This window comes from Engraulis encrasicolus, chromosome 14 (genome assembly GCF_034702125.1).
Source record: "Engraulis encrasicolus isolate BLACKSEA-1 chromosome 14, IST_EnEncr_1.0, whole genome shotgun sequence".
Taxonomy (NCBI): domain Eukaryota; kingdom Metazoa; phylum Chordata; class Actinopteri; order Clupeiformes; family Engraulidae; genus Engraulis; species Engraulis encrasicolus.
In genome coordinates, this window is record NC_085870.1 from 17,864,735 (window position 1) to 17,931,660 (window position 66,926).

The 66,926-nt window shown below is 44.3% G+C and overlaps 3 protein-coding genes across 3 annotated transcripts; all 3 read left to right on the forward strand.

The window, feature by feature from the left end:
• Positions 1-6,539: 6,539 nt before the first annotated feature.
• Positions 6,540-9,272, forward strand: LOC134463144 (zinc finger protein 239-like). The gene is made up of 2 exons (XM_063216380.1): positions 6,540-7,045; positions 8,037-9,272. The coding sequence occupies exons 1-2, from the start codon at positions 6,616-6,618 to the stop codon at positions 8,660-8,662; spliced, it is 1,056 nt and encodes a 351-aa protein (XP_063072450.1). The 5' UTR covers positions 6,540-6,615; the 3' UTR covers positions 8,663-9,272.
• Positions 9,273-16,594: 7,322 nt separating this feature from the next.
• On the forward strand, positions 16,595-18,456 carry LOC134463143 (zinc finger protein 300-like). Its single transcript, XM_063216379.1, has 2 exons — positions 16,595-17,095; positions 17,634-18,456. Exons 1-2 carry the CDS (start codon positions 16,666-16,668, stop codon positions 18,425-18,427), a joined length of 1,224 nt encoding a protein of 407 aa, XP_063072449.1. The 5' UTR covers positions 16,595-16,665; the 3' UTR covers positions 18,428-18,456.
• Positions 18,457-25,261: 6,805 nt separating this feature from the next.
• On the forward strand, positions 25,262-59,914 carry aldh1l1 (aldehyde dehydrogenase 1 family, member L1). The gene is made up of 23 exons (XM_063215121.1): positions 25,262-25,378; positions 26,793-26,945; positions 33,525-33,759; positions 35,428-35,593; positions 36,373-36,474; positions 37,231-37,320; positions 38,002-38,139; positions 40,178-40,303; positions 40,781-40,872; positions 41,426-41,573; positions 42,142-42,261; positions 43,603-43,730; positions 44,768-44,918; positions 48,393-48,463; positions 50,356-50,461; positions 51,497-51,584; positions 53,425-53,518; positions 53,802-53,901; positions 54,889-54,987; positions 55,691-55,856; positions 57,608-57,713; positions 58,615-58,814; positions 59,663-59,914. Exons 2-23 carry the CDS (start codon positions 26,819-26,821, stop codon positions 59,716-59,718), a joined length of 2,709 nt encoding a protein of 902 aa, XP_063071191.1. The 5' UTR covers positions 25,262-25,378; positions 26,793-26,818; the 3' UTR covers positions 59,719-59,914.
• The last annotated feature ends 7,012 nt before the right edge of the window (positions 59,915-66,926 follow it).

A 66,926-nucleotide genomic window follows, 5' to 3' on the forward strand; every position in this document is an offset into this window, starting at 1 on the left:
TCAGTAAAGCACGGTTCACGGTTTCAAGGCCTTCAACTTGTGTGTGTATGACTTCTTGGGGAGATTCATTTTTGTTCTGGCCGGACAACCTGTGTAGCGTACTGTATTCCTGGACCAGCCCTATTATACAGTCCTTTACCGGGTGCTTACTTAGCCCCATTTTTTACAGTCTGCATACCACCAAGAAGGATGAACCACATCCAACAGGATTGACTGTGGACCCAAGAAGAACCTGTCTGAATTGTTTGAAAGGGATGTCTGCCAGTTTAGTATGGTTGCATTATAGATTAAAAAGGGATCCAGTTTCCAAAGCCCTTTTCTGTAAGCAGTGACCAGCCAATTGTGGCATACAAATATGCAGTGGTGGATACTGCAACTGACACCTGTAACAAACCAGAATGCTGAATGTGGCATCACAGTGACACTGAATGATATACTTGTACTACAATTTCATTCTGGCCACATTTTCAAACCAAAACCTTAAGTTGGGTCAGTTTTCAGCCATCACAAACACATGGTAGAGATACTTTTCAAACATGTTGTTGTTCTTAAACAACAACAACCTTAAACCTAACAACATTGCATTTCCAATGTCAACCAAGAGATCACAAGAAAATCATGTGTTTTACTGCAGTATCAATGCTACAGCTTGGGGGCTGCCTGTGGGCCATGTCTGGGCAGCATGTGTCCCTTGGGCCGCCAATTGAATAGGCCTCATAGACAGTATAGGCCTATAGTGATATAATGTAATTAATGAGAGGCAGCGGCGTGCACAGACACTTTGGAGAGCAAGTGCTAGAGGGGGGCTGGGAGGTACATGTGGAACTACCGGCTGCTTTACTAGGCTATAGGCTATTATATTATCAGGGCATTATTATCACACACTTTTAGTAGCCATGTGTACCCAGATGATAATGTCAACATGGACCATTGATTTTCATTGTGTTGCTTTCCATGATTACAATGACCCTAAACATACACCTAAGGCCAAAATTGATTTTCTGGAGAAGTGAGAGTGACTCATTGATGAAGTATGACACCCGATCTGCGTATTTGAAGTGTTTTGAAGTGACTTATCTGCTCATTTTCACATTATGTTCGATAGGCGACAAAACTTTTGTCTTGTGAAAATCTGCCCTGTCTGTGTTCAATAAAGGGTCAATCTTTCGTTGGTGCATGACATTTATTTTTGTACATTCATTTTCATTCGAGAGGGTTGTAGCTTTCATATGAGTGACTTCTGAAGCCAAGTGATTAATTGAAAGTCAGGTTATTAGCTGTTATTCCAAACAGATGGGTAGGCGACAACTCTTTTGGAGGCGAGTGTAGATTGTGACAAAAAAGCTTCCAGAATAGGAACTTTTGAAAAGGGCATTTATTGTCCAATAGGGCAAATGGGCAGGTGCTTTAGCACCACCTCATCCCTCTCTGTGCACATCTATGATGAGACTACATAGTGGCACACATTTACGATATATATAACATAGTAGCATTCTGACAGATAATGTCACCATAGTCAAGGACAGACATGACAACAGAATACACTCAATCACCTTTCCTGCAAGATGGGGAATGGAGGGTGATACAGAAACCCCATCTTTTGTCTCAACAACTTTCGCAACACAGTCGGTATGAAAAGAGAATTTTAGTTACTCCAGGCACCAATATATTTATACACTGGTTCAGAACCACTGGTTCACGAAACCATGCTTTTCGTTACATTTTCATTTTACATTTAGTGGTTCTCACTTCTAAATGTAAAATGAAAATGTAACAAAATTCATTTGAGGCCTTTAGTTAGGTTGGGTAGGTACTGTAGGCCCCCAGTCAAAGAATTCATTTGCAAAACCAGGATTAGGCCGCCCTCTGGTGGATTGTAATTGTAGATCACAGAGCTTCCAGAGATGGCAACCTGTCTGAGCAATGTTAGATGGTACCATAGACAGGGCCGGATCTAGCACAGGCTAGATATGGCTGCAGCCTAGGGGCCCCACCTGCTAGGGGGCCCCCGATTGGTCAGAAGTGACAAGGTGCAATATTGACGAATTCATCTGTCATGTTGAGTAGTCAAGTCAAGTCAAGTAGGTTTTATTGTCAATTTCTTTACATGCACTGGTCATACAAAGAATTTGAAATTACATTTCTTGCTTTCCCATACAGACATAGACTAAATCTAGGTAAGGACATAGACAGTATAGACATAGACAGTACTTATACATGGACTTAAGACAGTATGGACATAGACAGTGCTCATACAGACATTTAAAGTGCAAGACTGGACAACAGAAGACTTGTAGAGGACATACATTAAGAGGTATTGTTGTGCTTTTGTGCTTTTCCTAAAAGGTCCTTTATAGCGTTCTGACATGGTAATAGTAGCATTTGAAGAAAAATAAATATTAAAAAGGTCTGTCAAGTACACCAGCAGCAGTGTGTGTGTGTGTGTGTGTGTGTGTGTGTGTGTGTGTGTGTGTGTGTGTGTGTGTGTGTGTGTGTGTGTGTATGTATGTGTGTGTATGTGTTTAGTGCAGGTAGAAAGTGCGGTGTGCGTCTGTGTGTGTGTTCGTGTGTCTGTGTGTGTGTGTGTGTGTGTGTGTGTCAGTGTGTGTCAGTGTGTGTATGTTTGGGTTTAGTGCAGAAAGTGCAGTGTGCTTGTGTGTGTGTGTCAGTGTGTGTCAGTGTGTGTGTGTGTGTGTGTGTGTGTGTGTGTGTGTGTGTGTGTGTGTGTGTGTGTGTGTGTGTGTGTGTGTGTGTGTGTGTGTGTGTGTGTGTGTATGTGTGCATGTTTTGAGTTAGTGCAGGTTGAAAGTTCAGTCACAAGTATAGTAGTGCAGGTGGAATGTTCAGTCGCAGATATGGTGGTGGGGGATGGGGGGGAGGGGGGGTTGTCAGTGGCCTTGCTGGCTAGAGGCTGACAGTGGAGGGAGAGTGGGTTGAGTGTTCAGCATCTTGATCGCTTGGTGCATTGTGCTGCTCGCCAGCCTGGTGGTACGGGTACGGAGGCGCCTGTACCTCTTTCCAGAGGGCAGGAGGCTGAACAGTTTGTGTGCAGGGTGGCTTGTGTCTTTGATGATCATCAGTGCTTTCCGGGTGAGGCGTGTGGTGTAAATGTCCTGCAGGGAGGGGAGTGGTACTCCAATGATCTTCTTCGCTGTGTTCACAACACGCTGGATTGTCTTCCTGTTTTTCTCCGTGCAGCTTCCTCCCCACACTGTGATGCAGTTGGACACGACGCTCTCTATGGTTCCTCTGTAGAATGTTGTCATGATGGAGGGTGTAGCACTTGCCTTCTTTAGTTTGCGCAGGAAGTAGAGACGCTGATGGGCCTTCTTCGCCAGTGATGTAGTGTTGGTGGTCCAAGAGAGGTCGTCGCTGATGTGCACTCCAAGGAACTTGGTGCTGCTCACTCTCTCCACAGCATCGCCGTCGATGGTCAGCGGTGGCAGTTGTTTTTGGACCCTTTTGTCTTGTTGACATTCAGCAGGAGGTTGTTGTCTTTGCACCATCTGGCCAGCAGGTCTACTTCTTCTCTGTAGTGAGTCTCATCGCCCTTGGTGATGAGGCCCACCAGTGTTGTATCATCCGCAAACTTCACTAGATGGTTAGTGCTGTGGGTCGTTGTGCAGTCGTGTGTCAGCAGCGTGAACAGCAGGGGGCTGAGAACACAACCTTGCGGAGCCCCCGTGCTCAGGGTCAGGGTGCTTGAGGTGTTGTTCCCTACCCGTACTGCTTGTGGTCTTTGCATCAGGAAGTCCAGCAGCCAGTTGCAGAGGGAGGTGCTGAAACCTAGTTTGTCCAGTTTTCTGATGAGTTGTTGTGGTATTATGGTATTGAATGCTGAACTGAAGTCAATGAACAGCATTCTCACATATGAGTCTTTATTGTCCAAGTGGGTGAGGGCTGGATGGAGGGCAGAGCAAATTGCATCCTCCGTGGATCGCTTGGCTCGGTATGCGAACTGGTAGGGGTCCAGGGTGGGGGGTAGGGTGGCTTTGATGTGTGACAGGACTAGCCGTTCGAAGCACTTCATGATTATGGGTGTCAGTGCTACAGGACGGTAGTCATTGAAGCATGATGGTGATGATTTCTTCGGCACAGGTATGATGGTAGCAGCTTTGAAAAGTGATGGGATGACTGCTTGCTCCAGAGAGATGTTAAAGATGTCTGTGAAGACATCCTTCAGCTCTTCTGCACAATCCTTCAACACTCGGCCTGGTATGTTGTCTGGGCCAGCTGCTTTGCGTGGGTTGATGGTGGCCAGTGTCCTCTTAACACTGGCAGAGGACAGGTAAAGGGGTTGATCATGGGGGGGGGGGGGGGTTTTCTGTGGGTGAGTGTCATTTTGTGCTTCAAAGCGGGCAAAGAAACTGTTCAGGTCGTTTAGCAGAGAGGTGTTGTTGTCACAGCTTCGTGGTGCAGGCTTATAGTCCGTGATGGCCTGTATGCCCTGCCACAGGCTCTGTGCATCTCTGCTGTCTTTGAAGTGTGTTGTTATTTTGTCTGAGTATTCCTTTTTTGCTTTCCTGATGCCCTGGGACAGGTTTGCCCTTGCTGTCTTTAGGCCAGCTACGTCTCCTGTTCTGAAGGCTTTGTCTCTGGCCCTCAGCAGTCGGTGAACGTCTCCTGTGAACCATGGCTTCTGGTTGGCCCTGGTGGTGATGTGTTTTATTTCTGTAACATCATCGATGCATTTTGTGATGTAGGAGGTCACGGTGTCTGTGTACTCCTCAATGTCAATGTGATTGCTGTGGGTGGCAGCTGTTTTGAAAATGTCCCAGTCTGTGGTTTCAAAGCAGTCCTGTAGTCGTGAAATGGCCCCCTCAGGCCATTTTCTCACCTCCTTCTGAACTGGTTTGGTGAGTTTTGCCCTTTGTCTGTAAGCTGGCAGTAGCAGGATCGTTGTGTGGTCCGATGATCCAATGTGGGGGATGGGCTTTGCCTTGTATGCTCTCTTCTGATTTGTGTAAACGAGGTCCAGGGTGTTTTGTTCTCTTGTTGGGAAGTTGACATGTTGGTGAAATTTTGGAAGTACTGTTTTGAGATTTCCGTGGTTGAAATCTCCCAGGACCACTGTGAAGGCATCTGGGTGTGCATCTTGTTGTTCACTGATGCCCCGATGCAGCTCGTTCAGTGCCTCGCTTCTGACGTTGTTGTTGTTGCTGGGTGCGAGGTAGACGGCGACTAATAGGATAGCGGATATTTCTCTGGGTAAATAGAAGGGTCGGCACTTGATGATCATGAACTCCACTCGTGGAGAGCAGTGCCTCTGTACTACCGTAGCATTATTGCACCAAGCATCATGTGTGTAGACACATATTCCTCCCCCTCGTTTTTTCTCTGCAAGGGCTCTGTCCGCTCGGTGGCACGTTAGTTGTTCCAGTTGTAAAGCCGAGTCGGGTATGCCGTCGTTCAGCCATGATTCGGTGAACACCGTAACGCAGCAGTTCCTCACGGTTTTGTTCGCTGATCTTAGTAGCCGTATGTCATCCATCTTATTGTCCAGAGATCTGACGTTTGCCAAGAGAATTGATGGTATTGCTGGACGAGTTGGGTTGGCTGCAAGCCGTGTCTCGACGCCACCTCGTTTGCCCCTTTTCCTAATTCTGGAGCATCGCTTTCGGTGTCGGCATGTAGGCGAGGCAGACGGGTCCGATGTAGTCCTATGCCGCCGCAGAATTCCTAGTTCTTCCAGAGTCTTCGTTGGTACATCCAATACATTGCTTAAGTTGTCCATTCTGATCTGCAACAGCTGTTGCCGACTGTACTTGCGTTCCGACATAGTTTCCGACGATAGACATTTCGAAAGACACATTTTAACACAAATAAACACTGAAAGTTGGGAAAGCAAGGGGCTGCTGCAACCTACGTGCGCCGCCGCCGGAAGTTCAGATAGTAGAAGAAGGTATGTCTTTATTAAATCAAATAAACTTGTCTTTTTTGGAGCTTATTCCGCAGTGTGCAAACCTACCTTCTTCAAACATCCTAAATTACACTCTCCTAAATTATCACTCATGTTGATACACTATGCAGACTGGAGGAGACTGCGGCTGTGAGCCCAGATGGAACACAGAGATGCGCCACGCATGCAACTTAGTGACTCCAGGTTCAATATCACTACCTTAGATGGCAAGGGGAGAGGGATGGTGGATTCATATAGAGAAAACAATACCCTAGTACCATGAAAAATGTTACATGGGTTAAAGGGTCTTTGTGAAATGTTGCAATAAAGTAAAGTCATACAGTAAAGAGACTCCATATAACCTATGGAAAGGCCACACAATAAAGCCACAGTACAGTCACAATAAGAGTTTCAAAACACTCACCCTGGTAGTCCAAGTAGTGGCATGCAAATGACTCTTCACATTCAGAGCTGTTATCACCCTCTGGATCCTGAAACCACAACAGCTCTCCCATTTACACCTTGATTGGTGAGATCCTTTTCTCAACTAACGAGGGGGGTGGTCTACAGCTCCACCTCTACTAGAGGCCCAGGGATAAAGCTCCTAGCTCCCTTCCATTAGGTCAGAACTGCAGAAGACTTGGCTAAAAGGGGGAATCAGCAAAAAGTACTTCTGCTGGCTACAACTCTGACCCTTTGACTGCTCAAGAACCTGGATGAATGAAGATCTTCATTGGCGCTCATCTCCACTCGTAAAGAACATGAATGCTATAAAGGAAGAGGATATCTATGACTTTCTACCAGAGCATTTGTCTACAGACATGAAAGGTAGTGGTACTTGCACACCAACTTGCAAGGAAGAACCATGTTTGTCGCATGAAATTAAAGGAGAGAAGTTTCAAGTCATGCCATTTAGTGGTCATGAGAGCACTTCTACAATTCAGCCATCAACTCCATCACAACAGGGAATGTCTATGAAGCTGATTAAAGAGGAAGACATTTATGATTTCCTCCCAGAATATGTGTACAGAACTAAGGAGGAAGAGAATGAAACTGACACAGCGGACGTGAAAGAAGAAGCCCTGGATTTGAAAAGGGAATCAGAGTCTTCTCGAATGGAACACAATGCACACATGGCTCCAACAGGTATGTTTCAGAGCTAGCAACCAAGAACGCTCCCTGGAACAATTTTCTGGAGTGGAGCAACACAGAGCGGATCAAAAAATCAAAATAAAAGTAGAGATGCACCGGATCCTGATTTTTAGGATCCTGCCGGATACCGGATCCACTGCTTAAGATTCTGCCGGATCCGGAACCGGATACCGGATCCTACGAAAGGGTTGAAACACATAGCCAACTCGCACACGTGGGCCTTTTTTATTACGTTGGCGCAAACTATTTTTAAGACTCATTGCCTTACTGCCACACTGCCTTCAACGGCCGCTTCCAAAGGGCTTTCACTCCATGCAGCGATTGTGGTTCTGAAAGACTGACTGAAAAGCCTAGGCTACGTATGAAGTAGAGATGCCCCATATCCTGATTTTTAGGTAACTGCCGGATACCGGATCCACTGCTTAAGAACCTGCCGGATCTGGATAGTCTGAAAAACCCTATTATCCTGCTGGATCCGGAACCGGAGCTTGGATCCTGTGCATCGCTAAATAGAAGTGCAGACATTCTTTAACATCAATTTAACTAATTTGGCTGGCAAGGGAACTATTGTAAAAAAGCAATATAACACTTGTCCTTGTGAGGTTGGTCTGGGATACCCTCACTAGTGAAATAGCCTTGACCACTCACTTGGGAAATCACACTAGTGAGGGTATCTCAGACCAATCTCACTCTCACCCGTGTCATATTGCTTAAACGCAAGCCTCATGTGCACCTCATTATTTACTTTTTTAAATAATGAGCTGCTTATGTCAGTGTATAGGTTGCAAATAGTCTAGAAAACACTACATCATACATTTGAAGGAATGTCCATTGGACTACCCTTATGTAAAAATTATTATGGTATTCCATAATTAATCTGTTGTGAACACTGCTGGGAAAGTCACTTTGAAAAGTAACTAATTACAAGTACCAGTTACTTATCCAACAAAGTAATGTGTTTGCTTTTCTTCTTTTCTTTCCTCAGGTAAACACCAGACAGCTCATAATAACACAGACCAACACAAATGTCCCACATGTGGGAAAGCATTTGCACGAAAGTCTACTCTCAACCGGCATCAGATGATCCATACTGGGGAAAGGCCTTACCAATGTGCCACATGTGGAAAAGACTTTAAAGAGAAAAGTTCCCTCATCATCCATCAGAGAATCCATACTGGAGAAAGGCCTTACCAGTGTGCCACATGTGGAAAAGCCTTTAAAGGGAAAGGTTCCCTCATCATCCATCAGAGAATCCATACTGGGGAAAAACCATTTCAGTGTTCAGCATGTGGTGCAGCCTTTTCACAAGGCAGCTCTTTAGCTTATCATCAGATAAGCCATACTGGAGAAAGCTCTCACCAGTGTGATAAATGTGGAAAAGGCTTTAAAAGGAAAAGTCATCTCATCACTCATCAGAGGATCCACACTGGAGAAAGGCCTTACCAGTGTACTACATGTGGAAAAGGCTTTATACAGAAACATCACCTTACCAATCATCAGAGAAAACATGCTGGGGAAAGGCCTTACCAGTGCACTACATGTGGAAAAGGATTTAGACAGAAATCTGACCTTATCACGCATCAGAAAACCCATACTGGAAAAAAGACTTAGCATTGTGCCATGTGGGAAAGGTTTTGCATGTAAATGTACCCTCAACATTGATCAGAAAATGTGTGTGGGTATGTGTATGTAAAGGTGTGTGTATGTGTGGGTAATGATATCATTGTGCGTGTGTGTTAGTAGGTGTATGTGGGTTAAAATACTCCACTACCCCAATAAGTTAGATAACCCAGCATCTCCACACATATACACAATGTGAACTTTGTTCCCAGTTTTCCAGTGTTGTTTCTCTCATTCATACTGTTATTATTTTTTTACTCATGCATTGTACTATCTGATTATTTTATTAGAACTTGACAAGCCTTCAGATATGTATTGTTATTGTTTTGAGTTTTTGACTACTTTTTAAAATAAAGTGTTTTCTCATGGCACAAGGAATGTTTCTGAAGAGTGTTCCTAAGTGGACGAAGATAGACCCACAGTGTTTCCTCTATGGCAACAAGAGCATGCACATCAAGGGTGAGCATAGAAGAGCCTCTATTGCTAATGTTAAGGTGTTAATGCTTAGGAATGTTGGAATGACTGAGGATAACACACCTTTACATACTCATAGCAGATTAGAGTGTAATAGCTGCCATTGTTATTCTCATGACAAACTAGCCTACAGTGTAAGGCAAGGCAAGGCAAGGCAAGTTTATTTATATAGCGCATTTCATACACAGGTGCAACTCAATGTGCTTCACAAAGTTAACAAATGTAAATGAAAGGAAACAGGGAAGAAAGAAGGAAATGAATTAGAGTCAAAAAGCATTTAAAAACATTAAGATAAAACATAAGGTAAAAATAATAATAAAATAAAATAAAATGAAACAAATTAAATAAAAAATAAAAATAATAAGAATAAGTAATTTAAGCTAGGGGAAAGCATCTGAGAACAGCTTTGTCTTGAGTCTAGATTTAAAGCTATCAATAGTGGGTGCATTTTTTATGTCATCTGGAAGCTGGTTCCAAAGCTTTGAAGCATAGAAGCTAAAGGCTGCCTCTCCACACTTTGTTTTGACTTTTGGAATCACCAGCAAATTCTTCTCCGTTGACCTTAGTGACCTAGTTGGTGCATACAGCTGAAACATATCCAGTAGATATGTGGGTCCCATTCCATTTAGTGATTTAAACACAAGTAGCATAGCCTTAAAATCAATTCTGTAGCTTACTGGGAGCCAATGCAGCGATCTTAAAATTGGAGTAATGTGGTCGAACTTCCTTGTCTTTGTAAGAACCCTTGCAGCTGCGTTTTGTACAAGTTGAAGCTGTTTAATGGTTTTATTGGGGAGGCCAGTAAAAAGACTGTTACAGTAATCAACTTTACTAGAAATAAAGGCATGTATTAGCTTCTCCAGATCATGTTTAGACATCAGGCCCCTAAATTTAGAGACGTTTTTTATGTGATAAAATGCAGACTTAGTAATAGCTTTCATGTGACTGTTGAAGTTTAGGTCACTGTCAATGAGGACCCCAAGATTTTTAACTGTTTCCCTTGCTTTCAGTCCCTTCGTTTCAAGGATAGTAGCAATCTTTTGTCTCTCCTCTCTTTTCCCAAATATAATTACTTCAGTTTTATCTGTGTTCAGCTGGAGGAAATTGTGAGACATCCATTTGTTAATTTGGTCCATGCAATGATAGAGTGATTCAAGGGGGGTATAGTCATTTGGGGACATAGATAAGTAGAGCTGGGTATCATCCGCATAGCTATGGTAATTTATGGAGTTATTCTCGATAATGTGTCCCAGTGGCAACATATACAGATTGAACAGTAGTGGTCCCAGAATGGAGCCCTGGGGGACCCCACAATCCAGAGACATTGGTGATGAAGTATGTCTTCCAATGGCGACAAAAAAACTTCTTTGTTGTAAGTACGATTTTAACCAGTCGATCACTATGCCCGTAATGTGTAAGTGTAATGGCTGCATTTGGTATTCTCATGCCAGACTACAGTGTAATGTATGGCTGCCATTGTTTACATGAAGATGATAATGTCCCTTGAGTGCCTGGCTTGTTTGGAAGACCTACAGCCATTTTCCTTTTGGTAGAAGAAGTGAATGTGGAACTGCCAGTGGTTTTGATGGTACATATCCAGCTGGCATTAGCATCAACTCCTGTGTGATCAGATACAGGTCAACAGGCCACAAGTAGGTCCAGAGGGATATGTGACCAGACATAGGTTAACAGGCCACAATTAGGTCCAGGGGCATATAACGGCAATTTTCCTCAGTTTGGCTCTGAGTGTCTCTGGGATTCAAATCCTGTCATATAGAGGAAGTGAGGTATCTAATCCAGTTAATCCAGTCACATATCTTTCAGAGAAAGTATTCCCAGAGAGTGTTTATGGGTAGTACGAGAGAGGAATCTCGCGACTTTTTCCGGGTGGTACTGTCCACTAAGTGGCGCCATCCAGACAGCGCAGAGGAGCGCCAAGGAGCGCAGTGGCTGTTAAAATGAATGGGGTCCCATGGAGCTCAACCACGATGCTGCCATGGCTTTGGGAGAGAATTGGTATCATAGTTTCATTTTATTTTTCCAAAAGGCAGGATAGATTATACTTTCAAACAGCACTTAGTTTGAATGTTTAAACTCGACGGATCTTTGTAAAATACGTCTTTATTTTCAATATGACGTCACGAGTGGCTTCACACACTGCGTTTGGATTGGTCGGCCGGCTGCATTGCTGTGATCACGACGGCCGTAAAGCAATTTTGTTAGCAAGATGCCAGCGGAGCCTGACTCATAAATGCAAATGCTGTAGGAAATCAGAAGGACATAACTCCCAGGTTATTGTACATTTCACTGAAATCCACATTGGTTTCTCAGAACTTACAGTAATATTGTCAAGTTTCAGCCGACAGCGAGCACAATTGTCAGTTATTAGCGCCAGCCTTATGAGCTCTGCTGTCTCGACAGCGCTCCCTAGGTGAACTGCAGGCACGGGTTGGAGGGCGAGATTCAACACTGTATGTAAACCCACTGTGGTATTCCTCTCAGAAACTCTGGGATGCTGCATGTAGAAATGTAATCTCTCTCTCTCTCTCTCTCTCTCTCTCTCTCTCTCTCTCTCTCTCTCTCTCTCTCTCTCTCTCTCTCTCTCTCTCTCTCTCTCTCAATTCAATTCAATTCAATTCATAGAAGCTTTATTAGCATGACAAAAAATATTTTGTATTGCCAAAGCATTGGTTCAGGATACATTGGTAATGATATAATGAAATAAGTGTTAAAACAAACACACAAATGAATGCTTGTAATTGCATTGATATTATCAGCAAGAAAAGAAAGCAAACAGAAATGTGTGTGTGTGTGTGGGTGTGCATAGTGTGTGGGTGTGTGTGTGTGTGTGTGTGTGTGTGTTGGGTAGTGGCTTTTGTGGTGTCTATGCAATGTCCCTCTGTCTATGGCATGCACTGACATATTTGGCAGCAAGCGTTGCTGTCTGCCCTTGTTGTCCCAGTAGGATAGATAATGATTTGTCTGTATTCAGATCCGGGAAACCCGGGATTACTTGGTTAAATTTATTAAAGTGCACTTCTCTAATTTTTGAATATTTGTCGCATTGGAGAAGGAAGTGCGCCTCTGTCTCGACCTCACCTGTCGTGCAGTGAGCACATATCCTTTGCTCTCTTGGCAGCCATGATTGTCGTCGTCTGCCTTTTTCGAGAGCAAGGCTGTGGTCACTGAGTCTATATTTGGTCAGGATCTGCCGCTGCTTTATATCTCTGACAGTAAAGAGATATTCTTCCAGTTCATAATTTGTTTTGATAGTCCTATAACATTCTAATTTGCTTTGGGATTTGGTTTCATTTTGCCAATGGTCCAGATATTTATCTTTGGAGTTTTGTATAATTTTGTTTACATTTAGTTTGGAAGCAGTGCTTGTCTGAGAGATGTCAGTATGTGTTAGATGGGGGTCGGTTAGTCTCAGTACAAGCTGACATAGGTGACTCTTTTCGGGGTTCAAAGCTTGGGATTTTGCTGCCTCAGAATGCAGCGTGTCTGTGGGACTTGTTTGGAGGTGCATCCAGAATTTTAGAGCTCTCTTTTGTATGTTGATTGCCAATGGATATCTTCCCAATTCTGCCCTACATGCATTTGTTGGTGTCTTCTTTTGAATTTTTAGGATCAGTCTACATAATTCTGCATGGAGGGTTTCTATAGGATGCTTGTCCCATCTAGTGTAGCTGTGTTCACTGAGTGGACCCCATATCTCACTTCCGTACAGCGCAATAGGCTGAATTACACAGTCAAATATTTTGCACCATATCCTGATTGGTATGTCTATGTTCCAAAATGTCCTTCTAATTGCGTATAGAGCTCTGCGAGCTTTGTCTTTTAGGGCATTCACTGCCAGGCAGAAACTGCCTGATGGAGTAATGGGTAGGCCAAGGTAGGTGTACTTCATTGTGTGATCTAGGCTGGTGCTACCTAGATTGAAGTGATATCTGGCTTCCTCTCTCTCTCTCTCTCTCTCTCTCTCTCTCTCTCTCTCTCTCTCTCTCTCTCTCTCTCTCTCTCTCTCTCTCTCTCTCCCTGCCCCCCTGTCTTTCTCTCCACATTTGACTTGAACTGAAAACCAAATGTGTTCTACCTAAACTTTAAAAGCTTTGCACTTTAAGATGCATCAGTGAAATCATCATGTGGTGGGGACAACTCAAAGTTATCTCATGAGAGACTGTGTATGGGTCAGTGTCATTTTGGTTCAAGGGCCACATAGAACCAATTTGATCTCAAGTTTCAGCTTCATATCAAAATCACATTGCATGGAAGACAGCGGATATACAGGTAACGTCTACATACCACCAAGAAGGATGAACCACATCCAACAGGATTACCTGTGGACCCAAGAGGAACCTGTCTGAATTTTTGAAAGGGACGTCTGCCAGTTTAGTATGATTGCATTATAGATTAAAAAAGGGATCCAGTTTCCAAAGCCCCTTTCTTCTGCACACAGTGACCAGCCAACAAATATACAAATATGCAGTGGTGGATACTGCAACTGACACCTGTAACAAACCAGAATGCTGAATGGGGCATCACAGTGACACTGAATGATATACTTGTACTACAATTTCATTTGGGCCACATTTTCAAACCAAAACCTTATTTTGGGTCTGTTTTCAGCCATCACAAACACATGGTAGATATACTTTTCAAACACTTTTTAAACATGTTGCTGTTCTAACCTTAAACATAACAACATTGCATTTCCAATGTCAACCAAGAGATCACAAGAAAATCATGTCTTTTACTGCAGTATCAATGCTACAGCTTGGGTGCCGCCTGTGGGCCATGTCTGGGCAGCATGTGGCCCTTGGGCCGCCAATTGAATAGGCCTCATAGGCAGTATAGGCCTATAGTGATATAATGTCATTAATGAGAGGCAGCGGCGTGCACAGACACTTTGGAGAGCAAGTGCTAGAGGGGGGCAGTGAGGTACATGTGGAACTACCGGCTGCTTTACTAGACTATAGAGGCTATATATTATCAGGGCATTATTATCACACACTTTTAGTAGCCATGCATACCTAGATGATAATGTCAACATGGACCACAGTAGATTGTGAAAAAAAGCTTCCAGAATAGGAACTTTTGAAAAGGGCATTTATTGTCCAATAGGGCAAAGGGGCAGGTGCTTTAGCACCACCTCATCCCTCTCTGTGCACATCTATGATGAGACTACATAGTGGCACACATTTACGATATATAGTAACATAGTAGCATTCTGACAGATAATGTCACCAAAGCCATGGACAGACATGACAACAGAATACACTCAATCACCTTTCCTGCAAGATGGGGAATGGAGGACGATACAGAAACCCCATCTTTTGTCGCAACGCAGTCGGTATGAAAAGAGCATTTTAGTTTCTCCAGGCACCAAAATATTTAAACACTGGTTCAGAACCACTGGTTCACGAAACCATGCTTTTCGTTACATTTTCATTTTACATTTAGAAGTGTTGAGAACCAGTGGTTCTCAGCACTACTAAATGTAAAATGAAAATGTAACGAAATGTGTTTGAGGCCTTCAGTTAGGTTACTGTAGGTACCGTAGCCCGCCAGTCAATGAATTAATTTGCAAAACCAGGATTAGGCCGCCCTCTGGTGGATTGTAATTGCAAGTAGATCAAGAGCATCCAGAGATGGCAACCTGCCTGAGCAATGCTAGATGTTACCATAGACAGGGCCGGATCTAGCACAGGCTAGATATGGCTGCAGCCTAGGGGCCCCCACCTGCTAGGGGGCCCCCGATTGGTCAGAAGTGACAAGGTGCAATATTGACGAATTCATCTGTCATGTTGAGTAGAGTTGGTAGACATTTTATCCTTAATTTGTAGCACATAATTATGACAAGTTCTATGTAAATTTGTTGCAAAATTCACTTCCCGGGGCCCCCCACAGCAACCTGTGGCCTAGGGGCCCCAGGCTATCTTAATCCTGCCCTGACCATAGATGCAGTAATTTAGTAGTTTTACAGGTTAAAAAAGTGAATGGTGCTACTTACCCAACCTAAGCTGTTTGCAAACTTAGTCTTGACCCCTGGATTAAGAAATGTATGATTCAATGAATTAATTGCTATGTCAACAGGAATTTGTTTTGGCACATTCCCAGCATCAAAGGAAAGACATACACTGTACGTGAAATGGGGAAAAGCATAATAGCAAAGTACAAAAGGGCAAGCTGTAAACAATTAGCATGGATTTCAAGAAAAGGTCATAAACAAGCCTCCAGCAGTGTGGGAGAAAGGACACAAACAGCAGGTTTCTGTTATGAAATGAATGTGTTTTTTTCTCTTCAGAATGCTGTTGCATGGTGGACAAAGTAGGGGTGCCAGGCAAGGCATTAGATCGGGACAAGGAGCCATGGGGCCTATAACAGACTGTTGTGGTGCTGGGCTATGGAGCTGGGGATCAGTGGTGTAGTCTTCGTAGAACGCAGGTATACGGAGTATACCCACTTCTAAATTTCAGGGATTTCAGTATACCCACTTAAATTTGATTGATCCATTGTTTTAAAATGCTCAAATATACAGTATACCCGCTTCAAAAAATGCTCAAATATACAGTATACCCACCATAAAAAGTAGACTACACCACTGCTGGGGACCAAAATAGCTTTATGTCTAGGCAGGCACCAATTATAGGCATAGCTTACAAATGATTCAACTATTTGGTATTCGCTACAGCGCTTCTTTATTTTTCTCTCTCCTGCCCTAAGAATGGCAGTTTTGGGTAGGGTGCGCACATCCAAAGTCACTTGTTGCAGGTGCGAGACAAACGTGTCAGATAGTAGAAGAAGGTAGGTCTTTATTAAATCAAATAAACTTTTCTTTTTTGGAGCTTATTCCGCAGTGTGCAAACCTACCTTCTTCAAAGATCCTAAATTACACTCTCCTAAATTATCACTCATGTTGATACACTATGCAGACTGGAGGAGACTGCGGCTGTGAGCCCAGATGGAACACAGAGATGTGCCACGCACGCAACTTAAGGACTCCAGGTTCAATATCACTACCTTAGATGGCAAGGGGAGAGGGATGGTGGATTCATATAGAGAAAACAATACCCTAGTACCATGAAAAATGTTACATGGGTTAAAGGGTCTTTGTGAAATGTTGCCAAAAAGTAAAGTCATACAGTAAAGAGACTCCATATAACCTATGGAAAGACCACACAATAAAGCCACAGTACAGTCACAATAAGAATTTCAAAACACTCACCCTGGTAGTCCAAGTAGTGGCATGCAAATGACTCTTCACATTCAGAGCCGTTATCACCCTCTGGATCCTGAAACCACAACAACTCTCCCATTTACACCTTGATGGGTGAGATCCTTTTCTCAACTAACGAGGGGGGTGGTCTACAGCTCCACCTCTACTAGAGGCCCAGGGATAAAGCTCCTAGCTCCCTTCCATTAGGTCAGAACTGCAGAAGACTTGGCTAAAAGGGGGAATCAGCAAAAAGTACTTCTGCTGGCTACAACTCTGACCCTTTGACTGCTCAAGAACCTGGATGAATGAAGATCTTCATTGGCGCTCATCTCCACTCGTAAAGAACATGAATGCTATAAAGGAAGAGGATATCTATGACTTTCTACCAGAGCATTTGTCTACGGACATGAAAGGTAGTGGTACTTGCACACCAACTTGCAAAGAAGAACCATGTTTGTCGCATGAAATTAAAGGAGAGAAGTTTCAAGTCATGCCATTTAGTGGTCATGAGAGCACTTCTACAATTCAGCCATCAACTCCATCACAACAGGGAATGTCTATGAAGCTGATTAAAGAGGAAGACATTTATGATTTCCTCCCAGAATATTTGTACAGAACTAAGGAGGAAGAGAATGAAACTTACATAGCAGACGTGAAAGAAGAAGCCCTGGACATGAAAAGGGAATCAGAGTTTTCTCGAACGGAACACAATGCACACACGGCTCCAACAGGTATGTTTCATAGCTAGCAACCAAGAACGCTCCCTGGAACAATTTTCTGGAGTGGAGCAACACAGAGCGGATCAAAAAATCCAAATAAAAGTGCAGACATTCTTTTATATTAATTTAACTCATTTGGCTGGCAAGGGAACTATTGTATAAAGGCAATATAACACTTGTGCTTGTGAGGTTGGTCTGGGATACCCTCACTGGTGTAATTACCTCACCAGTGAGGGTATCTCAGACCAACCTCACTCTCACTCGTGTCATATTGCTTAAACGCAAGCCTCATGTGCACCTCATTATTTACTTTTTTAAATAATGAGCTGCTTATGTCAGTGTATAGGTTGCAAATAGTCTAGAAAACACTACGACATACATTTGAAGAAATGTCCATTGGACTACCCTCATGTAAATTTTTTTATGGTATTCCATAATTAATCTGTTGTGAACAGTGCTGGGAAAGTCACTTTGAAAAGTAACTAATTACAAGTACCAGTTACTTATCCAACGAAGTAATTTGTTTGCTTTTCTTCTTTTCTTTCCTCAGGTGAACACCAGACAGCTCATAATAACACAGACCAACACAAATGTCCCACATGTGGGAAAGCATTTGGACGAAAGTCTACTCTCAAGCGGCATCAGATAATCCATACTGGGGAAAGGCCTTACCAGTGTGCAGCATGTGGAAAAGACTTTACAGAAAAAGGTTCCCTCATCATCCATCAGAGAATCCATACTGGGGAAAAACCATTTCAGTGTTCAGCATGTGATGCAGCCTTTTCACAAAGCAGCTCTTTAGCTTATCATCAGATAAGCCATACTGGAGAAAGCGCTCACCAGTGTGATAAATGTGGAAAAGGCTTTACAAGGAAAAGTCATCTCATCATCCATCAGAGAAGCCATACTGGAGAAAGCGCTCACCAGTGTGATAAATGTGGAAAAGGCTTTAAACAGAAAGGTCACCTTACCGGTCATCAGAGAAAACATACTGGGAAAAGGCCTTACCAGTGTACTACATGTGGTGCAGCCTTTTCACAAAGCAGCTCTTTAGCTGATCATCAGATAAGCCATACTGGAGAAGGCTCTCACCAGTGTGATAAATGTGGAAAATGCTTTATAAGGAAAAGTCTTCTCATCATCCATAAGAGAATCCATACTGGAGAAAGGCCATACCAATGTAATACGTGTGGAAAAGACTTTAAACAGAAAAGTCACCTTACCAGTCATCAGAGAAAACATACTGGGAAAAGGCCTTACCAGTGTACTACATGTGGAAAAGGATTTAGACAGAAAACTCACCTCATCACGCATCAGAGAACCCATACTGGAGAAAAGCCTTAGCATTGTGCCATGTGGGAAAGGCTTTGCATGTAAATGTACCCTCAACATTGATCAGAAAATCCACATTGACAACAACTAACAGCAGTGCAGAAGACCTGTATTAGTATGAAGAGCAGTGACAGAACATCTGCATGTTGAGACTGGAGAACAAGATCTGCATTAAATGTGCACTTTGTAACATCTGCATGTGGGGACTGGGGAACAAGACCTGTAGTAGCCTCTTACTGCAGCGGGGGTCACCGGCGACCCTATTCACTTGCTGAAAATGCTTAACTACATCATAAGAACATTGCCATGACATTACAGAGAGCCATAGTGCTGCGCTAAAGGGTTTTAAAGGTGCATAATGTAACATCTGCATGTTGGGATTGGGGAATTAGATGACACTACATGCAGAAAATGAAAAGTCACATAATTACAATAGATTTAAAACCACAGTTTTAATGTTTTGGCCATATTTTATATTACAAAAAATACTTCCAGGGGGCTCCCTGGCCAGAATTCCAATATAGAACATAAAGAACCCTGATGCATATTCAGGTGCTTTAGTCACTCCTGTAGCAGTAATTTGACTTATAGGCTCAACTACTACTCCTACTAATAGTAATAATACTTTGGTTTTGTACAACAGCTTTCAAAAACACCCATTAGCATGGTGTCAGTGGAGGTGTGTGTGGGTAAGTAATGGTATCAGTGTAGGTGTGTGTATGTGTGGGTAATGATATCATTGTGCGTGTGTGTTAGTAGGTGTGTGTGGGTTAAAACACTCCACTACCCCAATAAGTTAGATAACCCAGCATCTCCACACATATACACAATGTGAACTTTATTCCCAGTTTTCCAGTGTTGTTTCTCTCATTCATACTGTTATTTTTTTGTACTCATGCATTGTACTATCTGATTATTTTATTAGAACTTGACAAGCCTTCAGAGATGTTACTTGTTTTGAGTGTTTGACTACTTTTTAAAATAAAGTGTTTTCTCATGGCACAAGGAACGTTTCTGAAGAGTATTCCTAAGTGGACGAAGAGAGACCCACAGTGTTTCCTCTATGGCAACAAGAACACGCACATCAAGGGTGAGCATAGAAGAGCCTCTATTGCTAATGTTAAGGTGTTAATGCATAGGCGAATGCTGGAAAGGCTGAGGATGACACACCTTTACATACTCATGGCAGATTAGAGTGTAATAGCTGCCATTGTTATTCTCATTACAAACTAGAGTGTAATGGCTGCCATTGGTATTCTCATGACAGATTACAGTGTAATGGCAGCCATTGTTCACATGAAGATGATAATGTCCCTTGAGTGCCTGGCTTGTTTGGAAGACCTACAGCCATTTTCTTTTTGGTAGGAGAAGTGAATGTGGAACTGCCAGTGGTTTTGATGGTACATATCCAGCTGGCATTAGCATCAACCCCTATGTGTTCAGACTAGAGATGTACAGGATCCAAGATCCGGTTCCGAATCCGGCAGGATAATAGGGTTTTTCAGACTATCCGGATCCGGCAGGATCTTAAACCGTGGATCCGGTATCCGGCAGTTACCTAAAAATCAGGATTTGGGGCATCTCTACTTTTTACGTAGCCTAGGCTTTTCAGTCAGTCTTTCACAACTCCAATCGCTGCATGGAGTGAAAGCCCTTTGGAAGCGGCCGTTGAAGGCAGTGTGGCAGTAAGCCAATGAGTCTTAAAAATAGTTTGCGCCAACGAGTTGGCTATGTGTTTCAACCCTTTCGTAGGATGCGGTATCCGGTTCCGGATCCGGCAGGATCTTAAGCAGTGGATCCGGTATCCGGCAGGATCCTACAAATCTGGATCCGGTGCATCTCTAGTTCAGACACAGGTAAACAGGCCACAAGTAGGTCCAGAGGGATATGTGACCAGGCATAGGTAAACAGGCCACAAGTAGGTCCAGGGGCATATAACGTCAATAGCAATTTTCTCAGTTTGGCTCTGTGTTAGGTTCAAACCCTTAACATTTGTAAATATGAAAGACCTGAAATGAAAGACACAGAGAATCATTAATTAAGTTTCAAGCCGGCTTGGAGAGCGGATGGGGAGAACCGTCAGCTACAATTTTCCCCACTCGTTCTAAACGCTGTAATAGCTCCAAGCCATATTTATTGAAGGATTGTCCCTGATTACATTTGGTATCTCTACCCGCTACGGAGGGGGGCAATCACCCAGATAGAGATGAATTCATTCACACACACACACACACACACAAACAAACAGGCCTTGGCCTGCCATGTGTAGATGCAACTTTGTTGTGTTTGGGCATTCCATCGTTCTGATACAGATAAAGTCCTCGCACAGTCCAGTAATCCTCCGCTCAGCCTTGAACAGCAATTCTTGAATGCGAAAAGGCACATTTGTACCCAGGCAACATGTTTGCTCTACTAAAGGATAAAATACAGTTCCAACACTCTGGGATTCAAATCCAGTCATATATCTGTCAGAGAAAGTATTCCTTTCAGAAACTCCGGGGTGCTGCATATAGAAATGTACTCTTTCTTTCTCTTACTCTCTCTCTCTCTCTCTCTGCCCCCCTCTCTCTCTGGTCCTCTCTTTCTGCCCCCCCCCCTCTCCACATTTGACTTGAACTGAAAACCACCTTAACTTTAAAAGCTTTGTACTTTAAAACGCCTAATCAGTGCAGTGCGCTGCATGTGGTGATGTGGTGGGGACAACCCGACGTGATCTCATGAGAGACTGTGTAGGTATGACTGTCATTGTGGTTCAAGGACCACATACAACCAGGGCTTCGAACCGGTTCAAGGAACGAAAACGAAAACCAGAAACTTTTTGTATTTTACAGGGAACAGAAACGAAACCGGAAACGTTATTATTTTTTATGTTCTGGAACGGGAACACTATTTAAAAATAATGGTAACCGGTTATTACCGGTTAATACCGTTCCTCAAACAAACAAAAAAAGTCATTATTTGCCTGCGCACGTTACCATGGCGGCTGAGGTTCACGTCCTGTGTGACATCAGACATTGTCTGACTGAATGGAGAGAGAGCTGTAGATTACAAAGTCTTCACTCCACATCTTAATTAAGAGAAACCACTGTCATACAAAAGGACAGAGTTTGCATTGCATTATTGTAAGACATTGCAGGGAAGCGCGTGCAAAGCGCACCGACAATGTTCGGCGTTATTGGGCATCCATGGCCGCTTCAAACTCACAATGTCCATCATAGTGCTCCCCGTTACCCAAGTCAGCTTGGAGCGCACATTTTCATCATTGAGGTTTATTCTCTGCTTCTCCGCTTAGGTCGTCCCTGAATGACAAAATTCTGGAGGATATTCTTTTCATCCGCTTGAATAAACAGTTTTGAATGTAGGCTGACTCATTTGCACTTCCGTCTTTCTTTTTTAACGTCAGTTAGGCCTATTGGGAGTAATCAGCTGACAGGAACGAAATTAACCGTTCCGGGAACAATATTTTTTGGTTCTAACCGGTTCGGGAACGTCAATATATTGGTGGAACTCAGAACCGGAAACGTTATAATTCCGTTTCTGTTCGGAACGGAACGTTTGGAAAAAAATAACGGTTCAAAGCCCTGCATACAACCAATATTATCTCAAGTTTCAGCTTCATATCAAAATTTCATTGCTGGTTTAAGGTGGAAGACAGCGGATATACGGGTAACGTCTGCATACCACCAAGAAGGATGAACCACATCCAACAGGATTGACTGTGGACCCAAGAAGAACCTGTCTGAATTGTTTGAAAGGGATGTCTGCCAGTTTAGTATGGTTGCATTATAGATTAAAAAGGGATCCAGTTTCCAAAGCCCTTTTCTGTAAGCAGTGACCAGCCAATTGTGGCATACAAATATGCAGTGGTGGATACTGCAACTGACACCTGTAACAAACCAGAATGCTGAATGTGGCATCACAGTGACACTGAATGATATACTTGTACTACAATTTCATTCTGGCCACATTTTCAAACCAAAACCTTAAGTTGGGTCATACTTTTCAAACACTTTTTAAACATGTTGTTGTTCTAACCTTAACCTAACAACATTGCATTTCCAATGTCAACCAAGAGATCACAAGAAAATCATGTGTTTTACTGCAGTATCAATGCTACAGCTTGGGGGCTGCCTGTGGGCCATGTCTGGGCAGCATGTGGCCCTTGGGCCGCCAATTGAATAGGCCTCATAGACAGTATAGGCCTATAGTGATATAATGTAATTAATGAGAGGCAGCGGCGTGCACAGACACTTTGGAGAGCAAGTGCTAGAGGGGGGCAGTGAGGTACATGTGGAACTACCGGCTGCTTTGCTAGGCTATAGAGGCTATTATATTATCAGGGCATTATTATCACACACTTTTATTAGCCATGCATACCTAGATGATAATGTCAACATGGACCACAGTAGATTGTGACAAAAAAGCTTCCAGAATAGGAACTTTTGAAAAGGGCATTTATTGTCCAATAGGGCAAATGGGCAGGTGCTTTAGCACCACCTCATCCCTCTCTGTGCACATCTAGTGGCACACATTTACGATATATATAACATAGTAGCATTCTGACAGATAATGTCACCATAGTCAAGGACAGACATGACAACAGAATACACTCAATCACCTTTCCTGCAAGATGGGGAATGGAGGGTGATACAGAAACCCCATCTTTTGTCTCAACAACTTTCGCAACACAGTCGGTATGAAAAGAGAATTTTAGTTTCTCCAGGCACCAATATATTTATACACTGGTTCAGAACCACTGGTTCACGAAACCATGCTTTTCGTTACATTTTCATTTTACATTTAGAAGTGTTGAGAACCACTGGTTCTCACTTCTAAATGTAAAATGAAACTGTAACAAAATTCATTTGAGGCCTTTAGTTAGGTTGGGTAGGTACTGTAGGCCCCCAGTCAAATAATTAATTTGCAAAACCAGAATTAGGCCGCCCTCTGGTGGATTGTAATTGCAAGTAGATCACAGAGCATCCAGAGATGGCAACCTGCCTGAGCAATGCTAGATGGTACCATAGACAGGGCCGGATCTAGCACAGGCTAGATATGGCTGCAGCCTAGGGGCCCCCACCTGCTAGGGGGCCCCCGATTGGTCAGAAGTGACAAGGTGCAATATTGACGAATTCATCTGTCATGTTGAGTAGAGTTGGTAGACATTTTATCCTTAATTTGTAGCACATAATTATGACAAGTTCTATGTAAATTTGTTGCAAAATTCACTTCCCGGGGCCCCCCACAGCAACCTGTGGCCTAGGGGCCCCAGGCTATCTTAATCCTGCCCTGACCATAGATGCAGTAATTTAGTAGTTTTACAGGTTAAAAAAGTGATACTTACCCAACCTAAGCTGTCTGCAAACTTTGGCTTGACCCCTGGATTAAGAAATGAAAAGGAAAGACATACACTGTACGTGCAATGGGGAAAAGCACAATAGCAAAGTACAAAAGGGCAAGCAGTAAACAATTAGCATGGATTTCAAGAAAAGGTCATAAACAAGCCTCCAGCAGTGTGGGAGAAAGGACACAAACAGCAGGTTTCTGTTATGAAATGAATGTGTTTTTTTCTCTTCAGAATGCTGTTGCATGGTGGACAAAGTAGGGGTGGCAGCCAGGGCATTAGATCGGGACAAGGAGCCATGGGGCCTATAAGAGACTGTTGTGGCGGTGGGCTATGGAGCTGGGGCTGGGGACCGAAATAGCTTTATGTCTAGGCAGGCACCAATTATAGGCATAGCTTACAAATGATTCAACTATTTGGTATTCGCTACAGCGCTTCTTTATTTTTCTCTCTCCTGCCCTAAGAATGACAGTTTTGGGTAGGGTGCCCACATCCAAAGTCACTTGTTGCAGGTGCGAGACAAAAGTCTCAGATAGTAGAAGAAGGTAGGTGTGCACACTGCGGAATAAGCTTCAAAAAAATAAAGTTGATTAAATTAAATAAACTTTTCTTTTTTGGAGCTTATTCCGCAGTGTGCAGACCTACCTTCTTCAAAGATCCTAAATTACACTACCGGGTCCTTGATAAGACTCATGGCCGGATAAGGAATGAAACGATGCAGTTGTTGGTGGCTTTAAATAGTTTGTCACCTTGATCATTAACCTAGATGGTGCAATGTTCACCACCACGGCCACTGCTGGGGTTAATCTTTCCCCAACGCCATGGCCTGACGAGTCTGTTCAGATGGCCTCTCAATGCCTTTCATTACCGACCTGATTTGTCACACCTGAAAGTTTGGTTAGGCCTGCCAGAGAGAGAGAGAGAAAAATAACTGAAATAGAAGAGATGTGGTAGCCTAAATGAACAACTGAAGCAGATGTGAGGCCTTGTCTGTTGGTAAATCTCTTTTTGTTTTGTTATGAATGCCCTGTTAATACTTTGCGTCTCCTTATCAATAGATTCTACCAAGCCTAGGCTATTATTTCAGTCAGGTGTGCCCAACAATCCAATCAGATATATCAGTGTGTGTGTGTGTGTGTGTGTGTGTGTGTGTGTGTGTGTGTGTGTGTGTGTGTGTGTGTGTGTGTGTGTGTGTGTGTGTGTGTGTGTGTGTGTGTGTGTGTGTGTGTGTGTGTCTGTGCGCGCGCGCGTTTGTTTCTCCTGTGTAGGCTTTCGTTTCGACAATGCCAGACAGACGTTCAAGCTGTGCGTGTTTTAATAGTGCAATAGTTTTATTGTCTTCATTATGTCATTTTTTAAATAAGTCCTATTGATATCAAATCATAGGGCCTACATCATGTCCTATGCTACTTTCGGGTGCAGGTCGAGATTGGCGGTTCAGTTGGATTGTGGCTCCTCCTCCTCCGCACGTTTTCTGTGTGTGGTTTGTTTCGTGTTGAGTAATTGCACTGCGAGGTCGCTGGGCTGATCTCTGCGACACCCAACCGAAATATAACCCGACAGCGCCCACTCCGACTTTCTCTGCACACACGGAGGACAGTGGGGAGTGACTTGCACGGGTAGGTTTCTTAACTTTTAATCGAATCGCAATTGCACGTAGCCTAGATACTGCCTTCTAATAAAACCCAACGCTAGAGAATGGCCAACATGCACAATGTCAAAATGCACAAAAGCAGGCTACAACAACAACATACTTATCGGTACTTCTTCCTGCGCTTAACTTTACAACTGTCAAAGCTGCTGGTTCAAGGTTCTCTGCTTTGATTCTTTTGTTCTAAATTCCCCTGGTGGATATACTTTTCAAACTTCAGAGCGTGTATAATAGCCTTCGTGTGCAATTATACAACTTTGCAATGTGTCGAGGGAAACGCACGTTTCACCTCACAGAAGTTATGGTAGCCTATCGTGTCTGTATGCTAACACACAATGCAGTGAATTAAGATGCACAATCGTGTCCACGTCTGTTTTAGAAACACATTAACAAATCCGCTTAGAATCTCTCCAAGTCTAGGGGTCAGTCTGTGTGGTCATTTTCTTGTGGTCTGATGTGATTGGTGTTCTTGACGGGTAGGGTGCTTTGCTGGGTTTTGATTGGCTTAGTGGAAGCATAGAGGAGGTTTTTTTTTGGTGATCTGTTTGCAGTTAAATTATGGATATTCATAAACACAAAGAGTTAGCCTTTGGATATATCATGTGAAATGATCAGAGGTGGAACGTAACTAAGTATTTGTACTTCGTTACTGTACTTAAGTATTTTTTTCTGGAATTTGTACTTACTTGAGTAAAAATAAAAATGCAGACTTTTACTTTTACTCAATACATTTTTTTGACAATTACTTGTACTTTCTACTCCTTACATTTCTAGAAGAGGACTTAGTTACTAGTTACATTTATCCTAGGTTTTCCTGTTGTGTTTCGTGGATATTTGAGTAGCCTCAGCTGCAGGCAGGGAGGCGGGACCAAGCCCCTCTTTCAAACTGACACCCAGACAGAAAAGATACTTTAAAAAACATTAACAGGACTCCATAGTCATGTTCAAATAGAACCGAAAACCGTTGCAGAAACTTTTTCCTATTGGATCAAGTAGGCAGACATACTTGTACTTTTGTACTCAGAAAGTACATTTAAAAGTTAGCACTTATGACTTTTACTTAAGTAAATTTTTGGTGTACAACTTTTACTTTCAATTGAGTATTTTTTTCGCAGGGTACTTCTACTTTTACTTAAGTACACAACCTCTGTACTTCTTCCACCTCTGGTAATGATGCATCAAAGTTAAATCATGTCACAAACAAAAAAAGGGATAATAACTCACAATTGTCAACCAATCTAGATTTTGACTTCGCAGGGCATTTTATGATGGTTTATGAGATGTTTACCCACGTGACCTTGAACTGGGCACACTTGTCAGAATTACATAATGCCTTCACATTTTCCACATCAAACTGTAAATTATTCTCTTCACTCTTTTAGTGATTGGTCCAGGAGGAGTGTCCAAGATGAGGATCGCTGTAATTGGTCAGAGCCTGTTTGGCCAGGAAGTTTACAAGGAGCTGCGGAAAGAGGGCCACAGCATTGTTGGTGTGTTCACCATACCTGACAAAGATGGAAAAGCGGATCCCCTGGGTGAGTAGTAAACACAGGTTATAGTTGTTTTAAAAAAATCAAACACACACACACATAAAGAACGGTTTGAGTAATAAAAGGTTGTGGTACACCTGGGAAAGCAACACACACACGCACACAAACACACACACACACACACACACACACACACACACACACACACACACACACACACACACACACACGGTTCTACCACTTTGGCTTTGCCAGTGACAGGACACTCCATTTGAAAGAACCTGAAAACCTTCTGTCACTAACCGCTTCCTTTACTTATTCAGCAGTGAAATATTTGATCTCTGACCTTGTGTGGCTTGATGATCAGTCAATTGGACATTCTCCAGCATTGTAACAAGCTGTGTAATTATTATACACAGGGCTGTCTGCCAGTGACCTTACAGTTCATTAAGGCCCAGGATATTGCTTGCTGCAGTATATGTGTGTGCACGTTTTCAAGTAAGTCAAGTAGTCAAGTAGGTTTTTATTGTCAATTTCTTTACATGCACTGGTCATACAAAGAATTTGAAATTACATTTCTTGCTTTCCCATACAGACATAGACTAATTAAGGTAAGGACATAGACAGTATAGACATAGACAGTACTTATACATGGACTTAAGACAGTATGGACATAGACAGTGCTCATACAGACATTTAAAGTGCAAGACTGGACAACAGAAGACTTGTAGAGGACATACATTAAGAGGTATTTGTTGTGTTTTTGTGCTTTTCCTAAAAAAAGTCCTTTATAGCGTTCTGACATGGTAATAGTAGCATTTTGAAGAAAAATAAATATAAAAAGGTCTGTCAAGTACACCAGCAGCAGTGTGTGTGTGTGTGTGTGTGTGTGTGTGTGTGTGTGTGTGTGTGTGTGTGTGTGTGTGTGTGTGTATGTGTTTAGTGCAGGTAGAAGGTGCGGTGTGCGTCTTGTGTGTGTGTTCGTGTGTCTGTGTGTGTGTGTGTGTGTGTGTGTGTCAGTGTGTGTGTGTCAGTGTGTGTATGTTTGGGTTTAGTGCAGAAAGTGCAGTGTGCTTGTGTGTGTGTGTGTGTGTGTGTGTGTGTGTGTGTGTGTGTGTGTGTGTGTGTGTGTGTGTGTGTGTGTGTGTGTGTGTGTGTGTGTGTGTGTGTGTGTGTGTGTGTGTGTGTGTGTGTGTGCATTGTTTTGAGTTAGTGCAGGTTGAAAGTTCAGTCACAAGTATAGTAGTGCAGGTGGAATGTTCAGTCGCAGATATGGTGGTGGGGGGTGGGGGGGGGGTTGTCAGTGGCCTTGCTGGCTAGAGGCTGACAGTGGGGGGGGGGGGGGGTGGGGGGGGGGGGGGGGGGTTGTCAGTGGCCTTGCTGGCTAGAGGCTGACAGTGGAGGGAGAGTGGGTTGAGTGTTCAGCATCTTGATCGCTTGGTGCATTGTGCTGCTCGCCAGCCGGGTGGTACGGGAACGGAGGCGCCTGTACCTCTTTCCAGAGGGCAGGAGGCTGAACAGTTTGTGTGCAGGGTGGCTTGTGTCTTTGATGATCATCAGTGCTTTCCGGGTGAGGCGTGTGGTGTAAATGTCCTGCAGGGAGGGGAGTGGTACTCCAATGATCTTCTTCGCTGTGTTCACAACACGCTGGAGTGTCTTCCTGTTTTTCTCCGTGCAGCTTCCTCCCCACACTGTGATGCAGTTGGACACGACGCTCTCTATGGTTCCTCTGTAGAATGTTGTCATGATGGAGGGTGTAGCACTTGCCTTCTTTAGTTTGCGCAGGAAGTAGAGACGCTGATGGGCCTTCTTCGCCAGTGATGTAGTGTTGGTGGTCCAAGAGAGGTCGTCGCTGATGTGCACTCCAAGGAACTTGGTGCTGCTCACTCTCTCCACAGCATCGCCGTCGATGGTCAGTGGTGGCAGTTGTTTTTGGACCCTTTGGAAGTTGACAACAATCTCCTTGGTCTTGTTGACATTCAGCAGGAATGACATTCAGTTTTGCATTGCCATGCGTATTTTATGTCAATTTTGGGCAGGGTATCCCACCTGACGCAAGGTATGCAGATGCATGCATAGCACACGTTGCAATATAAGGTTCGTTTGAATTTGTTGCCAAATCCATGTTGACATGAAGGACATGAGCGAGAACTTGTTGTCATGATGTGGGTGGTATTAAACAGTGTGCATTTCAAGTCGACCACTTAATGTGCACGAGGCGATGAGCTTGCACCAGTTTGATCTACTGGCACACCACATGTGATGTGTGTGTGTGTGTGTGTGTGTGTGTGTGTGGGGGGGGGGGGGGGGGGGGGGTTGTTGTCCAACCAGTTCAGGGGTGCGTCCCCTCAGAGGCGGTATGCAGACGAGCATCAACGGGGATAAGCAACTGTGGGAGTTGCAAGGTCCGTCTGCAGTTGCCTCATAGGCATGCAGACATTGCGGAATCTATTGACACAACCGTTAGGCGTGATCAAATGTGTTTTTAGTACAGTAAGATGATTCAAACTCTGCCCACCCAATGCAAAGGAGTGCACTCAATTTCGGTCTCCTATGGGGGCGTTGCCCCCTCCTTCTTAAGGGGGATTCAGAGTCGCGCGTTCACGGAGGTTCTGCACAGAGAAGCAGCCACCGCGCCCCCCTGTGCAGCGACAAAACGACCCCTGGCTGCAGTACACGCATGTTTCTCCCAGGCTGAAATGTCCGTGAGCTGAGCTATGCTTGAAGACGGTGATTGGTCAATGCGCTTACGGCAGTCCGGGGGGAACTCAGCCCTGATAGGTCAGTTGTGTTCTATTCTTCTACCCTACCGCGGAGGTTTGAAGGAAAACGAAAAACACGATGCAGTTGACTTGGCAGGAAATCACTGGAGTTTACTTGACAGGGAGAAGAGAAACTGTTTTTTATTTCAGTAGTACAACTTCCAAAAAATCAATTAGAAATATCCATAAAAGGCCATCATGGAAATTATATGTTTGTAGTGTGGTAGTAGCAAAGAAGCCTCTTTGTTCTTTTGTAGTGTGGCAGCTAGCTCATTAAAACAGGGTTCGCTAATGTCCTGTAGAGTTTGAATGGGTTTGGCTGACAGTTGCTAAGCTAGCTGTTAATTAGATAGGCTATCTATTGTATTTAAAAATGGCTTTTGTTTCATTTAACCACCTCAACTGTAAAACATGAATAAAGAGAGACTCTTGTATGCTATCATCCATGTCTAATTACGCCACAACTTTTTAAATTAATAGCAAGAAGCCTCTTTGTTGATTTGTAGTGTGGCAGCTAGCTTCTAAAACAGGGTTCGCTAATGTCCTGTAGAGTTTGAATGGGTTTGGCTGACAGTTGCTAAGCTAGCTGTTAATATGGCCATTAGATGTATTGTATTTAAAAACGGCTTTTGTTTGGCATTTTAACCACCTGAACTGTAAAACATGAATAAAGAGAGAATCTTGTATGCTATCATTCATGTCTAATTACGCCACAACTTTTTAAATTAATAGCAAGAAGCCTTTGTTAGTGGTAGAATTACGTTTCAGGTGGCTAGTCAACTAGCTTTGAGTTTGTAATGACTGATTTAGCTGGCTAGCTACTACTAGGCCCCAGGTGTGAATGGCCATTCATGCTGTCTATTGTCTTTTAAAATGGCGTTTGTCTTGCATTTAATCTCATGTAGTACTTGACCAAAAAGAAACTGATGTTGTACCATCTAATTATGCCCCAACTTTTAGAAGTAGGCTAGAATATTACGTTTTACATAGCCAGCTGGTTAGCTTTGTGATTCATTCTAGGGACTGGGCTCAACTGAATGAGTTAGTTCGCCCCCTGTTGTCACGGAGGTGAATTGACGTCATTAAAATCTCAGCAGGAAAAAAACACCACGCCCTTTCCTGCATGCGCACGCAGGGCGACTATGAGGAATACACATCCCGCTGACAGTACGTCCATGCTGTACCCCAAGTCAGCACAGCATGACTATGTATCAGGCTTTATTCTCTTTCTGTGGCATTTGGTGACTGCTTGCATAAGTTGTGCGCTACCACCATCTACAGTGCCAAGGGAACTCCCATTTATTCTCAACCTAAAGTCTTCAAAGGTCTCCTAATTGCAGATCTCCTACAAGGGCGTTCACATGACATCACATGGATCCAGGAAATACACTGGCTTGCATCATCTTATTCTACTCTACTCTCTTTGGCGCGATCTTCCTAACTTCCGTGTTTGTTGAGGGCAGTCATGGGTAAGCCATGACTGAGGTACCCTGAGTGAGCATGGTACGGTTCCGCTGCATTGCAAATTCGTTGTGTGCACTTGTGGAGTACTGTGTCACAATGTGGAGTGCTGTGTCACAATGGGAGTTGGAGTTTCCCAGGTGGGCTTTCGGGCTTTCTATCTTGTTGAAGTTGCGCTAGAGAAACAATGTTGGAAAATATTATTGAGAGCCCTAGTTGGCTAGCATGTGTATTGCTCTGATTAGTTCTTCAACAAGCATATGCACACTCATTTGCACATTGTTGCCCGTCTAAGTCAAGTCACACAGCAAGCATTAACCCAGGCCTAAGAAGTTCATCTGGCAGTCCCAGAATGTGCGATTGCTTTATTGACATTTGCCCCATCACAGTCCTGAATTAAGTATTTTAGAAGACCTAGACTTTCCCGTAAAATAGGGCTGCTATCATTTTGGACGGAGCTTTTTATAGTTCCAGTCAGGTGACATTTTTGTAGCACCACTAAAACCTGAAGGTATCAGAAAAAAAGGAGGACAGGACATTGACCTGTTAATGACTCACTAGACCAGTTTGCAACCCATGAGGTGATATGCCCAGGGCCGGATTAAGGTGGCCTGGGGCCCCTAGGCTACAGGTTGCTGTGGGGCCACCTGGAAGGCAAACTTCGTGACATTTACATGGCCAGTGACATAATAACGAGCTAGGACTTAAGGATAACATGTCTACCAACCATACTCAACACGACAGATGAATTTTTCAGTATTGCATCCTGTCACAATTCTGCACAATTTCTCCCTTTTGGCCAATCGGGGGGGCCCCTAGCTGGTGTGGGTCCCTAGGCTGTAGCCATATCTAGCCTGTGCATTAACCCAGGCCTGGATATGCCCTTGTAATGGCGTCTCCTCATACTGAGTCCCTCCCGTGCCTAACTGCCCCTGCCTATGACCTCATTTTGGTGTTCGAGTGAATCTTTATATTTTATTTTTTGCTTGCTTTCCATTTTGCTTACCTGCTGGCTCGCCACAAGCCAGGCAGTTCCTGGGACAAATGTATACAAGAGGAAACAACAGGAGCGAATTGGTCCCCAATTTCATAGTGTAACATAGTTTGTGCATGGTAAAAACTGAAGGATACCAAAACTGCATCAGTGCTGAATCAACAGAGAGTAACTTAAGAAACTTGTGAAAAATCTTGCCACAGCTGCTTGTTGCATGTTGCATATGGTACTGATAAGAAAGAGGGGGAGGGATAGGATTGTAGCGGTCAAGGGGTGGGACCAAACAAAGTTGTCAAAAAGATGGCCAGTGTTTTGACCTCTCGCGAGAAACACACCCCTGATTCTGATCTTCCTCAGCCATGGAAGTGGAGAATTCCCAGTATTCTATTCAAGTTCTCACGCTGTGTGTGTATCCACCTGTCTGTTTGTCTATCTATCTGTCTGTCTAATAAAACTCATTCTGAAGCTATGATTTTGGCCACTGAGGCCGAGAAAGATGGAGCACTGGTGTTCAAGTTCCCATGCTGTATGTGTATCTGTCTGTCTAGAAAAACTCATTCTGATGTTATGATTTCAGCCACGAAGGCAGAGAAGGACGGAGCACTGGTGTCCAAGTTCCCATGCTGTATGTGTGTCTGTCTGTGTAATAAAACAAAGGTTATGTATATAACCACTGTTCTATGAGTTCCGGATGACCGCCAGAGCTTGGCAGCCACTCGGAGTGTACACGAGACATTTTGCCAAGAGGACATTCCCTGGGTGCACTGCTCTTTTGACCACGGGGTCACCGGGTGACGTCCCCCAGCCAGGTCACAAGTGAATTTGAAGAGCTCTTTTCCAAAATGAGACATTTCCATTTTATAGAATGTTGGGAAATTAACATTTTTGTATTGGGCATTCCATTGAAATGCAAGGTTTTAAAGTATGTTCTCAAAACGTTTGAATGGCAAGAATTCACACATAGATGATAGGACCTTTTAACAGTCAATTCCAATATTAAAATGCAAAAAGTCAAAAATGGTGGATATAGCATTTTGGAAAAGAGCTCTTCATTTGACGTTATTAAATACTCGACCTGCACGTTCCGTGTGATGGATATCCATGCTGCAAGCAGCGCCTCTGGTGGTCAGGAGGAACAATAAATATAAAACTCATTCTGATGTTATGATTTCAGCCAAGGAGGCGGAGAAGGGTGGAGTGCTGGTGTTCAAATTCAAAAATGTGTATCTGTCTGTCTGTCTGTGGAATGGCTAATATACAGCATCAACTTAAAATGTCAATCTTTTTAATACATTTTTTAACCTTTTCACCAAATTTGCTGTTATTAAAAACAATACTAAATATCGAAAACAATACGATATATTGTGCAGCCCTATAAGAAAACTCATTCTGATGTTATGATTTCAGCCACGGAGGCGGAGAAGGACGGCGTGCCGGTGTTCAAGTTCCCGCGGTGGCGCGTGAAGGGCCAGGGCATCCCGGAGGTGGTGGACAAGTACAAGGCGGTGGGCGCCGAGCTGAACGTGCTGCCCTTCTGCTCCCAGTTCATCCCCATGGAGGTCATCGACCACCCCAAGCACGGCTCCATCATCTACCACCCCTCGCTGCTGCCCCGGCACAGGGGAGCCTCCGCCATCAACTGGTACACACACACGCGCTAACACACACACACACACACACACACACACACACACACACACACACACACGCACGCACGCACACACACACACACACGAGCCCACACACACACAAATGCATACATACATACTGTACATACATACACAAGTACACACAATATGAATCTGTCATCTACCACCCCTCACTGCCCCACACACACACACACGCACACACACACACATGTGTGAGCGCCAGGGCTTTGAACCATTATTTTTTTCCAAACGTTCCGTTCCGAACAGAAACGGAATTATAACGTTTCTGGTTATAAGTTCCACCAATAAATTGACGTTCCCGAACCGGTTAGAACAAAAAAATACTGTTCCCGGAACGGTTAATTTCGTTCCTGTCAGCTAATTACTCCCATAGGCCTAACTGACGTGAATTAACCAAGAAAGACGGAAGTGCAAATGAGTCAGCCTACATTCCAAACTGTTAATTCAAGCAGATGAAAAGAATATCCTCCAGAATTTTGTCATTCAGGGACGACCTAAACGGAGAAGTGGAGAATAAACCTCAATGATGAAAATGCACGCTCCACGCTGACTTGGGTCACGGGGAGCGCTATGACGGACATTGTGAGTTTGTGCATATTTGAAGCGGCCATGGATGCCCAATAACGTTGAACATTCTCGGTGCGCTTTACACACGCTTCTCTGCAATGTCTTACAATGATGCAATGGAAACTCTTCCCTTTTGCATGACAGTGGTTTCTCTTATTTAAGATGTGGAGTGGAGACTTAGTAGTCCACAGCTCTCTCTCCATTCAGTCAGAGAATGTCTGATGTCACACAGGACGTGAACCTCAGCCGTCATGGTAACGTGCACAGGAAAATAATTACCTTTTTTGTTTTGTTTGAGGAACGGTATTAACCGGTATTAACCGGTTACCATTATTTTTAAATAAGTGTTCCCGTTCCAGAACATGAAAAATAATAACGTTTCCGGTTTCGTTTCTGTTCCCTGTAAAATATAAAAAGTTTCCGGTTTTCGTTTTCGTTCCTTGAACCGGTTCAAAGCCCTGGCGAGCGCACACAAATACATCAACTGGTACACGCCCATGCCCATGCCCATGCCCACGCACGCACGCACGCACGCACGCATACACACATACATACATACACACATACATACACACATACACACACACACACACACACAATATACTGTATATCCATCATCTACAACCCCTCCCTCCTACCCTAGCACGCGCACGCACACACACACTTATGCCAATGTACATTTTAATACCCAAAAATACTGCATAGGCACACAATCAGTGAGGGGTTGAACATTTTGTTTCTATCCTCTTTTCAGAGGTTTACTTTATTAGCATCATGTAACTGCTACTGTATGCAGTAGCATTGTGCAGGGGGCAGCCGTGGCCTAGTGATTAGAGAGTTGGTCTTTCAATCTAGGGGTTGCAGGTTCGAATCCCCCCTGACCTTTCCCTACATCTCCATCCATGGCTGAAGTGCCCTTGAGCACCTCCCCACACTGCTCCAGGGACTGTAACCAGTAGCCTGAAAAGTACTAACTGTAAGTCGCTTTGAATAAATGAAAGCGTCAGCTAAGTGTAATGTAATGTAATGTATGCACATAACAATTGATAAGTCGCCCTCACAATTTGATTCAGGACTCTCATTCATGGCGACAAGAAGGGAGGGTTCACTGTGTTCTGGGCAGATGACGGACTGGACACTGGACCAATCCTGTTGCAGAGAGAATGCGACGTGGAGCCCGACGACACCGTCAACACCATCTACAAACGCTTCCTGTTTCCCGAGGGCGTCAAGGGAACGGTGAGGAAGTGCAGTCCATATTAGGGCAGCAAAGTTAGATAGCTGGTGTAACGAATGCTATTTATCAGTACATGAGTAGACCAGACGCGACTTGAGCGATTCCTGCAACGAAAGTAATTGACTTTGTAGCTGGCGACAGAAGATAGAAAAGGATTTGGGCGACTAGAGGCAATTTGAGCGACTTGAGTGGCAGTTTGTAGTTGGGCTGCAGCGAATATTATGCAAATGAGCTATGATGCGGTTGGGCGACAGCCACCATGCTTGCATACTCTGTCATACTCTGTTGCTAAGTTCTATCGCTCGTATCGCTCTTGTTGCACAGTCTAGAGATTAATGTCGCTGCCGGTGTATTCGCCCGGTCAGAGTCCCCTGTCCTTCTCCCAATATCTGAAAGATGTGCTGCCTACTGAAATAACAGCCTGGCTTTTAGTCCAGTCGGTAGTAGTTCTCCCTCCCATGTCAGACTTGATGTGTGAGGTTGCAATCCCTTGCTGTGTTCAAGGGATCACTGGGTATAGAATGTGTAGGAAAAAAAACATAAACAAGTTGTGTAAGAACCTTTTGAACTATATTGCCTCTATGAGCTGATCTCTACATGCGATTGCTGGTGTTTGTGTTGTCAGAGGGTGTGTGTGTGTGTGTTTGTTTACTTAGACATATGTGCTTATGTATAGTATACGATCCCTTTGCCTGTGTTTGGAGGCCAGGTGTAGCGCGCGTGCATGAAAACAAACTGATCACCATGTAATCTGTGTGTGTGTGTGCGCGCGTGCGTGCAGGTGGAGGCGGTGCGCATGATCGCTAACGGAACTGCCCCCAAGATCACCCAGCCTGAAGAGGGCGCCACCTACGAATGCATCCAGAAGAAGGACAACTCCAAGGTCAGCAGCCTGCACACTCACTGCCACAAACACACACACATGTATACCAAAGAAGGTGGATCTAACAAGAAGCGTCATTTTGTTTCTTTTCCGGTATCCACTTTATGTCTGGTGAACGCCCCTTTAGGAGACCTTCGGTTAGGAGACCTTCGGAGTCCTGAGGTTGAGAATCAATGAAGTCCCCTTAGCGCTGTAGATGGCGGTAGCGCACGTCTTGCGCAAACACCTCAAAAAGAGAAGAAGAAGTAGGGGACAACGCCCCCTTAGGAGACCCAACTTGAGCACATGCTTTTGCATTGAGTGGGCGTGTTTTGCGATATCTTGGTTTGATTCAGTATTTTTGTGTATACTATAGTAATGGAGCTCAGCAGTGAAACTATCTCTGTTAAGAGCACCATGACCACTTGAATTTCCCTTCTGGGATAATCAAGTTGACTTTGACTGACTTTTACTTTAACATGCACACTGTAGATCCAATGTGTCTGCCTGTGTCCACTTCACAACCAAAAGCTATGTGCAGATATTGGTCTGGCATACTCCGCACCTTGACCCTAACTGATATACGCTCCCAAACAAACGCCCACCTTTCTCTATCTCTATCTGTCTCCGTATTTGCGTCGCTGTGCAGTGTCACTCTGACGTACATATGGTTAGTCAATATGCAACCTTGAACCCCATGAAAACAAACACACACACACACACACACACACACACACTTACACTCTCCGCATCTGTGTGTTTTTGCTATGCGTACAGATCGACTGGAACCAGTCAGCTGAAGCCATCCATAACTGGATCCGAGGGAACGATAAGGTTCCTGGTGCCTGGGCAGAGGTGGACGGACAGGTGAAGTCAAAAGCACTCCTTCTCCCTCACTCACTCACTCACTCACTCACTCACTCACTCACTCACTCACTCACTCACTCACTCACTCACTCACTCACTCACTCACTCACTCACTCACTCACTCACTCACTCACTCACTCACTCACTCACTCACTCACTCACTCACTCACTCACTCACTCACACAAAACACTCTCTTTCACACATACATACACACAAAACACTCTCTTTCACACATACATACACACAAAACACTCTCTTTCACACATACACACAAGATCACATACAAAACCAAAATAACTGTCTCTTTCTGTCACAAGCACCCTATTTCTGTGCCCCCCACCCCCCCATACACAAACACAAGCTCACAAATGCAAACAAAACAAAAAATAAACAATTACAGAAAGAAAACTCATGCACACACATGAACAAAGAAGACATACTTTGCAAAGAAAAAAGTAATGTTTCAGTTGGTATCATGTAGGTTTGTTATGTATTACAGTATGTGTCCTCAAAGCCACTTAATCAAGATAAAAAAAAACATGAACGTCACATGCTACAGCTCGAGCATCTTGAACAGCAGTACTGATCAAGTGACTCCTCTATCTTGATTGCTCATCAACTAATATTCAAGCCAAATATGTTGGTTAACGTCTATGTATGTGCAATGTATTTTTTAATAGAAAGTGACGTTCTACGGCTCGACGCTGGTGGACAACGGCACCACGGCTAACGGCAAGCCCCTGGAGATCCCTGGAGCCAGCAAACCCGGACTGGTCACCAAGACAGGCCTAGTGCTCTTTGGCAACGACGGCAAGACGGTAGGGACAAACAGAACGGACAGACAGCTGCCTTTGCCTCTGCTGCTACGACTGTGAAATAATACATAACAACAAGATAACACGCGCACAATCAGGGTAGCGTTAGCACTACTCAAGGCCTGTGGGCTACATTTATTTTAGGCCTTTTTTACCTCTAATGGTGCGTATGATTGCGATAGTTTATTAAGTCACCTCTGCGCATACACACACACACACACACACACACACAACTGCTGGACACTCCCCCCTTGCTTAGCTTTGCCGGGAAAGTTTCTGTCGTACGGCGCTTGGCAGTCTGAGCTTTAAAGCAGTCTTATCTGGGATATGTGCTAGACATGTTGACACTGTGTGTTTGTTTTTCTGCTGCCTTAATATGTTCACAGACACACATTTGCACTTTTAAACACACACACACACACACACACACACACACACACACACACACACACACACACACACACACGCGCACACACGCACACACGCATGCATGACAGGAGACATGGTCATGTGCTATGGACTAGAGAACATATTTGTGCATTAGGAGTCTAAAGAGCAGTTTGGTAGCCAGCAGCTGCCCCTGAACTTCAGCCCTGCAGGCCTGCAGTAGGACTGAAGAAAGCTCTTTGTCTGTCTGCTGTTACACAACCGAACTCCTCTACTTTGGAAAGAGAGGGGGGGGGGAGGGAGAGGAGGGAGAGGAGAGAGAAGGAGGCATTTATTAAAAGAGAGAGACCGAACTCCTCTACTTTGGAAAGAGAGGGGGGGGGTGTAGAGGGAGAGGAGAGAGAAGGAGAGAGAGGGAGGGGGGAGAGAGAGAGTGGGGGTAGGGAGAGAGAGAGAAAGAGAGGATGGAGAGAGAGAGAGAGAGAGAGAGAGAGGGGGAGAGAGAGAGAGAGAGGGAGAGAGAGAGAGGGAGAGGGAGAGGGAGAGAGCGAGAGAGAGAGAGAGAGAGAGAGAGAGAGAGAGAGAGAGAGAGAGAGAGAGAGAGAGAGAGAGAGAGAGAGAGAGAGAGAGAGAGAGAGAGAGAGAGAGAGAGAGAGAGAGTTTTCTAGATGGGTGGAGAAAGGGAGAAAGAGAGAGTGTGCAAGAGCCAGAGGACGGAACAGAACGGGGAACAGTGCCAAAAATATGTTCAGTGGACTCCGGGCGAAGTTTTGCTTTGGGACAGACAGGGGAGGGATGGAGGAGGAAGAAAAGGAGAGAGGGAGAGAGAGTGTGAAAATAGAGGAAGAAAGAGGAGGGAGGTTGTGGTAGGAGGAGGGGGGTGGGTCAGAGATGAGAGTGAGAGAGAAAGAGAGAGAGAGAGAGCATTGATTGATGGGAGCTGTAATGGCTCATTAGAATTCCCCTCTTTCACAGTTTTGTGTTCAAATTAGCTCACACATCCCTCCTCCTTTTCTCCCTCTCCTTTTCCTCTCTTTCTTCTCTCTCTCTTTCCACCTTCTTTCATATTCTACTTGTACTTGGGTAACTATTTTGTGTGCATACCGTACATGCATGTGTGTGTGCATAATGCATATCTTTGTGGAGTTCATTAGGGTTGTCTCAACAGTGGTCAGAAACAGAGGCCCAACAGCGTCAGTCAGCATTGCAGCTGCCATTGCCAGTCTGTTCTTGTCATATGGGTTGGAGTAGTACTGTATGTTGTTGTTGTGTCGGTCCTCTTCCTTCCACCGGTTTTGTTTAGCTACTGACCAACTGTAATTTCATCTCTCTTTTCATTACATGTGACGCATTGTCATTAGCATTGATAAATTATCATTGCTTTCCTTTTTCCTTTACACTGCTGATGGCATTGTAATTATTAAAGTGTTTGTGTGTGCGTGTGCGTGTGTGTGTGAGTGCGCAGCTGCTTGTGTCATTGTAATTAAACTACTGTGTGTGTGTGTGTGTGTGTGTGTGTGTGTGTGTGTGTGTGTGTGTGTGTGTGTGTGTGTGTTTAGTTTCATGATTTTGTTTGTATTTATGCAGCTGCTTTTGTCATTGTAATTAAACCATGAATCTGTGTGTGTGTTTGTTTGTGTGTGTGTGTGTGTAGCTGCTGGTGAAAAATCTGCAGTTTGAGGATGGCAAGATGATCAACGCTGCTCAATACTTCAGCGCTGGAGCCAGCTCTGCTGTGGAGCTCACCGAGGAGGAGAAGACCTTCGCCGAGCAGATGAGGGTGAATAACCACATGCATGAACACACACTCTCCCACTGGTCAAGAGAACACGTGCACACACTCGCACGCACATGCACACTCGCACAGGAAGTGAAAGCTTTTGCTCAATAGAAGGCCGTTACAACACCCACACAAGCCTTGGCAGCAGGTAGCACTCACTCGTTCTTCACTCAATGAACAACTTTCCGAGGCATCTCCCCATGTTAGCTGGTTGTGTAAATACCAGCGATCGTACATTGACTTATTCCATTCCCTTACACACGCAAACACACACTGTTGGCACCACTGACTTATATACTGCACTGTGTAGTTCGATAGAACTCACTTTGAAGCAACCGTGACTGATTTACTTCCGCCCCATGTCCCGCCACCAGCCGTTGCTTCACAATAAATCGAACGTACGCAGTCCAGTATATAAGTCAGTGGTTGGCACGCCAGCAGGTTAAATTGTGTGTGTATGCGTCTATAATGCTGCAGGTGGTGTGGAAGAGCATCCTGACGAACGTGGACCAGGTCAGCGACTCCACCGACTTCTTCAAGTCCGGAGCTGCCTCCATGGATGTAGTGAGGTAAGCCATTTATCTCTCTGCAAGAAGTGTGTGATGGGAGTGGCCATCACCAGGGTTGTGGGTGCGCTCTGACTATCACGCCCATGAGCCTCCGTATGGTCCCCCCTGTAGGTCCGGATTCGAGTCCCAGCAGGGCAACTGTACTCCCCTCCGCTACAATGCGAATGTAATGATTAAAAAGACATTGATGGTAGCTCTAGAGCTGTTTTAATGTTTTATGTGAGTTGCAGATTGCTTTTAAGTTCACGTGCCTGTTTCTTTGCTAGCTCCATGGGGCAACTTTAGGAACTGCTGAGTCAACGAATATATAGAATGCACACTTGCATCATCAATACATTATTTGATTGCACCTTCAGCTTTTATCACACAATTCTTTTATATGGATAAATTGGCTAATATTTTCTGTGTGTGTGTGTGTGTGTGTGTGTGTGTGTGTGTGTGTGTGTGTGTGTGTGTGTGTGTGTGTGTGTGTGTGTGTGTGTGTGTGTGTGTGTGTGTGTGTGTGTGTGTTTGTGTGTGTGTGTGCGTTTGCCCTTTAACCCCATCTCCTCAGGCTTGTGGAGGAGGTGAAGCTGAGGCGCAGTGAGCTGCAGCTGCAGAATGAGGATGTGTACATGGCCACCACCTTCCAGGACTTCATCCAGATGTGCGTCCGCAAGCTCCGCGGAGAGGACGGCGAGGAGGAGCTGGTCATCGACTATGTAAGGGTCACCAAGGGGACTGTGTCTGTGCCTGTGTGTGCCCCTGTGCGTGCGTTTGTGTCTGAGAGGAGCTGGTTGAGAATTATGTAAGGATGTGCGTGTGTGTGTGTGTGTGTCTGTCTGTCTGTCTGAGAGGAGCTGGTTGAGAATTATGTAAGGATGTGCGTGTGTGTGTGTGTGTGTGCGCGTGTGTGTGGGTTGAGAACTACTGTATGTAAGGGTCTGTGTGTGCGTGTGTCTGTCTTTCTGTCTGTCTGTCTATCTGAGAGGAGCTGGTTGAAAACTATGTTAGGATCAAGGGTTGTGTGTGTGTGTGCGTGTGTGCGCGCGTGCGGGCGTGTAGGCCAACACCGACAGATTTGTTTAGATTATCTTTTTAGGATATTTGTGTGAAACATCTATGTACATGCAGTATTGAAAGCTGCAATTATTTCCTCCAAAGTGACATCTTTTTTTACACCTTCATACTGAGCACTTCACTACACACCATTTCAATAGTAACTTTCATCAAATGAATGTATTTTGTGCCACAAAAAGTGTGTAACCCAACACATGTGTTCTTCACTAGGTTGAGAAGAACGTCAACAACATGACGGTGAAGATCCCTCACCAGCTCTTCATCAACGGGGAGTTTGTGGACGCGGAGGGAGGGAAGACCTACAAGAGCATCAACCCCACAGATGGACAGGTGAGCTGAAGACTAATAAGCTGTCTTAAGATGCTTACGCACTGCAACTGGCTGTCTATGATACCAACAGACTACTACTAGTCTTCTGGCACGCTTATAGACTAGTCCTAACAGTCTGTCGAACAGGTGAGCTGAAGGCGGATACAGTGGACTAATGCCAGGGACACATACACAAGAATTTTGCAAATCGAAGCGAAAGTTTGCCATTCATTTCCTATGAGGGAAGTGAAGTTGGCCGAAGATAAGGAAACAGGGGCAACGCAAAACGAAAATATTCGGCCATGTTTAGTATTATGCAAATGAGGAGCGAAATTTGCCTGCAGCGGCAGCCAATCACATCAGCAACACAAATGTTTTTACCGATTTGATTTGCCACTGCAGCCTATTGACTGAATCTCTTCACTCTTCACTTCACGCTCATTTCGTCTCCATGTGTCCCCGGTGTTAGTCAGTCTAGCACACTTTAACAGACTGGTACTTATGGAGTGCGTTACAATATGCGACCTTGCCTCCTCCACTTGTGCTTGTGGCCTCGCCCCGCCTCCTTGCCACTCCTCCGTGGAGAAAACGATTAAGTTTCCCAGCTGTCAGCATAGCCACAACAACTTGAGGGACTGTTTTTAATTCACCATCCCAATTGCAAATCAGAAAAAGACTGTACAATTGAGCTTTTGCAAGATATTGAAATATAATGCTGTTGTCAGTGATGTCATTATGACACATTACTTCCTGGTACGAGGAAACAAGCACAAGTGGAGGAGGCAAGGTCTCATATTGTAATACACTCATTGTCTGCAACACTTGTCTCCATGGTCCACTCTCTGACTGATTTGGTGTTCTGTATTCAGGGTGTGTCTGATGTTCTTGGTGTCCTTGCATCTGTTTCTATCGGCCGGTCTGTCTGTTCTATCATTGGCCTGCTACTGCTTCTGTTTGTATCTCTTGCCATTCACTCCCTGCTCCTTTCTCTGTGTGTCCTGTCAGCCTGTCTGTTGGCGTCACTATTGTCCAGTATATCTCTGTGCCTGTCTATACCTGTCTTGTCTATGTTCCCTAGCATCAATCTCGTGTGCGTGTGTGCGTGCGTGCACTACATTATGTGTGTGTGTTGTCCTTGAGATGTCTTTCTTCATTAGCATCCCTGTAAAACCTCCACCCTTTCTTTTCTTTCTTTCTGTCTTTCTTTCTTTCTTTCTTTCTTTCTTTCTTTCTTTCTTTCTTTCTTTCTTTCTTTCTTTCTTTCTTTCTTTCTTTCTTTCTTTCTTTCTTTCTTTCTTTCTTTCTCTCTCTCTCGCTCTCTCTCTCTCTCTCTCTCTCTCTCTCTCTCCGTCTCTCCTCCAGGCCATCTGTGACGTGTCCCTGGGCCAGATCTCGGATGTGGAGCGTGCGGTGGCGGCGGCTAAGGAGGCCTTTGAGGAGGGCGAGTGGGGCAAGATGAACCCCAGGGACCGGGGCAAGCTCATGTACAAGTGAGTCACGTATTCTGCCCAGCAAAAGCTGCAGTTAAGGCCTACTGTAGTCGAAGGCAGCCGTGGCCTTGTGGGTTAGGAGATGGGCTTTAGATCAGAGGGTTGCAGGTTTGAATGCCATCCTTACCGCTCTCTTTCCCACTCCATGGCTGAGGTCGGTGCCTAAGCTAAGTGGAACATAATGCAAAGCAAATAGGCAATAACTGCACTGCGCTGTTATCATGATTTTAATGACCTATGAACATATTAAGATTAATAAAATGATGCACTTCCAAAAACTGGTAATATTGAGTAACAAAACTTTGGCTGGTTAACAGAATAATTTGGAGTTATGCGCAGGTACTGCCTATTTGCTTTGGCAGGGCAGCATCTTTCTTTCTTTCTTTCTTTCTTTCTTTCTTTCTTTCTTTCTTTCTTTCTTTAAGTGAGTGATGCATGGGCTGCAAAACTGGAAGTAAAGCATCCTCATCATCCGTTTCCAGGCCAGACTTAAATACACTCCTGAGAAAATGTCTATTCACCTTTAGGCTATTTTCTCCCCTACTGTCTGGTTTTCTTTCTTTCTTCTTTTCTTTTTTTGGGCTTTCGTTCTCCCTTCCTCCCTCACCTCCTTTCCCTTTTGCCTGTCTGTCTCTTCCTTATTCTCTCTCTCTCTCTCTCTCTCTCTCTCTCTCTCTCTCTCTCTCTCTCTCTCTCTCTCTCTCTCTCTCTCTCTCTCTCATTCACTCGTTCTTTATCCCACCCCCTCTCTCTCTCTCTCTCTCTCTCTCATTCTTTCTCTCTCTTTCTCTCTCTCCCACTCACTCGTTTTTTTATCTCCCTCCCTCCCCCCCCCCCCCCCCCCCCCCCCCCCCCCCCCCCCCCCCCCCCCCCCCCCTCCCCCCCCCCCCCCCCTCCCTCCTCTCTCTCTCTCTCTCTCTCTCACTCACTCACTCACTCACTCACTCACTCACTCACTCACTCACTCACTCACTCACTCACTCACTCACTCGTTCTTTATCTCCCTCTGTCTGTCCCTCTCTCCCTGCGTCCCCCAGGCTGGCTGACCTGATGGAGGCCCACCAGGAGGAGTTGGCCACTATCGAGTCCCTGGACTCTGGTGCCGTGTACACGCTGGCCCTCAAGACCCACGTGGGCATGTCCATTCAGACCTTCCGCTACTTTGCCGGCTGGTGTGACAAGATCCAGGTCTGTGTTAGCCTGATTATCATCGACTTACCAATCTCTTCCAGACTCGGTCTGACCAAGAGCATAACAACTAATATCAAATGGCATGGTCGACCCACCTCCCTTGGTTTGCGAATGGTTGCATGCTTCCCGGCAAAGTGGGAGGAGTTTCAGATTTTTCGGGAGCTCGGAAACGATATTTGTATTGCTCTTGGCCTGACTAGAAAGAAGCAACGGGGTCATTCCATGTCAATTCACACGCCTTCCCCACATGACCCTCTCCGATTTACCCGATATCTCACATACAGGTGCCTTTTGATGTCAATTGAAAGAATTCCAAGTATTAGCACCCTACGTCTAACGGTTGCAGAGATGAAGCCCTCCAAAGTTGGGGTGCCATGCCCACCTTTCAAGCCTGTGAATTGCATACAAAATTTACAAGCAGATTTTGACACCTCTGGTTTTAGTTTGAAGGAAGATACAGGCCTAAAAATCACCATGACCCCTCAATATGACCCTGTCTACCAGATGATGTGCTTACGAATAACATGCCTTGATTATTTTTGGCTATATTAAGCCTTAAAACTGAATTTGTGAAAAGCGTGATGAAGAGTCTTGCCATTTTGGGGTTCCATGTCTTCGAAACTATGTATGCCTTTGGAGTTATAATTGAGTTTCCATCATATTTGGGAACTGTACAGTGTATTCCAAAAAAATTAGGGCACTCAGACTTTTAATGATGGAATAGGAGGGACTCAAAAACAGCTTTTGGACTAAATGTCCTTATGGTACCCTCTACTTCAGGCCTCAAATTAACCATGTGGGCACTTGATGAGTGGAACGCCCTTTTAACCCCATATACAGTAGCACTGTATCAAACATTCAAGCATATTAATCTTGGCCTTCAAAGTACATGTTTGTGTCTATGTCTTATCACAGTGTCCGTTTTGTCTGCTGCCATCTGCTGGTCAAAAAAACGCAACAACAGTGTAATGTAAGAAAACAAAAGGGGCTGGAACATCTTGCCCATAATTTACCAATAAAGTAGCCTAGAAATCTAGACGCCCCTAGGGGTTGAGCTCGCTAGGCTACCAATAAAGCACTTTAATTCTACAGTATATTGCTATATATTAATTGTGATTTTAACGAGCATTATGCAGAATGCTCAATTATGATTACATTTCTGACAGGACACCCCCACCCCCATGTCTGGTAGAAATGTAGTGCAGGGTGAGGCCATCTTGGGACTGGCATCATGATTGAGCATTAAGCAGTCACACTTAGGAAATTATTTAAATTATTACTATTCATCATGCTTGTTAAAATCAGAATTAGTACATAGCAATATACTGTAGGCCTATAATAATTACAGTGCTTTATTGGTAAATTACGGGCAAGATTTTCCAGCCCCTTTTGTTTTCTTACATTACGCTGTTGTTACTTTTTTAAACCAGCAGATGGCAGCAGACAAAACAGACACTGTGATAAGATATAGAGAAAAACATATACTTTGAAGGCCAAGATTAATATGAAGAACTTTGAAAAACAAAGTTTTTCCAAGCTTGAATGTTTGATACAGTGCTACTGTACATGGGGTTAAAAGGGCGTTCCACTCATCAAGTGCCCACATGGTTAATTTGAGGCCTGAAGTAGAGGGTACCGTAAGGTCATTTTGTCCCAAAGCTGTTTTTGAGTCCCTCCTATTTTATCTTTTAAAGTCTGAGCGCCCTACATTTTTCGGAATACACTGTACAGTTCCCAAATATGATGGAAAATCAATTATAACTCCCAAAGCATACATCGTTTCCAAGATATGGAGCCCCAAAATGGCAAGACTCTTCAACACGCGTTTCACAAATTCAGTTTTTAAGGCTTAATATAGCCAAAAATAATCAAGGCATGCCATTTGTAAGTACATCATCTGGTAGACAGGGTCATATTGAGGGGCCATGGTGATTTTTAGGCCTGTATCTTCCTTCAAACTAAAACCAGAGGTGTCTAAATCTGCTTGTAAATTTTGTATGCAATTCACAGGCTTGAAAAGTGGGCATGGCACCCCAACTTTGGAGGGCTTGATCTCCGCAACCGTTGGACGTAGGGTGCTAATACTTGGTATTCTTTCAATTGACATCAAAAGGTACCTGTATGTGAGATATCGGGTAAATCGGAGAGGGTCACCTGGGGATATTCTAGGGAATCATGTGAATTGACATGGAATGAGCCAACGCTGAAGGTGTTGTATCACTAGTAGCGCATTCAGGCTGACTGAGAACCGTGCTGGAGCCCGTTCCCGCACCTAATCGCGAACCGGTCGTCGTGTTCACGCCACAGATATTTGCGTTCGCGAACTGGAAAATTGGTTCGCAATGCGAACCGCAAAATACTAGGTTTTTCTCTGCGAACTGGGACGAAAGCGCGCCTGTCAGCAGGTTCATCCGGGTAACAGTCACGTGCGGAAAAAGTTCAGAGCCCGGTATGAACACTGGCGGTTCGCAGAAAAACACTTTAGTGCCGAACGTAACTCATGCGAGCACCGATACCGGCTCCGTTCTGGTCGGCCTGAAACCCCTATAAGAGGGCACGGCCTGGCTAGGTCTGTGTGTGGCTTTGAAGATGATTGAACATTACAGTGATGGGCAACTGGAGGCCCGGGTGCCACATGCTGCTCTCACCTAGTGTGGCCTGTAGATAAACTGATGAAGCTTGTTCATTTTCTCATTAAACGGCAATTTATGTTGACCACTGTTTTCATTTTGTGCCACAATTACAGTAAATGGGAGCACTTTGCACTTTCTCTTAAAGCACATGTTTTGTCTTTGTGGCTCATGTAAGACATGTTAAAGTGCAGTGGTTTAATACACATTTGGTTATAGATAAAGACATTTTTTTACCCTAGTTATCATTTTTAAGTACATGGTCCTGTGGCCCTTCAATGGTGGCGATTAAAAAATGTTGGCCCTCCTTATCTTGAAAGTTGCCCACCCCTCTTCTACAACTTAGTAGATAAGATTGTCCTGATTCTGGAATTCCAAATTTTGTTTCGATGGAATGTTTGACACACTAGTGCTGTACTGTAACAAAAGTACAGGCATATGTTAGTAATACTTAATGTTTCAAGAGAGTTGAATAAGGTAAATGAGTCTCTGGGCACACTATGACACGACTGGCATAGTTGTATTGGCTCATTCTTTTGAAACTCAGTTGGAGTTGGAAACCCTGACATCTGCCTCGGAAAAGTGCAATAGAACGGGTATTCAGACCGGGGTTCCGAAACAGAAACGGAGTTCGTTTGACATTAGTGTTTTCAGACATTGGTATTGTCCTCAACTGTTGCAATGGAACACATTTACAACGGATGTCGGGAGAACAAACTCGGGTCTAACAGCAGCTGAGTTTCAAAAGATTGGGCCATAAATGAGTACTTTAAAATCCCAACATCAGCAGCGGTGATGCTCTTCAATGTCTTATCGTACCATATACTGCTGTCTCCCACAGGGCTGCACCATTCCCATCAACCAAGCACGCCCCAACCGCAACCTCACATTCACCAAGAAGGAGCCTATTGGGTAAGAAGTGCAATATTGTACTGCTACTCTTTTAGGATACGCAGACATTTCAATCAGGGCTCTAAATTGACTTTTTTTTCATCACTAGCCATATGGCTGGTAGACGTTAATCTTATTAGTCAAACATACACTCACAAATGGGTCAAAGTGGCTAGTAAGTTGGCATTTTTAGATGCGTCCCAGCATCTCTATAAGAGGGTCTGTCTGTCCGTCCGTCCGTCCGTCCGTCCGTCTGAAACGCATTCGTCTGAAACGCATTCCTTCAATTGTTCCTTACTGTGGCCACAAGGCGGCAGAGTTGCCATTTTGAACCGGAGCGAATGCGTGCAAGCCAATTGTTCCTTACTGTGGCCACAAGGCGGCAGAGTTGCCATTTTGGACCGGAGCGAATGCGTGCAAGCCAGAACATATTACCAAACAGGCAAGACGGCTGATGGCATTGTGAGACAACTGAGGGGGGCATTGAATTTTCGCCATTGTTTTGCGTTTGGACAATGGGAGGCAACTTTATTTTGGTTCGTCAGAAACTCGCGGAAATGAACGATTTAGAAGTCGGCAGGCAGTTTTTGACACATATGTCTGTGCTCGGATAGAGAGGCGTTTGCATTGCATAACGCTCCACGGCATGGGACCGTAGTTAGTAAACAGGCGACCCGCAGCGCATACAGCTCTTCCTCTAAACGTTGACCTGTAACATTTGGTTATAGCTTTTCTCCTTTCAAAACATTTACATTTTCCTTTGTGCGTGGATAGAGGGGCGTTTGCATTGCATAACGCTCCACCACATGGAACTGTAATTAGTTGACAGGCCACCCGCAGCGCAGCTCTTCCTCTAAACGTGGACCTGTAACATACATTTGGTTAGCTTTTTTTTCTTTCATAACATTCACATTTACCTCCGCTTTTCTCCAGTCCACAAACTCGGGTTCAGAGGTCTGTGTGTAGCCTACGAGCCTCCCTTTTAATGTTCCCAGCGAGTTTACTTCTGCCTTGTCAGTAGTCAGTTTGCGCTGCGCACTGGAGCATGGTGCTCGAACTACAAGCAGACAGCTGGGCCATTTGACATACGGTGTGTTAGCCTACTCGTAGCCCACAGGGAGGTTCTTTCGTTGGCGGGCTCGTACCCCACAGGTGCTTTTCGCTGCGCTCAGAGAGAGCACAGGACATAACGCGTCTTTCGTAATTGCTTTGTAGTCGTTTGAATTTGGTAAACTCTGGCACGGGAGCTCACTGCTTTGTGCCTTGACGGTGAAGCTGGTTTTGAAAAATAAGCGCATAATTCACCTAAAGGGTGAACCCATAAGCACATGATTCACCCAAACGATTTTATTTATTTATTATTTGTCGATGTTTAGATTCTTTCCCACATGCACATGATGCTGAAATGGCGTGATACTAAAGGTTGATACTAATAAATGTCTGGTCATTTGTAATGTAGCCTACTTCATCTATGTGAAATTTGAAATCATATGGTTCTTTTCCAAATCCAAGAATGATAAGCTTATTATAGCCTAAACTGCAAAAAATAAAGCCATGTCTTGCCATTTTGCTGCCTGCCATGATGTCCATGATGACCAATAAACAAAAAGTACATCCTCAGGGGGGCGTTGACAGGTTAGGAGGAGGCCAGGGGGGTGTTTGGGGGAAAAATTGCATTGTTGGAACTGGCATAGAGGGACGCATCTGTTGTCCGCCTGTCGGCCTTGTTTATCAGCCAAATTGGAATTTCACCACCATTTGGCCGGTTGGCTGGTGCTCATTTAGAGCCCTGATTTATAATGAATATTTGTGTGTTCACACAGGTAGTGTTTTTTGTGGTAATCAGCCAACCTTTTATCAAGGCGCAATTGAATGTAAAGAAATCATACTGTGTGTGTGTCTGTGTGTCATAGTGTGTGTGCCATCGTGATCCCCTGGAACTACCCCCTGATGATGCTGGCCTGGAAGACTGCAGCCTGTCTGGCAGCCGGTAACACCGTCGTCCTCAAACCTGCACAGGTGAGCCTCTCTCAAACCTGCACAGGTGAGCCTCTCTCAAACCTGCACAGGTGAGCCTCTCTCAAAACCGCACAGGTGAGCCTCTCTCAAACCTGCACAGGTGAGCCACTCTCAAATAGGGGTCGACCGATACAGGTTTTTTAATGGGCGATGCGATACCGATTTTTTTTCATCACCCTTGGCCGATACCCGATTTCCGATACCCGATATTTGGTGCCGATATGGGTTAAAAAAAGGTTAAAAAATTACAAATATTCCAGGTCTCAAGTTAAAAATAAACATTCCTTTAACATGATCAAATTTAGGTAGAACTTGTAACATTTAAACACCCACTCTAACAATCAAGTAATGTCTAACAATAAAGTAATAAAAAAATAAACTGTCTTGGTGCTTTTAAAAAAAACTGCAGAATTCCATAAAATAATAAATATTGCGTATTGGCCAAAACCACATGCGTATCGGCCGATACCGATACACTTAAAAAAATGCAAATATCGGCCCGATATCGGACTGATATATATATCGGTCTATCCTTACTCTCTAACCTGCACAGGTTCAACATACACTAGACCTGCGAGTTACCATAGAAATCATGGTGACTGAGAACATGTGAATATGATGTTTCGCTCCTCATAATCAGATTTTGAATCGTTGGTTATTGGTCAAGCACATTGGCATGGACTTACAAGCAAAGGTGTAGGTTTGGCTCTGAAAGTGCGAGGGACATTACAATGGCAAATTGTCCAGGTATGCTATTTTTGCATTACGGTATATTTTAAGAAAAGGTGGTGGGACAAGCTAGGCTTATCTCAAAAGTGGTATGGATGCCACCATGGCACCCACCATCCACACCTAAAATTACGCCCATGCTTACAAGGACTTTCTGGTAGAATTTAGCTCTTCTCACACCCACTCAACTTATTTAAACATACAGTATGACCATATATAATACATTTCTTTCCATATGCAATAACTGCAACTGGCGATTGGCACAGGGTGGCTGAAGCTGTTTCCCTGTTTGTTTGCCTGTTGCAGGTCACCCCATTGACAGCGTTGAAGTTTGCAGAGCTGGCCGCCAGAGTGGGCTTCCCCAAGGGAGTCATCAACATCCTGCCAGGATCAGGTAAACACACACTCATCCTCAGACACCAGGGGACCATTCCATCATTGGCGCTGAATTCAGCGGCGCTTACGCGCAAAAGCCGAGTTTCAATTAACGGCGGCTTCTGACACCGTTCCACCACTGAAGATCAGCTGCGCCTTGGCTAGTTTCACTTCAGCCGCGCTCATCAGAGCTGGCGTTGCGCTCGTGCACGGTGTACAGGGGAAGTCCATATCAACGATTGTCGAAAATGCGATCATGTTGTAGACTGGGGCATGCCTTGTCAAATCAAGTCTTTATCAGTCATATGATGCGAGCATTTGTAGGTGCGCGGTAACGTAACCGTATTCCAATTGAGAGACCAGCGTTCAATCCCCACCATGCGTAATGACAGATCATAACTCAATCATCAAAGGGAGAGTCTCGTCCAAACCTCGAATGCCACCATTTCAATGCGTAAAAATAAAATGCTTGTATCATCTAAGGAGTTTTAATTTTATCTTTCAGAAGAATTTGTTTTCGGATTAAATAAAGCTAAAACGTTAGGCAGAGATCATTTATTGAATCATTGCAATGCAAACTCAAGCGTCTGCAAGGTGGTTGTGAAGACGTTTTTTTTTATTGCCTACGCTGTAAAATGTTAAGGTCTAGGCCTACATTTAGGCCTAACTGTAGGCCTATTTCTTTATAGCAAATGAAGGCAGCCACAAAGAGACATCAAAGGAGAGAATAGGCAAAAATAGCCAATGTTTTGAAGTGTTCATAACTTGTCGCCATACAAGACTTGAACCCGGGGCGACCATATATTACGCAGCGCACCTGTCCACTGGGCCACTCACATCTTCGGCTAAGTAGAAGGAATTGTTCAAAATCATAGTAGTAAATAAACACTAAAAAAGTTTTTTTAAATGTGCTAATTATCAGAAATCCCCCGAAATTAAAGACAATGGTAACTATTGTAGTTTTTACTGGCATTATCACATCATAGACTATTAAAATCGAGTGACTGATTCGCTTTGATCTCGTAAAATGATGACGGGAATTGAGCGGAACGTGCCCACTGTGACATGGTTTCCTACAGGTTCATTTTTTTTTGCAGCACTGATTCATTTAGCCTGGTGTTTAACCTGGGAGCTACCAGGTTAGAGTTGGAGCATAAATTACCGTGGCAACTCAGCTGAGTTTCAGGTTAGCAAGGCTGATGGAACGGATCTCTGTCTAAAAATAGCGTAGTTTACAGACTTGAGCTCGGATTTGGGGTTACCGCCGTTGATGGAATGGTCCCCAGGATCAGGTCAACACTAACACATCTCAAGACACCTGGGGGTATACCAAGAACCTGAATCAGTAGTAAACCAGATTAGGTTAACCTTGAGGTAGTGGTTAACTGTCATACAAGCCTGGAGTCCTCATTTTCTTAAGTAAATAACAGCGCTGGGCTATCTACAAACCCCAACTTCACCGGAGTTGGGGTTTGTATTAGCAGATAAACACGTACACATACCACTTTATGCAGGCTAACGTAGCCAGGTTTATGACTTAGCCATATTCTTGGAATACTCCCCTGTTCTCCTCTTATCTTGACTTTTACCGGCATCACCTCTACAGTAGAAGTAATCAGCAAAGCCACAAAGATGCAACATGATATCAAAGTGCCACAGTCTCTTTAGACTTGTAGTTGAACAGCCTAAACATGCAGATAGTTATAAACAGCATACAGCTGCATGCAGCCTACACACACACACACACACACACACACACACACACACACGTTTGCATGGAAACACACTCAAACACAAACATTGCAGACAATGCGTGCAGCGCATATGTCAGAAATAAAACTAATGTCTTCCTTTTGTAGGTGCTCTGATTGGTCAGCGTATGTCGGACCACCCTGACATCCGCAAGCTGGGCTTCACCGGCTCTACAGAGATTGGCAAGCAGATCATGAAGAGGTGAGTGAACTTTGACCCCCACATGATCCTGTGACCTTTTGAAGCGCAGAAATCCAGGTGTGTAGAGATGAAGTGTGTGTGTGTTTGTGTGTGGTAAGCATAAACATGTGGGGCACAAATTGCTCTACTAAGGCGTAGAAAGCAGACGAGTCGAGATTTGTGGGGAATGCACTTATAACAATAACATCGATTCTCTCTCTCTCTCTCTCTCTCTCTCTCTCTCTCTCTCTCTCTCTCTCTCTCTCTCTCTCTCTCTCTCTCTCTCTCTCTCTCTCTCTCTCAGCTGTGCGGTCAGTAACGTGAAGAAGGTGTCTCTGGAACTGGGAGGGAAGTCTCCTCTCATCATCTTCAGCGACTGTGATCTGGATAAAGCAGTGCGCATGGTTAGTCACACACACACACACACACACACACACACACACACACACACACACACACACACACACACACACACACACACACACACACACACACACACACACACGCACAGAGAAACACAGCTATGGATGGTATGGGATTACTATTTGCTTGGTGTGAATCAAATATCCATGTGATGCATAAAGTATCACAAAAAAAACTTCTCAGTCTTTTTATCAAACCGTAAAAATGAGTTAAGGAGGTAAGTAGAAACCAGACAAGCTTGAAATGCACCATTGGTTTTTTGAAGATAGGAGCCAGTATCTTATTCAATGTGTCGGCACAAACAGCATTTGTTTTGCACTGCAGGTAACTACACATTAAAAAAAAGAACAAGTACAAGTTGTTTCGGTACTTGGCCAGGCTTCATCATTATAGGCCTAGTCAGTTAGAAGAAGTGTTTACTCCCTGGTCTGCAAATACACAGGGTCTAGGCAGGAAGGCACACAGGCCCTGTTGTACACACTGCACTGCCACAAGGACGGCTCCTTAAATAGCAGCATTTAGCAGCAGGACAGCTAATGGGGCTTAGCATGAATATGTGAGGGTGCATCATAAAAATCCAAAAGTAGCTCTTGTGGATATGTGGATAAGGGTGTGTTAATTTGTTTATGTACCGTACTTGTAGTAGCCTCTTGCTGTAGATGTGCCCATTCACTCCTTGCTGAAAATACCCAACCACATCATAACAATATTGCTATGACATTACAGAGAGCCTTATTTAACAGATTAAGACATGGTCATTACAATTTTGGTTAATAACGGTTAAGTTATTTAAGTAATAAGGGGTCTCTCTCTCTCTCTCTCTCTCTCTCTCTCTCTCTCTCCTTCTCCTTCTTCTTCTCCATCTCCCTCTCGCTCTCTCCCTCTCTCTCTCTCTCTCTCTCTCTCTCTCTCTCTCTCTCTCTCTCTCTCTCTCTCTCTCTCTCTCTCTCTCTCTCTCTCTCTCTCAGGGTATGAGCTCTGTGTTCTTCAATAAAGGAGAGAACTGCATCGCAGCCGGACGCCTCTTTGTGGAGGAGTCTGTCCATGACACATATGTCCAGAGAGTGGTGAGTGGGAACGCATTACCCATTTCAGACTGCTGCTGCGTATACGCTGTTCGACCTAGGTGCTTGGAGCGACACAGACGCTGCATTCAGGCTCTTGAGATTTGAGGGGGGGTTTTTTAGTCTAGAATGTGGGCATGTTAGAGCTGAATGATCACATTCTAATGCAAGATGGCGTCCTAGCCTTTAAATGCAAATTATTTCATGGTTTTGTGTGCGTGGGAGGCAGGGATATTTAGGTTTTGATAGGCTGAGGACACCTTTTCCCACTGGCGTGCATAATGTGCTCTGACTGCTAGTCCAATGAGCCTGGCTCTTTAACCATTGACATTTTTGGAAGCACTTTACTACCCTTCTTGTGCCAGCAGAGGGCGACAGACTGTTTTAATACAATTGTGTATTATACTTCATAACCCCCCCCCACCACACACCTAAGCACACACACACACACACACACACACACACACACACACACACACACACACACACACACACACACACACACACACACACACACACACACACACACGCACCACCACACACCTACAAACACACCAACACAGAGGGCAATATATGGTATATTTCACGCCACTTGGGGTAAACAACATGGACAAAAAAAACTAATGTGAAACAGTTTTTCAACGCATGCTATTTTTAAACACTCATTATGCCATTGCCCATGTGCCCTACTGTGCCCATGTGTCAGATGGAGGAGGTGAGGAAGATGAAGATTGGCGACCCGCTGGACCGCTCGACGGACCACGGCCCTCAGAACCACAAGGCCCATCTGGACAAGCTGGTGGAGTACGCGGCAGCGGGGGTGAAGGAGGGGGCACGGCTGATGTGTGGAGGCAAGCAGTGCGCGCGGCCAGGTGAGTCATCACGGACACCATGGGGGGGTAGTGGATGGTGGACTGGCCGGCTGGCCGACTGCTCAGCGGGCTGGATAGGCGCATTGCATCACACTTCTGCAGACACATAGGGAACAGAAGCAGAACCGTGCACACGCTCATACACATTGTAGATAGTGCATACCCAAGTTGACATACACACACAGACATACCATATACAACATTCACAGAGACACACATGCATGCGGTACACATTGGAGATACTTCGCAAACACACAGAGACCTCACACTTCAGACACATGTGCCGTGCAGACACTCACACTGGCATGCATACACATGCATCCACGCATGCGCACTAGACACAGACAGACAAAGCCACACACTCACTCATGCACCACTGCATTGCAGAAGAGCCATCGCATTGTGGCAAAAGTTTGAGGACTTGCAGTTGTACTTTGCCCTGTCATGTCAGTCTGATCTCAAAGAATTCTGTGAAATGAATATGTAGCCTTGGGACACGAAATCTGTTGCAGTTTCACAGATTTCGCCTAAATTTTGTGTTGGGCTCACAAAATTGTTTACTGTGGTGGACTCATGGGAGTGTTTTCCATAATGGACAATGCTTTCTCTATGTTGGGAGAAGGCCCTCTTGGCCAGGACTCCCTGGAAGAAGAGTCACTGTGACACAATGGGACCCTTCCTGGTTAAATAAAGGATACATAAAAAAATTCCCATAGCAATATCATTACAAAAGTGACAAACCTTTAGGGGGGCACTGTGGCGCTGCGCGCTAAGCCCTCTTCATTTGGGCTTGCATGCCCAAGGGTTGCCCCCGGGGTTCGAATCCGGCCTGGGTCATTTGCCATCCCTACCCCATCTCTCTCTCCACATTCGCTTTCTGTAGCTCTTCACTGTCTTGTCTGAAATAAAGGCGAAAAACCCCATACAAATATCTACAAATTTAAAAAAGTGACAAACCAGTGGTGAAATGGACTACCTTTTCAAGTCTGTCGATACCAAATTCTGTTAAACAGTATAAGCTGTGCCCAAAACAAAACAATCCCCAAAATGTTTTCAAATTGGAAAAAGTCCTGAGAGAACATACAGTAAGTTGGAACACAAGACTGTGGGAACATAGTGCTTTGGGAATATAGAGAATGCACTTCTGTCTGCCCATCACAAAATGCACTTCCGTAGCAAAATTTGTGAAAATGCACAGATTTAGTGGCTGAACAATCAGCACTATCCTAAGGTCTCTCTCACACACTGTAGCTGAGGTGCCCTTCAGAAAAGCTATTAAACTTTTGCCCAGCGCTGCAAGGGGACTGTAACCTGGACTCACATACATAATTCACCGGAACACTCTCGGGACAAAGGCATCCAACAAAATTTGTCTGGTTGCCCTGCCTGGTCTTGTCTATGCAGGGGATAGTGGGAAACGTACAGTCATTTCAATTCTTGTGTATGATCCGTAGATGTGAAGTCAAAAAAGCTGACTTTGACTTTGATGTAGCACCTGCCTCACAAAGCCAGAAGGCGGATACAATATAACTAGAGTTTGAATTGGAAATTGACTTAATAACAATAATTGGCTTAAAATGTTTGTATTGTGACTATATCTCTTTCTTTTTAATACTTTTTAAACATATTAGTGCTTTATTGGCTCTATGATATTTCTTTGGATGCAGTTTAGACATAGCTATAGCTATTGCACTTTGCAACCCTACCCTACAACCCTTCAATGTAATGATTTCCTCGTCCCCTCCTTGCAGGTTTCTTCTTTGAGCCCACCATATTCACAGACGTGCAGGACCACATGTTCATAGCCAAGGAGGAGTCCTTCGGCCCCATCATGATCATCTCCAAGTTTAAGAACGGGTGAGTGAGTGCCTGTCATTGCATTACATTACATTACATTACACTTAGCTGAAGTTTTTATCCAAACCGACTTAACGTTATTTTAAGTTCAGGGTATTAGTTACAGTCCCTGGAGCTATGCAGGGTGAGGTGCCTTGCTCAAGGGCACCTCGGCCACCATGGATTAAGATGAGGAGTGGAAGGGTGGGATTCGAACTGGCAACCCTCTGATCTTATCTAAAGCCCATCTCCTTTACCGCTAAGCGACTGCTGCCCCACACAGCTGTCACTCTCTTTCAATTTCATAAGATGCAGTGTGTGTTTACACATGTGCCTCTGCAAGTTTCTTAATCTCCGAAGTGTTGTGTTTCACTTAAACTTGGAGATGACGAAACCGGTGTGTAAACAAAGTTTTCGGAGCAGACTTGATACTTTGCAGACAGAATGTTAATTACGGCCATGAGAGACAGAAGATTTGACCTCGACTCATTACCAAAGGCGGCACACTTGTGTGTTTGACTTTTCCTTTGAATGATTCAAGAGCTTCTTTTGTGCTAGACTTCAAAGTAAGAAATGATTGTACCCTACAGTACAACAATAAAAAAAACTTGACATCTTAGTTCTTTTGGATTTGCTGTTCGAAGAATCTCCAAGCCTTGAGAATGAATATGAAATCAAAGAGATGCTTGTTTCTTTCTGTGAAGCCCTAAATATATCCCTTGTTCTCTCCCCCTTTTTTTCCTTTTTTCATTCTCTGTCTGTCGCTCTCTCTCTCTCGCGTTCGCGCTCTCTCTCTCTCGCTCTCTCTCTCTCTCTCTCTCGCTCTCTCTCGCGCGCGCTCTCTCTCTCTCTCTCTCTCTCTCTCTCTCTCTCTCTCTCTCTCTCTCTCTCTCTCTCTCTCGCTCTCTCTCTCCCCCCTCAGTGATGTGGATGGTGTGCTGCAGAGGGCGAATGCTACAGAGTTCGGTCTGGCGTCCGGGGTGTTCACGCGTGACATCAGCAAGGCTCTGTATGTGAGCGAGCGACTCCAGGCCGGTACAGTGTTCGTCAACACCTACAACAAGACAGACGTGGCAGCGCCCTTCGGCGGGTTCAAGCAGTCTGGCTTCGGCAAAGATCTTGGTAAGGCCATAAGCTATGGGGTTTATTCTTCTTCATCAATGGTTCTCAACCTTTTTTGAACAGACGCCCCCTTGGCCTCACCACAAGCCTCGAAATGCCCCCTTGGCATCATCATAAGCCTGAAAACGTCCCTATAGTATTAAAACATTAAATGGACTAATGCCCCCCCAATGGCAACTAAGCACCATCCCCCTCTCAGCTCTATCCTTATCAACGCCCCCCAAGAGCTCTCCAACGCCCCCTGGGGGGCTGTACCGCCCCCGTTGAGAGAGACTATTCTTCATCATCTTCTTCATCAACACTTTCTTTTACAATACAGTAATTACTCTGTACTTTCTGGGTAACAACAGGGTAACAGAGAGAAGTAACATGGTATATAACGGGTAAAGTAAATACTAGATAATACACATAATCAAGAATCATTATGAAACTACTGTGTATTTTCGGGGTAACAGAGAGAAGTTACCTAAGTAAATGAAGGATGAATCACCGCACACTGGTATTCTTTGCTGGTAGATTATTTGGTGAACAACGCGTTTTGCTGTTGTTTCATCAGGTTCACTCTGAGAGAAGTTACCTGTTAGATAACATCCAGCTTCTCTTTTACCCTGTTTTACCAACAGGTTTGTATTGTAACAGGGGTTTAAACAGCATTTCTTCTGTTTTTTGTTTTGTTTTGTTTTTGTAAATTGTAACGTGTTTTGTATTCCTCCTGTAAAATTATCCTGGCCTGGTCTAATGGTTGCTTGTGTGAATGAATACACATCTGAAGAACTAAATGCACAGGTATTTTCTGTTCTTTGCTGATTAAAGTGTTTGCCATTCATGTGTCTGAATGTGTTCAACAGGTCAAGAGGCCTTGAATGAGTACCTGAAGACTAAGGCGGTGACCATCGAGTACTAAACTGAGGAGGAAAGCCCCGCCCCCCATACAGTAACAGCCATGAAGGCGGAACAGCAGGGACGTTCTAGAACCTAGGAGGGATTCTACTGTGAAATGGACCAGCTGAAGACACAAGGCCCAAGTAGAGAAGAAGATATACTTGCACTGCTGTGATGAATAGAAGCTAATCGGAGGCATTGCTAAAAAAAAAAAACAACTGTAAAATGTTGCCCCGAAATGTAGCTACATACACTAGCACCACCCCTCCCTTGTTTTTGTAATGTTTGACTAATCACCTCCTGTTTGATTCACTTTGCCACGCCATTATATCAAATTGATATATCCTATAGTGCGCTGCCCATGGTTTTAGCTGAAAACCACTGTTCTATAGTTCTATGCAATCAGATTTTATTGAATGAGAGTTTCATGATGTAATGACCTAAAAGATGCCTTCCATGGTGCCTTTTAGTTTCAGTGTTTCGACACCTTTTTTTAAATGCCCGCAAGATGTGAATATGAAATACAGTATCTTCTCACCCACTTGTAAACACGCATGTATTAAAGCAGTACATGACTGTAGATATGATACAGTCTGTAGTGCAGCTGAAGCTTGAAGCCATGGATCCAATATGCACGCCAACTGGAACCCAAATCTAAATGTGTTTTAAAATAAATAAATGGATAAATAAATAAATAAACATCCTGTAACACATGGATGATTCAGTGAAGTGTTTTTGTTTTCCTTCTCCATTTCTATTGTACATCCCTCCATTTTATTTCCCCCCCTCCATGGGCTTGTCCCCAACAGCTGTGGAAGCCAAGTGATAATGATCCATCTGTCATCAAAAATGACAAACATCACAGTGGGGGTCTCTCTCTCTCTCTCTCTCTCTCTGCATTCCTTTTCCGTGCTCCCCAACTCTGACACATTGCATTCATCTCTGCTTTCATCTGTTTTGAACTCCGCATCAATTCCTCCTGGCATGGGGTGATGGCTCTTTGTGAAGGACGCGATGAAAACTGCCATCTTTCAAAACCTGCATATAACTCCTCCATGGAGAAAGAAGGCAGAGGAGAGGAGAAGGTGGGAAAATATCAAAATAGCTTCTAATGCCTCTTTTCCACTGCTGGTTTTCTGGTAGGCCTACAGTTCGACAGATCGCGACTCCGCCCCAACTTTGATTGCTCAAGATTGAGCTGTGTCATATCTATTCGAAAAGCTAGAAGTGGTGGGAGAGTCGCGCTGTCTGGAGCTGTAGGCCTACCAGAAAACCGACAGTGGAAAAGTAGCCTGGGCAAATAGCCGACTGATGACTCCGTCAATCAGTCTGGCAAAAGCCATGAGGAATCTGTCTCCGTGGACGATGGGAGATGGTCTGATCTTACTCTATCATTGAAATTAATTGAAGTTCCAAACTCAAATTAAAACCCATATTTTGCCTTATTAGCATGCATGTTACGTTATAGCGTCGCAAAAGCATACAAATAACAAAACAAAAGTGTGAATATAGTTACCTTAACCAATCAGTAACGGAGCTCGCGGGTGAGTTCTACGTCACCACTCTCAACTGTTTGCTGATTGGCGAAACACAGAGAACCGAGCTCGAGGCTTTTGCCAGACGATGTGCGGAGCCAAAATCTTTGGGTGGAGCACAGAGGATGGCGTCTCGAGGTTAGTGGAAAAAAGGCATAAAGAACTTCTTGTGGCATCACTTTCACTTTTCATGTTTGTTTTGTTTAGCCATTTCTCATGACATGAGTGACAAAGTGGTAACACCAAGTAGTTTCCGTCCTTGGTGTAATTATCTGTAATTGGAAGTACCGCACAGAGATGGCCTGCTCCTCCAAACTCAGTAAAACCATAATTGAATGTTTTTTTCCTGAGCGGGTGAAAGTATTTTACAAATATCAGTGGCGTGCACAGACATTTTTGAAAAAGGGCATTATTTGTCCAGTAGGGCAAAAGGGGCAGGTGCTTTAGCACAACCCCACCCCCATCTGTGCACGCTTTTGAGAAACATACCTATGAAAAATAAAACTTCAGTAATGCTTCTTCAGTCTGTATGATTTGTTTGCACTGTGATTATTCTTATTACATTACACTTAGCTGACACATTCATTTTATTCAAAGCAACCTACAACTTTTTTTTTCTGGGTATTGGCTACAGTCCCTGGAACAATATGGGGTCAGGTGCCTTGCTCAAGGGCACTTAAGGCAAGCTGGAGATGTAGGGAGAGGTCAGGGGGGATTCAAACCGGCAACCCCTAGATTGAAAGACCAACTCTGTAACCACTACTAGGCCATGGCTGCCCCATTCTATCCAGTAAAATTCTTAATTTCTTGTTAACTTAAACTGCCAGCATTCACTTTACTCAAGGAGTGGGCTGTGTGTGTGTCCGTGCGTGTATACCTCCCCCCCTAAGCACCTTTGAGCTTATAAATGGTGGTCAAAGGTATGTTGCTGTGGCACTGTCTGCTGATTATATGGTAAAAAACGGTAATTGCAGCCGTATGGGCTAGATTTAGTCTTGGAGATCCACACAGCGAGAATAGTCTGCATTTCAGCTGCACTTAACCATAAAGACCGGTTCCAGGACCAGTGATTATGGCATCGCCGGTTAACCCCTTGACGCCTAAGTCACCTGCAAAAAAGGGTGCTGAATGCCTGAGCCCTTTTTTAAGAAAAGCTGCCCTCAGCCTATAAAAACCTAAATATCTCAGCTTCTAAACCACATACAAATATGCACTAAGTTGCATTAAAACGCTTAGACCCTCATCTTTCATTAGAATGTGTTCATTCATCTCAAACAAACAAAGATTTTTAATAAAGGTGTCTCAAATCTCATGAGTCTGAATGTTGTGTAATGCAGCTCCAGGTGCCAGGGCCAATGTTGCGCAACGCAACATCAGGCATCAATGGGTTAAGAAAAGGAGGCAAAATGAAAGGGATGTACTGTACAGGCATGATTTGATGGATGGAGATTCGCTTGCACTTTCTAACCCTGGACACTGGTTTAGAAGGGGGAAGAGGTGAAAAGACATTGGGATGGTTGTCCTACAGTAAGTTAATGATTGTTGCTGAGGGACACATGTCACTGTCACCTTGCCTGGTTACCAACAGACCTCATCACGTGAGATTTCAGATAGGAATAATTGTGTAGGACTAAAGGCAGTATGGGAGTTCCCACCCAGGCAAACTGTCACCTACCCTGACACTGATTTTTGAGGAGTGAGAAGGGGACAGAGGTGGTGGTGGAGGTGCCTGAGGGGGATGGTGGAGTTGGAGAGCCCCGTTGGGATCGCTGCCCAGGTGCTGCTCCCCTACCTGATGGCTGGACTGGGCATGGTCACTGCCGGGATGGTGCTGGATGGAGTTCAGGTGGGTGACTCTGTGCGAGTGTGTGCGTGTGTGTGTGTGTGTGTGTGTGTCTGTATTCTACTTGTTGAGTTTGTGTGTGTGTGTGGGCATGCGCACATTCTACTTGTTGAGTTTCTGTGTTTGTGTGGGCGCGTGCACGTTTTACTTGTTGAGTTTCTGTGTGTATGGGGGGTGCGTGTGTTGTATTTGTTGATTTTCTGTGTGTGTATGTGTGTTTTGTGTGTGTCATGTATGCAAATACAGAATGTCTTAGAATGCAACATGTTTAAGAAGAATTTCAAGGACAATATTTGAAATGTCATGTTGAATACACTTAAATGATATTAATCGATACAATACATTAAATCAGCTCATAGTAAGTAGGTATTTAAGTACTACTTAGGCTTAAGTACTACTTAAGGGGTTTTGGGAAACGCAACCCAGGTCTACCTACAAATAATGGCTGCAAGGATTGCCATGAATAAGGGGGCGATGTCACCTCTAACCTAATGTTCAATTCTACCTCTATGCACAAGCCTCCATTTATTATGGGGAACAATTATCTTCAATTCATGAAATGTGTTGTTGTATTATCATGTCCCCTCGAGCCAAATGGATCTCTCCTTTAGTTGCGAAGTCCATTTTTTTGTTCTGTATCTCCTATCAAGGGCATGGTCACTTTGACCTTAGAAAGTTAGGTGCACTGTCTGTTTTGTACAAATAATAGAAGTAATAGTCTGTCTGTACCCTAACCTCATGGCACACAAACACACACACACACACACACACACACACACACACACACACACACACACACACACACACACACACACACACACACACACACACACACACACACACACACACACACACACACACACACACACACACACACACACACAGCATTCTGACACTAATACACAGACAGTACAGTGTATATGCGCATACACAAGCTAAGCATAAAGAACTAAAAAAAACGCACAGTACATAAAGTATAACCACAAATCAACGGGAGTCACAAATTGACGAGTTGGGAAGAAACTGCATGTGTTGCACTGGATGGGATCATGTTGGACCACAAGGTCATTTTGTTGACAGCAGTGGAAGATTAAGTGGGATAAGACATGGACATGCCCAGGGATGACATAGTTTTCTACTTTCTCTTGTAGTAAAATACAGAATAAATAACTTTAACAAAAGTTAGTTGATCTATGTTGAATTTAGACATAGAATATACTCCGTTCTTTCTCGCCAGACTACTGCTTAAAATATGAGGCTTGTTTAAGTCAGTAAGGTCTAATAATATCAGTGTCATACTATAAAAATGTGTTTGATAAATCTGAGGTTTCACATAGATACAGTATTATGTGATCGATGGAACAAACTTAACGGTTTCATTTAATAAGGTCAAATGATTTCTCCTCCAGCATTACACATCCCAGCCACAATCTCTGCCTACCAGGGTCAGATTAATAGACAGGCTAGATATGGCTCAGGCCTAGGGGCCCCAGCCTGTCAGGGGGGCACGATTGGCGCAAGGGGGAAAATAATAATGATAACAATAATTGTGACAAGATGCATCGAAAAATGAATTAGTCTGCCATGTTGAGTACATTTTTTAAAAAAGACACGTTATCATTCATTCCTGGCTATAAAATTATGATGGCTACAATGTCATTTTATGTTGGAATTTACCTTCTGCAGGGGCCTACAGTTACCTGTGGCCTAGGGGCCCTGGACCATCATAATCCGGCCCTGTCTCCTATCCCTCCCTCTCCTCCACCTGCTGTCTCTGTAGTTATTGCACTTGGACGAGATAGTCTAAGACATCACAAGGACAATGTTGACCCTGGTGGTGAGCTCACAGCAACTGGTTATGAATAATAAAACAACCTTGGGGAGATTGTTTTTTTTTCTCCATTCGCCATTTCCAAAGCTCCTCTGCATTCCTCTGTCAGAGATGGAACAGTCTGTGATATATTATGTCATACATAAAAACTCTGCACAGGACAGAGGACAGGCAATATTCCACTACATGGCTTCAAAACATTTGCTCAGTTATTTACGGCGGTTTGGCATCTGTTCGTCTGTCTGTCTGTCTGTCTGTCTCTTTTTCTTTCTCTCTCTCTCTCTCTCTCTCTCTCTCTCTCTCTCTCTCTCTCTCTCTCTCTCTCTCTCTCTCTCTCTGTCTCAGACAGGCTCTCTCTGTCTCGCGCTGTCTCTCTCTCCATTTGGACATGTAGACCATAAATTGTGTTTTCTTCGTCTAACATCTTACTCGCTGCAAAGACTATAAAACCAAAAACAAATCAGTTGTTCAGAAATGTTTCTGAACACAAGGCTTTCTTCAGAATGTTGCCAATTCCATTGTTTTTCTGCTGCAGGCAAAAGCACACAAGGGCCTCTGGGCAAGAGTGACTTTTGAAATATCCGAGTGGTATCGCGAGTTGACAGAATCCCCCTCGAGTTGGCGCTGGCTTATGTGATTAGTTCCACTGCAGAGACCAAAAAATCTGCTATTGTTGTGCCTTGCTGTGTGTTCACATTCTCAGCACAAACATACTGTATGTTCCTGAAGAGTGTCTCACAGTCACTTTGCAAGCCAATGAGAGTATTCCACAACCACCCGACCCACATACAACAGCAGTGCACACAAACAAAATTTAACCTCAGCAAATTTTTTTCAAAGTACATGTTTTGGGCTTTTTGTCTTTATTTAATTGGACAGGGAATGTGGCAACAGGAAATGGGAGAGAGAGAGATGGGGTATAGGGTTCGATAATAAACCAGACTGGGTTCGAACCTTGGTCCCCATGGGTGTGGGTTCGAACCTTGGTCCCCATGGTTGTGTACGAGTGTGCATGTTAGTTATGGGCATGGGGGTTGAGACAGCACTAGAAGTTCGCCTGGAGAACCATGTGGTGATGTTGCCAGAACCATCGGACACTTCAGTCACAGCACGGTGGTCAGTCACTTAATTTTGTCCCTCCATTTATTTTGCCACACCAGGAACTGAGAATAGGCGGACTGGACTGGCCTAAGGTGAACACGTCACAGCTCCACTCAGGCAAGGTTGCCCTGGTTTGCAGGCAGTCAGGCACACAGGCAGGCAGGCAGGCAGGCAGGCAGGCAGGCAGGCAGGCAGGCAGGCAGGCAGGCAGGCAGGCAGGCAGGCACAGGTTCCAACACACACACACAGGTTCCAACTTAGCAAGAGTGTGATGGAGTGACCATCACTAGGGTTGTGGGTGTGTTCTGACTGTCAACAAGCCTGGCTCTTTGGTGTAGTGGTCAGAGCCCCAGTTTACTACTCCAGAAGGTCCGGGTTCAAGTCCCGACAGGGCAACTCTACTCTCCTTCACTACAAATGGCGGTGACGAGGATGGGATTCACTCCCATCACAAAGAGTGTCACTGTGTATACGGTGGAAACAAACTTGCACCCAGTAAGAGCCTGCTGATGTTGGCTCATGGCCCTCTTTAATAGCACTTGATGCCAGAGAGAGAGCACCAAAGTGACGCACACACACACACACACACACACACACACACACACACACACACACACACACACACACACACACACACACACACACACACACACACACACACACACACACACACACACACACACACACTCGTGCTAGCAGGAGAGAAGTACAGTGATTTAAGCACTGCTATTGGCCCACTAATGCTGGCTCCTCCTAAAATTACATCAGCCAGTAAAAACAGACCTGTGTGAGTGTGTGTGTGCATGTGTGACAGGACAGACAGTGCTAAAATAAGTAGTGTAGTGTATATGCATGTTGAGAAAGAAGAAGAAAGTCAGAGCAAAGAAATGTTGTGTGTGACAGTGACACTGACGGAAAAG

Bases quoted from the DNA above. Each gene is read 5' to 3' on its own strand.
- LOC134463144 (XM_063216380.1), top strand. From the start codon at position 6,616: ATGAATGAAGATCTTCATTGGCGCTCATCTCCACTCGTAAAGAACATG. The intron at 7,046-8,036 runs GTATGTTTCAGA...TTCTTTCCTCAG, and splicing joins TGCACACATGGCTCCAACAG to GTAAACACCAGACAGCTCAT.
- LOC134463143 (XM_063216379.1), top strand. From the start codon at position 16,666: ATGAATGAAGATCTTCATTGGCGCTCATCTCCACTCGTAAAGAACATG. The intron at 17,096-17,633 runs GTATGTTTCATA...TTCTTTCCTCAG, and splicing joins TGCACACACGGCTCCAACAG to GTGAACACCAGACAGCTCAT.
- aldh1l1 (XM_063215121.1), top strand. From the start codon at position 26,819: ATGAGGATCGCTGTAATTGGTCAGAGCCTGTTTGGCCAGGAAGTTTAC. The intron at 44,919-48,392 runs GTCTGTGTTAGC...TGTCTCCCACAG, and splicing joins GCTGGTGTGACAAGATCCAG to GGCTGCACCATTCCCATCAA. The intron at 55,857-57,607 runs GTGAGTCATCAC...CCCTCCTTGCAG, and splicing joins CAAGCAGTGCGCGCGGCCAG to GTTTCTTCTTTGAGCCCACC.